Consider the following 72089-nt stretch of genomic DNA (forward strand, 5'->3'; position numbering starts at 1 on the left):
TTTCATAGATACTATCTTCACTTCCATGAGAAGATTTTGGGTAAATTAATTGATGATCCTACATTTGCTTTGCCTTATTGGAATTGGGATTCCCCCGACGGAATGTTTTTACCGACGATTTACGCTAACCCTAAATCTCCACTTTACGATGAACTTCGTAACAAAAATCACCAGCCACCGGGGATCCTCGATCTTGATTATAATGGCACCGACGAAGGTACAATATCGAATCAAGATCAGATTTCTAGCAATCTTACTGTAATGTATCGGCAAATGGTTTCTAACGGAAAGACATCGAGGCTTTTCCTCGGTGAACCGTATCGACAAGGTGACGAAGCTGACCCGGGTGCCGGATCGGTGGAGAATATCCCTCACGGCGCGCTTCATATCTGGACCGGGGAGAACACCCAACCGAATCTTGAAAACATGGGAAATTTCTACTCGGCAGGAAGAGATCCGATCTTTTTCTCTCATCATTCTAATATTGACCGATTGTGGACCATATGGAAGAGTTTAGGAGGGAGACGAACCGACTTTACCGACCCGGATTGGCTCGATTCAGGGTTTATTTTTTACGACGAAAACGCGAACCCGGTCCGAGTTAAAGTTAGAGACTGTCTTGACACTAAAAGACTCGGATATGTTTATCAAAAAGTTGACATTCCTTGGCTCCAATATAGGCCAACACCAAGAAAATTGGTCAAGAAAGTGAGTTTTTCGCATCAAAATCACCGACAGAATGTAGCTTTAGCGGCAGAAACAAAGAAATCGACGCCAATAACTTCATTTCCGTTTGTACTAAACAAGCCGATAAGCACAATGGTTCGTCGGCCAAAGACATCGAGAAGTAAGAAGGATAAAGAGGAGGAAGAGGAAGTGTTAGTGATAAAAGGGATAGAGTTTGAAAATGATACACCAGTGAAGTTTGATGTGTATGTTAACGACGAGGATGACTTCCTGACCGGACCAAGTTCGAGCGAGTTTGCAGGTAAGACCTTCGATTTCTTACACAACAACACGGTTTATAACACTCGATATGATTATCATTTATGTTGCATTTATATTATAGATTATGTAACACGATTATTATGACATGATAACTTATTTTGACCCTTTTCTTTACAGGGAGCTTTGTGAATGTGCCTCACAAGCATAAGCATAGTATGAAGAAAACGAAGACTATTTTGAAATTGGGAATTACAGATTTGTTGGAGGATTTAGATGCTGAAAATGATGACAGTGTTGTGATAACTTTGGTGCCTAGATTTGGTAAAGGACTTGTCAAAATTGGTGGAATCAACATTGAGTTTGCTCGAGATTGATCATCTACAAATTTAGAAGATTTCAATTTTCAATCTATATTCTTAATTCAACATCCTTACCCTTACGTATTGGTAAAGAAAATGTTTTCTAATTAAATCATTGCAAATGGTCAATTTGAATTGCTTAAGAAACCAATAATTATGTAACAAAAGAAGAAACTAATATTTCTTATTAATATTAATTAATATGGTGTTCTTTTTTTTTCAATTTAGTGGTGCATATTTATGTTTTTATGTGTGATAAGCTTATGAAGCTATTTTGTGTTGCATTTATTGTTTGTTGTAATGTAGGCGGTGTTCGGTAGATATTAGTTGATTTTTCTTTTAAATTATTTACTAACAATTGTTTTTAAAGCCCAAATGCTTTGTATTCATTGTTTAGAGTAAAATAATTAAAATAAAATAAAAATAAAAACAACGAAATATCGGATTATTAATGGAGCAAAGATATCTATGACCCCATTGGGAACTGCCATGATAGGGAGTAGTATGACGCAACAGAAACAAAACAAAACTATTTCATAACTAATAGTTTATTCCACGCATGAATACTTTAATAGACACTCTTAAAATTCTCGAGAATTTTGGTAATTCAAAACTTACAATTTCATTAATAATAAACTCTCTGAATATAATGAGAGTAAGCCTTTAAATATGTCAAAGGAGTCCCAAAGGCAATAGGAATTCGAAATAGAAATGGAAAAAAAAAAATCAACAGAATCCCAAAAAAAAAACAAGAATAACTTAAAGAACCCTTAAAATTAAGGGTTTTAGAAGGGAATTTGGCTTAAAAGGCATAAAGTCACAATAAAACGGTGATTTTTGTTTTTGAACCCTTTCCATGTAAAATAGGATCCGAAATCACAAAAAAAAAACCAACACCTTGCAATTTGACTGAATTTACCGATTTGTCACTAGATCATATTTCTCTAAAAACTGAATTGTTTGATCTTCGAGCGCATCAGAATACATGGAATCTCCAAAAGAAAAAAAATCGCCACATATATGGATGACAAACAAAATCTAACTAAAATATTAATTAAAAAGAAGGTTTAAAAAACGCTAAACGCTAGTCGGACGGACAAAACTTTAGAGGATTAATTGGGGATTAGTCGATGATTAGTCGGGGATTAATCGAATTAGTATTTTTATATTTTTTTGTTTGTAAATCATCAAATTTTTATAGAGATCATGGGTATGACTGTAGAGGACATGGGTTCGAATCACATTGGGGTGGGGCGTGGATTAGAGGTTTTCCTTTGTTTCTAATGTAATTTTCATTTGTTTAATGTAAGTGCATTGTGCACAACTTTTAAAAAAAATATATAAATTCAATTAAAATATATGTTATACTATCTACAAACACGTATATTTGTAACGTATATCTTTAAAAAAAATCATATTTTCTATGATTTAATAATAGATAAATTTGACGAAATATTTTGAATTTTTTTATCCAACTCATACAATAGACAATATTTTTTTTAAAAAAAAATCGCATATAATCATATGTTTATGATCTGTTAATGAGTGATAAAAATGACTCACATGTGAAGTGCAGATAACAAGATTTATGATCGAGAAGACAGTTTGATGAATTATTTCTCAAATCGACCCAACTTGACAATGTTAGAAGATAAAAATGTTTTTGGCTACAACGTTAGGGGTAAAATTGCACCATTTTAGATGTTAGGGATAAAATATGTAGTGAAAAATGGAAGATGTTGATTATGAGTTCACTGAATAATGTTTTGTTTCATTTTTGGTAAAACTGAGTTATTCTAATGAAATTTTGCCATGCTATAGTTAATTTGGTATTCTAAGAGAGAATAATGGTGAAAAGTAAGTGGTATTTAAAAATGGGTTTGTAAAGAATTAGTTTAAAAAATAAAAGTAGTATATACAAATAGACATAATAAAAAAAATATAAAATATATTGATCTCTGAAAAGTTATAAATTAAAATATATCAAAAATCAATATTTCAAAATTACAATAATATACCAATAAAATTATTATTAAAAAAAAATCAAAGCTTCATAGTCTGAGTAAAAAAAGTCAAATCTTTATTCATTTGAAGTCATCTTTAAATGTTAAATATTATATTGGAAAGCAGTTGTTCCTTTTAAAATTCAGTATTTTTGTTGGCTTCTTGTGCGTAATTGCCTTCCTACTAGGACACGACTTCGGGATCGGGAGGTGGATGTTAGTGGGTCATGTGTTATGTGTTCGGAGGATGTGGAAGATATCTGGCATTTATTTGTGTTATATCCGAAGTTGAGGGAGGTGTGGACGGTTGCGGGTTTGTTGGACTTCATTACGGGCATCTCTATTAATGCTGAAAATTTTGCTGCCTTTTTCTTCTCTGTTTGCAGGTTTGGAGTTGGTGGAGGGCTTGGAATATGTTTTTTTGGCAGCAAATTATCACGTCTGCTTCAGATATCGTCTTTGGGGGGTATGAAGTGTCTAGCTGAATGGCAACAGGCTCAGGCGTTGAAGGCTGTTCCGAGGCAGCGTCGTTTGTTTCATCGATGTGACTATCGCTGGCACCGACCAATGCCTGGTTAGTATCGTGTTGTTCTGATATGGCGTCATTTGCCTCGGAAAATCGGATCGGAATGGGGACAATTGTGCGCAACTCTGATGGTACGTTCCTTCATGCCAGAACTGATACTGTAAATTTTCTAATGGATATTAGGGAAGGGGAGGCCTTTGCGTTGTTGCAAGCAATTAAGTGGGTTCGTTGGTTGGGTTTTGATCGGGTTGTTTTTTAGGTTGATTCCCAATTGACTTATGATGCTTTTAGATCATCTAATTTGGATTTTTCCGAATTTGGTGACATTATTTCTGAATGCAAGAGGTTGGTGGAAGTTAACAATGGCTACTCAATCCGTTTTATTAGAAGGCAGGCAAATAGTGCGGCTCATGCTTTGACTAGGTCGACTTCACAAATTGCTAGTTTTACTTTCTATGATATTGTACCGAATTGTATATCTTCTTCTATGTTGAACTTTTGTTGCAATTCTGATCATTAATAAAGTTTAGTTTCAAAAAAAAATATTATAAGTTTTGAAACTAAATGATATAAGTGTTTGATAAATATTATCATATTAGAATCTTACTCAATTTGTGATAGTCGTATGCGGATACTAATTCTAATCGCCTATAATTTAACCGATAATTAGTATATGTTAGTTGATTTTTTTTTCAAAAAGAATGCATTTAATAAGCCTCAATCGGGCAATCAAAGTTAAGTACAGATTGCAAAAAAGACGGAACAACATCAAAAAACATGGGACAAGAATAAGAACGAGAGGACTTCGCTAAAGAGTGAGCCACCTCGTTCGCTTGTCGCCTTGCAAAACAAACAGAATAATTGTTGTTAAGTAAAAGAGAGCGACAACAGGACACCAACGAACCAAACTCTGATACATCGTCAGTTTTGGAATTAATAGCATCGACCACAGATTTCGCATCTGACTCAAAAACCACCTGGTTATATCCTTCATCTGTCACCCATTTTAGCGCTGAAAATAGTGCCAAAGCCTCACACTTTTGCACCATCGGTAATCCAACAACAGTTGCAGTTCTTGCAGCAACAAACCTTCCATCCTCGCCTCTTAAAACAACACCCATCCCAACCTGCATGGTATCCCCAAAACAGGCCGCATCCACATTACATTTTAGACCCGAAGACGGCCGCCACTGAATTTCAGAAAGACCCACTACTACCCCCAAATTACCACCCTTTGCAACAGCTCTCGCCTTTCTCCAATCTCTCAAAACCTCGGCAGCCACTGTAATAACTTGGAATGAACTTTTCGCTACATTCTGCCATAACTTTTTATTCCTACTTCTCCATAAACTCCACAATTTCATTAGGAGTTTCTCCCCATTAATCCTGGATAAACAAGTCATAGCAGTAAAAATAAAATCCAAAAAACAATCAGCCGCCAGAGGTTGCAAAAGCAACAATAAACCCGCATCCTGCCAAGCATCAATGACAAGAGGACATAAAATGAATAGGTGCCAAGCATCTTCAAGATCATTACCACATACAACACACCTATCCACCGGGATCAATAATCCTCTCCTGTACAAATTAAAACGCAATGGCAAACAATTTCTAACTAGACGCCAAACAAAAAATCTGACTTTGTAAGGAATATTTTCCATCCAAATTTTGTCCCAATCACCCATAACAAACAGATGATCATTCGGAGCCACCACCTCCGTTGCCAATGCGTAAGCACTCTTTACCGTGTACAGACCCGACTTGCTTTCATTCCAAATTGGACTATCCAACGCAATTCCAACTCGAGGAGGAAGTTTCAGGATTTCCTTAACGTCTCTCTCCAAAAATAGCTCCCTTAACATCTCAACATCCCAATCAGTAGTTCCATGAATAAACAACTCACTAACCTTCAAATCTTCAAGGCCATTAATGATTGGCGTTTCCACCTTCAACTTTTCTTTATCACGGAGCCAAGGATCATTCCAAACCTTGATGGATTTTCCATCTCCAATCTTCCACCTAAACCCTTCATTTAGCAACAATTGAGAGCTCCAAAGACTCCTCCAAACAAAACTCGGGGAATTACCCAAATGAGCTTGAAGAAAATCCCCACCAGGGAAGTATTTTGCTTTGAAAATTCTACTTACAAGAGAATTTGGGTTTGACAACATATGCCATCCATGCTTCCCCAACATTGCCAAATTGAAAGCCGTGAAATCATGAAAACCGAGTCCTCCATTACTCTTTAGAATACATAACTTCTCCCAACTCAACCAATTTAAACTACGCTCACATTCCTTCTTCGAACCCCACCAAAAAGAATTGAGCATCCTTTGCAACTCATCAACAGTAAAAACAGGAAAAAGGAAAACATTCATATAATAAACCGGAATAGCTTAAGCAGCCGCCTTAATGAGCAAAGCCTTCCCCGCCTTTGACATTGTTTTACCTCTCCAAAGTTGTAATTTGTTCCACAGTTTATCCCGAAGATGAGCAAAAATAACCCTTTTTTTCCTACCCACCAAAGAAGGAAGTCCCAAATACCGCCCTGTATCAATGGGATTGTCCACCCCAAGTAAAGCCGAAATAGCCATATGAAGTTCAGAGGCGACATTGTTACTACACATAAAACCTGATTTTGAATAATTCACCTCCTGACCCGACGCCTCAGCATAATCCTTCAAAATTCTCTTCACAACCCGACACTCCCCAATTGATGCTTGAAAAACTAAGAGGGCATCATCCGCAAAAAGCAAATGAGTAATTGCTGGTGCCCCCCTTCCCACTCTACATCCATGAATTGTTCCCTTCATTTCTTCCTCAGAAATTAAAGCTGTCACAGAATAGAAATAGAAACGGAGATAAACGATCCCCTTGGCGTAGACCCCGCTTTGGAGAGATAGGACCCACCAACTGATCATTAACTCTAACCGAGTAACGAACTGTGGAAACACAAAGCATTATCAGTTTAACCCATTGACTGGAAAAACCTAACTTTAACATGACCGCCTTCAAATAATTCCAATCAACCCGATCATATGCTTTACTAATGTCAATCTTCAAAGCGACATCACCTTGCTTTTTGTTAACATTTCTCCGCATACAATGAATGACCTCAAAAGCAATTAGAACATTATCCGTAATATTTCTACCTTTAACAAAGGCCGACTGAGATTCAGAAATCAAAGAAGGGAGAAGCTTTTTGAGCCTGTTTGCCAACACTTTAGAAAAAATCTTATATAGGACATTGCAAAGAGCAATTGGCCTAAGATCTTTCATAGTTTGAGGATCCACACACTTAGGAATGAGGCAAATTATCGAATCATTTAAACCCACAGGAAACGTACCTTGATTAAACCATTGGACCCCGGCTTTGAAAATGTCATCACATATGATGGGCCAGAATTGTTGATAAAAGCTTGGGTTAAAACGATCCGGACCGGGTGCCTTATCCGGGTGCATTTGAAAAAGAGCTTCTTTGAACTCATCCTTGGATAGACAAGTAAGAAGTCTCACATTATCATCATTGGTTACCTTTTTAGAGATTAGAGGAAGCACTTTTTGAATATTACCATTGCTATTTGAGAATAAGGATGTAAAGTAGTCAAAAGCAATCTGAGTCATCCCATCATTGTCCATTACCCACTCCCCATTCAGCAATCTCTTCACCCTATTTCTCATACGCCTACCACTTGTCAAAGCATGAAAAAACTTTGTGTTACTGTCACCTTCCTGAAGCCAGTGAGCCTTTGCTCTTTGTTTCTAATGAATTTCCTCCTTCAACAAAATATTAATCAATCTGTCCTTTTCCAACTCGTAATCGACTGCTGCCGAAGCAGCCGACGAGTCCCTCAGTTGCTCAAGGTTCTGATTACACAAACTTACTTCCTTTCTAAAATCAGCCGATACATTTTTGCTCCACTTAGAAAGTAGATCAGCCAAACAGTTAATTCGATCAGTTAAAGGAAGCAACGGATATTTGTTCCATATACATTTTACCTCCTCCCGGAACCCACTTTCTTTAAACCACCTATTCTCGAACATAAACCTCTTTGCCGAATAAGATAAAGTTTGCATGTCTGTCTGAAGAATTATAGGTGAATGATCCGAAGTAGGCGCTACAGTACTGTAACAAAAACCTTGAGGGAATTGAGAATTCCAACTATCAGAACCGAACGCCCTATCCAGTCGTTCCCGAACCTTCGTGGCCTTCCCCCTATGCCTTATCCAAGTAAACGGATAACCCTCCATGTATAGCTCACTAAGACCACAAGTCTCAATGGTCTCTCGAAACCCCTTAAAACACCATTCCGGATGATCAACAACACCTTGATTTTTTTTATATATTTAAAGGTTATTAATTGCTTCTTAATTCCAATTCTTAACCAAACATTCATATATTTAATATTTGGAATAAAATAACAAAAAAGGAGGGCTAAATGGACATTAAAATTTGTTCACATGTATTGGAAGTTAAATACAAGGTAGAAATTGCAATATCCAAAACATGGTCGCATGTATTGGTAGTTGTGGACAAGGTAGAAATTGCAATATCTAAAACTTGGTCACGTGTATTTGTAGTTGAGGACAAGGTAGAAATTGCAATAGGGCTATAATTACAAATCAAGCCCAACTAAAAGGGTCCATTTATATATCTAACCCATTTTGCTTCCATCTCACCAAATTAGACACTTTCATCCATTTTGGACAAAATTACTCTTAGTTCTATTCGATCGATCCATCTGCTCTTGCTTCTTCTTCTTCTTCTTCTGGCTCTTCTTCTTCTTCGTTTCAACTTCTTTTTCGGTTCATTTTCTTCGATTTCTGATACCAATCGTTAGCGATTTTTGAGATTATTGAAGTATTATGTTCAATTTTCCGTAGAAAATGATGCGGACATCCTAACTGAGATCACTGATCACAGGCGCTCTGGCGAATCCCTAGACATCAGATCCACGGAGGTTATACCTAGGAGGGCAGATCCCCAAGACAAGCAAGCTGGGCGAATCTAGGAGTACGCAAGGAGGCGTATCAACATCTACCTTGGGCGGATCTCTAGGCTTACTTCCTCCCGAAGTAATTCACCAATAACCCTGACAATCCGTACCTGTACCAGTGTACTGTTTGTCGGGGCGTATCACCTATTTTACCCTTTTAGGGATAGCCTTATTGTAACCCTAGTAGGGGTAATCCTTGTCTTTGTTATCATTAAGGGGAAGTATTTAAACCCTCATTTTGTAAGAATGACGGCAACTTTTATCAATCAAACATTATTCTCTTTGAGAACCAAGGTTTATACCTTGTTATTGGGATTCACTCCTTCTAGTTTAGCTAGAGAAGAAACTCTTTGTTGGTTTATGATTAAAACCTCCATTTATCGCTTTCAATATGTATCAGTTGGTATCAGAGCCGATCGTTTCCTGACCCGAAACTTCTTTTGGCAATGGTTCAACCCCGACAACCGCAAGATTCCATGGAAACCAGTGACCAGAGGTATGAGGAGCTGAGGGAGCACCTCGCGGAGCAAATCCAAGCCAGCCATGAACGGCAGAGGCAGACCGACCAACGGTTCCTGGAGCTAACCACCTCCTTAGAAAACTTCAAGCTGGAGGTTTTAGCGCTAATCCGACCAACCGCGGGAGGATCGACCCAGAGAAAGGAAGGAGCCCTTGAACAACCGCTTCCACAAATGGGTCCTAGGGATCCTGAGGTAAGAAGACCCAACTTTGTCATTGTGCATAACGCTGATAGTGATAGTGATGACTTTGAGGGTTTTGGAAATGATGATACCGTTAGAACTATGAGGGATGTTGGGCCTGTTGACAACCGACGTGTGGAGGTTGATAGGGGATACCCAGGTCTAGGGAGCTTTGATAGAGATGATGCCTTTAAGCTAAAAATAGACCTACCGTCTTTTGGAGGCGAACTGGATATAGAGGGGTTCTTAGACTGGTTATCGGAAGTTGAACGTTTCTTTGAGTATGCTGGGATTCCTGATGAGAGGAAAGTAAGGCTGGTGGCGTATCGCCTGAAGGGTGGCGCATCAGTTTGGTGGGATCAGATGAGGGAAGAAAGAAGAAGAGGGGGCAGAGATCCGATTCGATCTTGGCTACGGATGAAGGCGATGTTGAGGGAGCAGTTCTTACCGCCAGATTATGAGCAGTATATTTACAGCTCCTACAGGGGATGCTCTCAAGGGACCCGAAGTGTCCATGAGTATACCTCCGAGTTCTTGAGGCTTTCGGCAAGGGCCAACTTGTCTGAAACTGAGAGCCAAAAGACCTCTAGGTATCTAGAAGGGTTGAGATACAACATCCAGGATCGTATTGGCACACAGATGGTGGTTCGGGTATAAGATGCCAGGAATTTATCCCTCAAGGCTGAATCGCAACTAACCGGGAGATCCAGGAGATCCGCCACTACTGAGTTACGCCTGGATGAAGAGATAACGTGAAGTCTTACGACAAAGGCAAGCAGGTGGCGAGTGCCAGTGGGGCCAGGGTTAACAGTGTGGGAAGAGGATCTGTCGGAGATACTAGGCCATACAAGGAAGCACCTATACCACCTAAAAGCAACAATCTGTATGCGAGGCCAGCACCTTTCAAATGTTTTCAATGCAATGAGTCAGGCCATAGATCCAATGAATGTCCTAGGAGGAAGAGCGCCAACATGGTGGAAAGGTATGAGGATGACTATGACGAAGGGGATGAAGTATTTTGCGAACCCTTAGGAGAAGATGATGATGAGGCGGATGAAGAGAGATACGCCATTCATGTGGTACGGCGTTTGTTAGTCTCCAGCCGGATAGAGGGAGATCAGAGGCACCGACTATTCAGGACCCGCTGTCTTGTGAAAGGTGGGCGATGCAACGTGATAATAGATAGTGGGAGCCAAGAGAACATTGTGAGCAGCAGCGCCGTTCAGAAGTTCGGGTTGCTGGCGGAGGCGCATCCCGACCCCTATAGAGTGGGGTGGATCAAAAACGTGGGTGAGCTTAGGGTGACCCAGAGATGCAGGGTACCTATTGTGATTGGTGATTACAGTGATGAAGTCTGTTGTGATGTGGTTGATATGGATGCCTCCCACCTATTGTTGGGCCGACCCTGGCAGTTTGATAACGATGCCACCCATGCAGGAAGAGAGAACACTTACAGATTTATGAAGAATGGGGTGAAGTTCGTCCTTACGCCAATGATGAGAGAGCCAAAGGCCGACGAGAAGTCTACCTTGGTAGTCTGTCCTACACACAAATCATTTGTCAGCGAATGTGAAGAAAGCCAAATGGTGTATGTGGTAATGGTTAAGGCGAATCACGAGTCCGCCCAAAGAGGCGAAAAGGAGATGCCGAATGAAATGACCCGCCTACTTGGCGAATATCAAGATCTGTTCCCTAACGAACTGCCGAATGGGTTACCACCTTTGAGGGACATCCATCATCATATTGATCTTGTGCCCGGGGCTAGTTTGCCAAGCCTTTCCCACTATCGAATGAGTCCAAAGGAAAATGACATCATGAGGCAGAAGGTGGAAGAGCTCATTGAGATGGGATACGTTAAGGAAAGTATGAGTCCTTGCGTCGTTCCAGCTTTACTTACACCGAAGAAGGATGGGTCTTGGCGGATGTGTGTCGACAGTAGGGCTATTAACAAGATCACCATCAAGTACAAGTTCCCGATTCCAAGGTTGGATGACATGCTGGACCAACTTGGTGGATCTCGAGTCTTCTCTAAGATTGATCTCAGGAGTGGTTATCATCAGATACGAATCCGATCTGGAGATGAGTGGAAGACCGCCTTCAAGACGAGAGATGGATTGTATGAATGGTTAGTTATGCCATTTGGGATGACCAATGCCCCCAGTACTTTTATGAGGCTGATGAATCAGGTGCTTCGCCCAGTGATTGGAAAATTTGTAGTTGTGTATTTTGATGACATCCTGATTCATAGCGAGACCTTGGTGGAGAATGTGAAGCACTTACGGATAGTGTTTGACCTATTAAGGAAACACCAGCTATACGCCAACACTAAGAAGTGTGATTTCATCATGGAAAGTCTGGTTTTCCTCGGGTTCGTGGTTAGTGGCGATGGGGTCCAAGTTGATGGGGAGAAGGTAAGAGCCATCCGAGAATGGCCCACTCCGAGGAACGTGGGGGATATCAAGAGTTTTCATGGGCTAGCAACGTTTTATCGCCGATTCATTAAGAACTTCAGTTCCATCGTGGCCCCGTTGACAGAATGTTTGAAGAAGGGAAGGGGGTTCGAGTGGGCGGACGCCCAAGAAGAGAGCTTCGCCTTGATCAAGGAAAAGCTGAGTACAGCGCCAGTGCTGGCGTATCCCAATTTTGATAAGCTGTTCGAAGTTGAGTGTGATGCCAGTGGAGTTGGGATTGGTGGTGTCTTGATGCAAGAAAAGAGGCCCATTGCATACTTCAGTGAGAAGCTCTGTGAGGCACGGAAAAAGTGGGCAACTTATGATCAAGAGTTTTATGCTGTAGTGAGGGCGTTGAAAGTATGGGAGCATTACTTGGTGGGAAAAGAATTCATCATCTACACTGACCATCAAGCTCTCAAGTACCTGGGAAGTCAGAAACAACTTCGAAGCTCAATGCATGCCCGGTGGTCCGCCTTCATAGATAAGTTCCCCTATAAGCTTATCCATAAGGCTGGAAAACAGAACAAGGTGGCGGACGCCTTGAGTCGAAGGGTGTCACTAATCAAGACAGTCAACCTGGAGACCGATTGTTTTGAACACATCCGAGGAGAATACTTGGCGGATCCTGATTTTGGTAGTATCTGGGAAAAATGTAAGAACCAGCATGGAGATGGAGTGTATCACCTGATGGATGAGTATCTCATGAGGGGCAACCAACTTTGCCTACCTTGCACTTCTATTCGCGAGAAGGTTGTTCGGGATCTACATGGCGGATCCCTGGGAGGGCATTTTGGATGAGATAAGACATTTGAAGCAGTGAGTTCCCGCTATTTCTGGCCTAAGATGAGGAGAGATGTTGCCTACTTAGTAGAACGATGCTATGTTTGCCAGACCGCTAAGGGACGCACTTCAAATGCGGGCTTGCAGTTACCTTTGCCTGTGCCAGAGACCATATGGGAGGATCTGTCCATGGACTTTGTCCTAGGATTACCCAGAACTCAGAGGGGCATGGATTCCATCTTTGTCGTGGTTGATCGGTTTTCAAAGATGGCTCACTTCATACCATGTCGCAAGACTAATGATGCCTCAGCGACTGCTAAGCTATTCTTCAAAGAGATTGTCAGGCTACATGGCGTACCTAAGAGCATCGTCTCGGATCGTGATACGAAGTTCCTCAGTCACTTCTAGCGGACATTGTGGGCGTTGTTCGATACGTCTCTGAAGTTTAGTACCACCGCCCACCCTCAAACAGACGGACAGACAGAAGTGGTCAATAGAACCTTGGGAAACTTACTGCGCAGCAAGTGTAAGGATAAGCCCAGGATGTGGGATGTGGTTCTAGCCCAAGCTGAGTTCGCCTACAACGGCTCTGTACATTCGGGAACCGGGAGATCTCCATTTGAGGTGGTATACACAAAGACCCCGAATCACGTCCTTGATATAGCCCATCTTCCTAGAGGAAACGTGACTGCCAACCAGCTGGCCAAGGATTATGTACAGATGCACCAAGAGGTGAGAGAGACTCTTGAGGAGAGAAATCAGAAATTAAAGGCTAAAGCGGATGAGCACCGTAGGGACCTACAATTTGAAGTCGGGGATGAGGTTATGGTATATTTGGGCAAAGAGAGACTTGCCAATGCCGCAAGTAGCAAACTTCGGCCTAGGAAATACGGGCCATATAAGATCACCAAGAAGGTCAATGCCAATGCCTATCATATAGCATTGCCGAACTGGCTTGGTAAAATCTCACCAGCATTCAACATCCGTGACCTTAGCCCATGGAAGCCGGATGGTCCTTTGGAGTTCAAACAGGGCGAATCGGTGCCGAGTTCTTTTAAAGAAGGAGAGAATGATGCGGACATCCTAACTGAGATCACTGATCACATGCGCTCTAGCGAATCCCCAGACATTAGACCCACGGAGGTTATACCTAGGAGGGCGGATCCCCAAAATAAGCAAGCTGGGCGAATCTAGGAGTACGCAAGGAGGCGTATCAACATCTACCCTGGGCGAATCTCTAGGCTTACTTCCTCCCGAAGTAATTCACCAACAACCTTGACAATCCGTACCTGTACCAGTGTACTGTTTGTCGGGGCGTATCACCTATTTTACCCTTTTAGGGATAGCCTTATTGTAACCCTAGTAGGGGTAATCCTTGTCTTTGTTATCATTAAGGGGAAGTATTTAAACCCTCATTTTGTAAGAATGACGGCAACTTTTATCAATCAAACATTATTCTCTTTGAGAACCGAGGTTTATACCTTGTTATTGGGATTCACTCCTTCTAGTTTAGTTAGAGAAGAAACTCTTTGTTGGTTTACGATTAAAACCTCCATTTATCGCTTTCAATCTGTATCAGAAATGGTATGTTTTTAGCTTATACGTTTGCTTTTCTCGCTGGTCTTGTCTCTTTCTTCATCTGTAATGGTACCGTTCCAATTTCCTCTATTTTCCACCATTTTTCCCCATTTTTCTCCATTGTTGTCGCATTTCGTCACAAATGCAGTAGTTTAATTTTTATATTTTTTTTTCTTTCTCATTTTTTGAGCTTTCCATTCTAATCCACTTCCACAGACACTATTTCTTCAAAGGTTGAATGAAACATAATCTCTTCTCTCTATAAACCACCGTCTTTTCATCGGTTTGGATTGGTGAAGAAGATGTTGAGAGTTTGAGGAAGAATATGAATTGAAATAAGGGTATTTTTGTCTAAAGTGTATGAAAGCGTCTAATTTGGTGAGATGAAGCAAAATGGGTTAGATATGTAATTTTCTTAAGTGATAGTGACTTGCATTTATTAAATTCTTTCATGCTATATTTAGTATGATGTGCATATTTTGTACTTATGACAACTTTATATTGATCATGTCCACTAATAAGGATCGAGATTAGAACCTTTATAAATCAATGGCTTAATACATCATTTGTCCTGAACTTGTCCAAAAAGCTTGATAACTCTCTGAACTTTCAAAATGTTCTGATAGCCTCCTGAACTTACATAAAATGTTCAGTTAGCCACATTAACTTGTTAAGTTAAATGCAAAAAATGTATTACACGCATTTGAGAATATTATTACATAATTCAAAAATAGATTAAAAAGGAAGTTATTGCTTGCTCAACTAATAAAGTTTATCTTCTCTAATATTAGAACCGTATATTCCGATTATGGTCGTTTTACTTTTTTTTAAAACTTGGGGAATACATATTTCGCATTTGATTTACTTTTTTGCGACCGAGTGATTAATTGATTACATTTTATACAAGTTCAGGGGATATTCAGACACTTTGAAAGTTCAGGCACCAATTAAGATTTTTGAACAAATTCAGAGGGCAAATGATGTATTAAGCCTAAATCAATCAACATTCAACACACATCATTCCATTTTTATAGGACTTTTATTTTAGGTTTAGACCATGTTTAGTGAAAAGGGTGTTTTTTTTTTAATTAGAGAGGTGTGAACCATTTTAGAGGTTTTGACTAGTCAAACTTCTCATAGTGGTGTTTTATAAAAAGAGGTTTGAAAGAGTTTTTGGGTCTACAAAACTAATTTTGAAAAAACTTGTTTATGAGCCTTTTCAATTAGCTTATTGTTCCATCTCTTTTGAATGACATGTTTGTAGAACAAACGATTATGTCTGTCTTAAGAATGTTAGACAAACAAGTACGTATGTTAGATGTGATTAACCAAAAAACAAAACGAACACAGAAAAATATATAAACAGTAAAACTGGAAATTAAAAGAATGGAATTAGACAAATCTGAGGCCTGTATTAGCAGTTTCCTTAAAACAGATGTCGTCGCTATTGACGATCGTCTCCCAGGATACAACAGATTACGTAAGCGAACTCAAACCGTGTGTAGCCTAGTTATCACCGGAGTAGGAAAACAAGACACTGTGAACAGACAGAGAGTTTTTTCATAAAATTTTTCAACAATTTTTCAACTAACTGTGAATTTGACAATCCATTCTATTTAAATAGAACTCGAAAGGATATGTCTTTTTACGAACGAACACGACTGTACACTGACAGACACAACTGTTCACATACGAACACGACTGTTCATAACGGACACGACTGTTCATGAAAGGAGGTGTTTGTTGGTATTTAAATTACTAAATAATTTTATTCAAAATTTTCCAACAATCCCCCACATGAATAAAATTAGAAACGGGACGATTAAAATGTGGTGATAACTTTCTACAGAAGGTATCTGCATAGGATAGGTAGCTAATGTGCCTTGAACCTTTCCTTGTGAAAGTATATTTACTTTATTGGCTGATTAGTAGACGCGATGTCTTTGAACTATCTGCCGTTTGTGTAAATGATGATATACCCCACACAGATACCAACATAACACGGTATGGTTCTTATGGTTATGTTCGTTATGGTCATGAACATCGCCTGGTTCTGTGAGAGTTTAAGAGAACTAGGCCCCACACTAGTCTCCATCGAAGCGACCTCACTTCACTCTGACATAGGTGATTTTATTTGCTCAGAATACTGACGCACAATGTATCATTAAAAGCATATAGCTTAACCTTTTTCCATTGGTGTCACTGTTTACATCTAAGAATGGACGAGGGTTTAACCCCCACAGTGAACACACAAGGTTTATGCAATTAGGTTGTCCCTTTGGACCTAGATCTTGGGATCTCCAGTCAACTAGGTAGGGGTTTTCTTCACATAACGCCTCTTCTCTATGGGCTTTAGTCCCATTCCTTTCGATGATTTTTCAATTTGATCTCGGTTTAACCTCTAGGTTAGCGGATCCGCTATGTTATCCTTTGATACTACAAAATCAACAAGGATGACACTCGTTGAGATCAATTGACTCATGGTGTTATCACACGGAAGCTTTTCTATCCGAGTTCATCATTCGGAAGCTTTTTATACCGCATATTCACCAATTGATATGATATTTTTTTTCGATTCCATCATTCAGACGTACTTATTTTAAGGCGATTTGATTTCTACATTTTTTAGTTACTTTCACAAATTAAATTAAATCTAGCTAACTAAAGTTCATCTACCAGTAACTAACTCAGTTAGATAATATCATTGCTTAGATTTTTCAACTTGTGACGTTTCACATTTCTAATGTATATCAACCCCTACGGGCGCGAGAATATCAAATATGGAATTTTCGCATATCATCATCATCTCTAAAGAAAACATATTTTCTTTTATCACAAGTCTTAAAATTCATATCAATGAATTTTCGTAGACTTTCGTTGTGGCTTACAAACGTTGCCACTGGTACAAGTAGGCCTAAAGCTTTTGAAGTGACCGTGTTCTTAAAACCGGATCCATCTTCAATTAACGTATATGTACCAACATATGCCAAAAGGCAATTCATCTGTTTTAACAAACAGAAACAAGACAGTAATTAACAACTTTCTCTTCCTGAAATTCCAAATAAACGAAGTTAGAATCAGAAATTTATAATCTGTTTAAACAAACAGATACATAACAAATAATTAACAAAAATATAAACTATATATATTTTTTTTATGTTGTTCAACTTGTCTTAATAATTTTCCATTGTGATCTGTTCGTGAAAACAATCCACCAAAATTTTCCTGTACGCCAAATTTGTAAACAATATCATGAAAATAGTACTATAGATCATCCACAGGAACAACTACAGAAGTTGCATGGACGAAAATAAAAAAATAAAAAAAAGTTAGAACCAACTAGTAAATTGACCAAAATAAATAAGTATTTGTTTTTATACACTTGCACTTCGAAAATAAGCACATGAATTTATCATGAACCTATCCCTCATTTTAGTGCTGAAGTCTTTGGTTTTTTTTTCTATTATATTTCCAGCACTAACAACTTTGTATTTTCATGACATGTGATATATCATCTATTTGTTTAAGACATATGTAAATGGAGTAATGGTTGCCCCCAAAGACTAGCAGCCATCTTCACAAATTCTAGTTCTTCATGCCATCCATCCTCGTAATATATTCCTCAAAACTCAGGGAATAAACAAAGCAAAATATTTAGATTTGCCTTACTCTTTTTTTTTCTGTGTATTTTTTTGAAATCACAAAAAATAATACTTCTACCGTATTTGTTCTTTGAAAAATCACAAAACAAAAAATCTGTCTTAAGAATGTAGAACAAACGATTATGTCTGTCTTAAGAATGTTAGACAAACAAGTACGTCTGTTAGATGTGATTAACCAAAAAACAAAACGAACACAGAAAAATATATAAACAGTAAAACTGGAAATTAAAAGAATGGAGTTAGACAAATCCGAGGCCTGTATTAGCAGTTTCCTTAAGACAGATGTCGTCGCTATTGACGATCGTCTCCCAGGATACAACAGATTACGCAAGCGAACTCAAACCGTGTGTAGCCTAGTTATCACCGGAGTAGGAAAACAAGACACTGTTAACAGGCAGAGAGTTTTTTCATAAAGTTTTTCAACAATTTTTCAACTAACTGTGAATTTGACAATCCATTCTATTTAAATAGAACTCCAAAGGATATGTCTTTTTACGAACGAACACGACTGTACACTGACAGACACAACTGTTCACATACGAACACGACTGTTCACAACGGACACGACTGTTCATGAAAGGAGGTGTTTGTTGGTATTTAAATTACTAAATAATTTTATTCAAAATTTTCCAACAATGTTTACCCCAAACTACTACACTTTAATCCCAAATAAAGGCTTTATTTTATCATTATTTGTCAATTACACAAACAACTATTAAAAATTAGCTAACTTTTATCAAATAAGTTTACATAATCAGCTGATCAAATCAGTTAACATTTAATATAATCAGTTACAGTTGTTTGCCAAACAGATTTTTAATATATTGAGTCAGTTTTTCATTGTTGTGGCTAACAGAGAGTGTTGTGAGAGAAAAATTATAGGAAAAAGATGATAAATGTTTGGTCAATACATAATAAAAGTTTTAAAAATCAAAAATTAAAAAATATATAATATATAATATTAGGTTATATTGAAAATTCTGACCATATGTAAAAAAATTTAATATCAATTTTGTTGATAAGTTGTCACATCTATCCAAAATCAGAAAGCAGCTTTCTCAATTTTTTTAAGGAAAGTAGTTTTACATTTATCGAACGCTGCTTTTAGTTGAGAAAGTTGCTTTTGGAGTCTCAAAAAGCAACACAAACACGCCCTAAGATGTTCCTGAATTTGATTCCAAAAGTTGATTACCCCTTAAATTTATAAAATGAATCATTAGCCCATTAAAATTGCTTAAAATAATCTATCGTTCGCCTTAATTTGTTGAAAGTAACTTATTGACTTCTGAACTTGCTTACAGTGATTTATTGCCACCGTGAATTTGCTTAAATTGATATAAATTTCAATTTGTCCAAATACAATCATGTTCTATCACGTAGACTTCCGGAGCTAATCATGTCACTTTAACCAAGTTGAAAAGGGTAATATACAATTTGTAAGTTTAACAGGTTAATCAACCTTTTGGACTGAATTCAGAGGGCTCCTAATTATTACGCCTTTATTTTATAATAAGCAAATTATGATAAGAAGTTGACTTGAAAATTTTTATAAGTTATAAGCTCCTTTTTTTTCCGAAAAAATGTACAACAAAAATATTTTCTTAATTTTTCGGTATTTATTTGGTTAGAAAAATCAATAAGAGTAAAATATTATGTTGAAAGTTTAAAAAAATTATGAAAATGTTTTACCCTATAAACCATCTTTCAAACCTTATTCTTCAGTTCCCACTCTCTCTTCCGATTTTTTATCATGTTCGATCCAACTAACTAATATAATAAACGGGTTAGGTAGAGGATTAGTCATGTTGACCTATTTAACCCATTTAACAATTTGTGAAAAAACCGATAAAATTGAAAAAACCCGATAAAATTGGTAAAATGAAAAAAAAAATATGAAAAAAAACATGCAAAATTGAAAAAAAAAACGAAAAAACGAAAAAAAAACTGAAAATGAAACATGAAAATGTAGGATACGTGAAAAATATAAAAAAAACTGACAATGAAAAATGACAAAAAAATGTGAAAATCGTAAAAAGCCCGAAAAGAATGAAAAAAGAAAAAGAAAAACATGGCAAAACAGAAAAAACAGAAAATGGAAAACTGTGAAAAAATAGAAAAATTGAAAAACGTGAAAAAATAAAATGAAAAAATAAAAAACATAGAAAAGCGTGAAGAAAAAGAAAATTCGAAAAAAGTGAAAAGTGAAAATTGAAAATTGGAAAAAAAACAAATAAACATGAAAAAACAAAAAAAAAAGTGAAAAATACAAAAAAAAAAAGGAAAAATAAGAAAAACGTAAAAACATCGAAAAAACAAACAAACAAAAAATGTTAAAAACGAAAACGTGAAAAAAAAACAAAAAAAAAACAACAAAAAGAAAACAAAAAATCTATGTTTTTTTTAAGGCCTAAATCATACACAGCCTCCTGAACTTGTCAATTTTGGTCATTTTGCCTCCTGAACTTACGAGATGACCTATTTGTCCCCTCAACTATTTAAAAGTGGTATTAGTAACCCCCTCTTTTCATTATAATGGAAACAAGATGAAGTTCCAACATTAGTACAAGTGTTCATGGAAGTATTGGAACTATCCTGCAAATATATAGACGATTTAGAATTAATTAAAACTATATGCAATTTTTACAAGAGAACTTGTGTACTGTCTATACTGACCTGATTTGCAGCTTGTTTTAGTAGTACACGACCCTTTTTATTATGAGTTTGGTGCTTACAATGAGAACACGTCATGATTGTTTCCGTTATAATGAAAACAGGGGATTGCTAATACCACTTTTAAACAGTTGAGGGGGCAAATAGGTCGTCTCATAAGTTCACGGGGGTAAGTGAGCAGAATTGACAAGTTCAGAGGGCTGCGTATGGTTTAGACTTTTTTTTTTAGTTTTTATCATTTTTTCCGTCTTGTGACAATAAAAAACGGATTATCAAAAAAGTGAAAAACATGTAAAAAAAAGGTTAAAACAAAAAAAAAACCATGAAAACATAAAAAAAACGTGAAAAGTGAGAAAAACATAAAAAAAAACTTGATAACAAAAAAATATGAAAAACGAAAAAAACATGTAAAAACAGAAAAATGTGACGAAACAAAAAAAATGTGAAAAAACGAGAAAACATTGAAAAATGAAAAATTTTAAAAATAGAAAACAAAAAACACAAAGAAAGAAAAATGAAAAAAAAAAGGAAAGTATGAAGAAACAGAAAAATGCGAGAACATAAAAACAAAAAAAAAAAAGGAAAAATTTTGAAAATAGAAAAACGAAAGAAAAAAAAACGAAGAAAAAGAAAATTCGAAATAATAGGAAAAATGAAAAAACGAACATGAAGAAATAGAAAAATGTGAGAATGTGAAAACTGAAAAAATGTAAAAACATGCAAAACGTTAAAAACATAAAAAAAAATATAAAATGTGACTAACAAATGAAAACAAAAAAATAGAAAAAACACAGAAAAAAGTGAAAAAGTTGAAAAATATAAAAATGGAAAAAACGAAAAAAATATTAAAACCAGAAAACATGAAAATCATTAAAAAGGTAAAAAAAACAAATTATTTGTTTATATTTCTTGTTTTTTTTATGGTTTATCCTTCTTTCAATTTTTATGTTTTTTTCTCAATTTTTTTTCTTCCTGTTTTCATGTTTGATGTCTTATTAATTTCTTATACTTTCATGTATTTTTGTTCGTTTTGATGTAACTTTCATGTTTCTAATTTCGTTTATAATGTTTTCATTTTTTTCATTTTTTAATTATAATATCAATTTCAGGTGAAAATAAAAATCATAAATAAAAATAATATTATATATTAGTGATATCAAAATATTTTTTTGACACAAACAAAAACTGGAAAATATTTTTTTCATGCTGTAACTAAACAAACACTCCTTGGAGAGAAAAAAAAAACCTAAACAAACACTCAAATATAATGCAGGCAAGGTCCTCTTTTTTATATATTTTTTTGTATAATTTTTTTAAGGGTCAATCACATGAATATCATAAGAATAAAACAACAACTAACTAATATCACCAAATTTAATTTTTAATATGTTATTATTCTCTATATTTATAATTTTACACCATAATTTAAAAATTCTAAATCTAGATTTCTTTTCTAAATTTTAATTCTTGAAATATATTAAAAGTACTGATTTTACTAGTTTGATATAATCCAAAAATATAACTTGATATAGTTGTAAATAGTTTCTAAAAAGAATTTCTATGTAATTTTTCTTTTTTTTTTTTAATTATAATTATTGGATGGACATTGTTTTAGACAAGAAAAGAAAAGAAAAGCCCAATTAGAAAGGGCTTCGAAGCCCAAAATGATGGAACTTAAGACGATCCGAAAGTCCAATTGTTTGCGGTCCGGGAAATGGGCACTCTTTTCTGCATGAACATACTCACGTACAACACGAAGATGCAGAAGAAACTAATTTGATTTCTTCACAAGGAGGAGAAAGAAGCCGCTCCGGCTGTAATTCATGGAGGGCCTATGGAAGCGAAGGTAGGCTCTGAACTTAATCACGATCTTTAGTCCTAGATTATGATTTATATTGTAAGTTCATTATTTCGCATTCCATCTGCTTGTTTTTATGTCTAGGAGAGTATTTTGTATACTGAAAACTGTATGTTTCTTGAACGAAGCAGATCAGATAGATAACATTTCATCTCCTAGAATTATCGATAGAACTTCTGAATTATGAAGTCAAGTGTTGAGAAAGAAACAGTAATATGATGTTTGCAATGCTGCTTATATAATTGAGTTTTTTTTTTTCGTTTTTATTGTAATGAATACTAATTAAGTGACTTCTGGAAAGGGAAAAAAAAGAAGCATACAACCTGTCACTCAACAATTAAAACCCTAAATTAAGTTGCTAGGGATTGATTTGCTCAATGTTTTATCATACAATTTCTCAAATGGCAATGCTATTAGCTAGGTCCTAGTTTCTGAAAGTGATAATAGAAGTAACACCTCTAGTGATTATTCATTGCATTCAATTCACTCAGGTTTTTTCACAATATGTACCATAGAAGAGTCTCTTCCCTTTTTGCTTTCTTTTAATTGAATGTATTTTTTGTGCTTTCTGAGAGTAGTTGACTGTAGCTTTTTTTTAAGTAATTACTAGTGCTGGGGATCAGTCTGTATTTCATGAGCCAGTTCCTTTGTCAGCTTATCAGCACGATCGTCGTGTCCACCAGCAAAGGTATAAACTCGAAATGCAAATTGAAAAGCTCTCCATAGCATTTTAGCATTAGCTTTTTTAGAGTCTGCTGCTTTTGCTCCTCTACTCTCCTGAATAAATTCAAAAGCAGGGAAAATTAAGTTCTTCATTTCTCCAATTGATATCATATTGCGTATATATGCAATTCAGTGTTAATTGAACTACCTTGAGTACCAGTTCCATGCAATTAGAGGAAACATCCACCATTGATTCCTTGATTTGCACCAGGATATGGAAGTCAAATTTGATATTTTGACTTTCGAATTTCTTGGAGTCCTCATCTTTGGTTCTATCCAAGGCGTCTATTTCCTTTTTGATCTGTATGTTACACTTTTTGTTAGTCATAAAATTTGGTAAAGAGAACTTTGAAATAGATTCGAACAGTCGCACTCACCTTATTGAAGTAACATTCAGCCTTGTCAAGCAGTTTCCCTAATGGAGTCTCAATCTTCCAATTTTGTAGTTCAGATGATATTCCATTCAACTTTGAGCAAAGAGCAGCTGCACTCCTTATTCCTTCTAACTTTTTCTGGGGAAAACCTTCAAATCTTGCAAGCACCTGCAACATTTAGAAATAATAATCTGATTATGGAGCAGAAACATAACTTGTGTGTTGGTTATCAACCAGATATTTTTGCTTAAATCGTAACCTGTGATTCATCAGTTAAATGCTCAAGGATGGATTCAACGTGTTTGTGGAACTTGATCAACTCGGTCATGTCATTATTTTTGAAAGTACTGATTTCCTTCTTCAGCTCCATTATTGAACTTGCATACTTTTGAACATCTTCTTCAATTTGTTGGAAGTAAGCTGATCTGAGACATGAATATGGATATTAATATTAGAAGTTGTAGCTCAAGAGTTTTCAAGCATCTTCATTTTAAATTTAAATTGAATTGATCATAATCTTATTTCAGAAATTATTTAACCTCTTTGTTATCTCTGCTAGTGCATCAGCCATTCCTTGCTGTCCATTTGTATTACTTCTAGGTGAACCGTTTCTTCCATTGGTTGATCGGTTGCCTTGATTTCCTCCTTCCACCTGCCCCTTAAGAGCCCGATACAAATTACCCATTTGGGTTGACCGCCTCAATTTGGTCTGTGCTTTCTTGGCGCGTAAGGATCTTGCTGAACAAGATGGAGGAGGTGGTGGAGCAATGCCATTTGCAAGTGGCACTGGTGGTGGCGGCGGCAGTTGCATTGATCCCTTTGAAGACATAATAGGTGCTGGTGGTGGAGGCGGAATTGTGATGGTTCCTGATGTCTTAGGCGGTGGAGGTGGGGGAGGTGCAAGTGATGCTGCTACAGGTCCTGATGTCATGGGTGGTGGAGGCAATGGCGCTCCTCTTACGGCTGGTGAGATCATGGGTGGAGTAGTTGCAGACAGCAGTGCTATTGTCTTTGTTGTCCATGTCATGGGCGAGCGCGGAGGTGGTGATGCTGGAGAGGGTACTGTTGCAATTGCTGATGTCTTAGGCAGTGGAGGTGAGGAAGGTGCTACTGATCCTGATGTCATCGTTGGTGGACGCAGCTGTGCTCCTTTTGCTGCTACTGATAACATGGGTGGAGGAGGTGGAGAAGGTGGAGAAGGCAAAGCTACTGTTATAGTTCGTGGTGTCATGGGTGGGCTTGGCGGGAATTGTGGCTCTGGTATTTTCACAGCTTTCAATGTCATACCTGGAGGTAGAGGAAGAGGTAGAAACGCCGAGGTAGCCGTTGGTGGGGTTGGGGATGAAGGTGGAAGTGTTGCTGTGGCAGTTCTTGATGTCACTAGTGGGGATGGAGGCATATGCAATACTGCTGCAGAAGCAACAGTTCCTGATGCCACAGGTTGAGCTGCTAAGGATTCCTCATTCACATGATTTTGGTTGGAAATTCTATTCTCAGTTTCTATATCTGTCATTATTTCATCATCTACATTGTTCTTTAGGTTCATATTGCTTGGCTCTGGAGCTCCCATATTTGGAATCATGTGAAATGAGAAGTGTTTTAAATCAAGCGGGATCAATTTTTCCACAGCTTGAACTCTCATAGACCGGAGAATAGGTGACGAGCAATATGTATTTGCAAAGTCATCAGAACTAGGAGAACTATTAAACTGTGGAAGAACAGAGTTTGGAGTAACTGGAGAAGCACAGAATGAGGGGCTATCACTCTCTGGATAGGACCCCATCAAAATTGCGCCAAATGGAGTAGCTTGTAGACTCTCTGTGTTCTGGTCTTCATTATCCATCATATCAAACTTCTCTTCTGCTAAGATAATTATGCAATCGAGTGTTGCCAGTGCCATTTCAACTGCGAGAGACAACAACGAACCATATTTTACCAAACAACTCCAAAATTGTACAGGTTTGATTTTGAATATTTGATTCAGAACTCTCAAGAATTGTTAAGATATTGCCTACTATTATATTATTCCCCGTACCTAGTTTTTCTGCATTAAGTTGATTGCGATTATCAAGCATGTCAGATGCCACTTTGTCCATCCAGTCTCGAGTGTTCGTCCATGTATCTCCAATATTTCTCAAAGCCTCACAGAAGTAGATCAGGACCTGTTCAAACATATGCATATTAGAGGTTTAAATTAAAAGTTTCTATGAAAACACAGTCAAAATTTACTCAAAGTCAGTTTATGATGCAACAAAAAGTTAAACCTTGTCGATAGATGCTTCCTTAAGTTCTGAAAGTTGGCTTCGTGATACAATTTCGGGTTGACACTTGTGTAGGTCTTTAATGGTTCTTGACAATAGCTGCAAAAATATAAACGATTTGAGATTTGAGAAGCAGTTATTGATATGGTTTTTAATATTTGCTAAGGGAGGGAGAGTTATGCTACTTCATTTATGCTCTCTGTGCCGTCACAAAGTGGCAGGTCAATGATGTCCCTAAATGTATAGATCTTCTTCCTAAGATCCATCATCAAGATGAAATTGCCTGTGCTTCGGCGTGAACGTTGTCGGGTAAGTTCTTTCTTCTGATTCATGGATGGGTTAGCACTATTAGCCATCTGCAGGAAATAATCTTTCAATGTCAGTATTTCAAACCCAAAAGCATATAAACTTATGCAAGACTCTGATCTTCAATTATCATAATTTAGCAGAACGCATTGCTTAAACATCCCAAGCCCTTGAATTACAAAATGGCAAGTTCAATAAATTTCTTTTTTTCACAGACCACCAAATGTGTTTATCATCTTTGCAATTAGGAATTCTACTAGAACTTATCTCATTATTACATGACAAGCATTCTTTTTTGCATTTCTTGGTGCATTCCCAATGGTAGCTCAGGAAAGATTATTATGAACAAAACGGAACATAAAGAACTTCTCTAAATGTATGCACATGCACCGATTAAGGCTGACTTGAGTTGTTAAGGGCCTCAAGTCACTTAAGATAGAGATCGATCCCCAGTTCGAGTCCTTCCTAGTATACACAGTAAACCTTAATTGGGAGAGGATCCACCTAAAGGGTGCTTGACGAGTCTTGAACGGAATAATCAGATTAATTATAAAAAAATATATATGCAGAAGCAGTTTTGAAGAACTATAATGTAACAAGATTTTTGCATAGAATATACATATAAAGATGTATGAGGAAAAAACAGGACATACCTCGAATCTTGTAGGCTTTTTATGGAAGAAATTCAAACCACAGAAACGGCTAGATGACAAGTTATAAGCTAACCTTAGAAGTAATAGAAATATGGAAATGAAACGGAAATGGTATTGAGGATGATGGATGACGCTAAGATATTGTTTATAAATAAAAAAGTCAATTTATTATTTATTTTTTATATTTTTTTTTTCTGGATTCAAGGGTATGTGTCCTTGTGTATGCAGGAAAACAGAAGAAATATTCAAAGTCTGGTTAGCACAAAAGCATCAACGTGACTTGCAATATAATTGCAGATGAAAAAAGGTTTCTTAGGAACTCCTCTATAGAGAGAGCCAAAGAGACCGAGAAGATAAGTGGCCTTTTATTTTGAGCTTTCCCTATTCCAGGTAAGAAGTACCTACCTTACTTACTTCTGTTATGTTTGTTTACTGTATGAAAACTTTTCCCATTGAAGCTCTCTCTGTTTTCTAACAGTTACATGAACCGAATTTAGTCTTTAATTATTCGGTTAATTTAGAAAAATATCCAGCTAATGATATAATAATTATGTAGAGGTAGTTTTTATTTTTTAAGTGTTTTGTTTTCTTTTATGCCTATAATATTAATTATCGCATTATAGATTAAAACAAAAAAACTACCTCTCTGTCTTGAACAGTTAAACTATTTTTAATTTTGCTTGTTTGCCTAATAATATCATATTGTAGGAATTTGAAAAAAATAAAATGTCTTCCTTGAGGAAGTTGTTCATCCTTTCATAGTACTACACCTTTTGCTGCAACTAATAGGTACGAGGTATTAGGTTCAAAACTTAGGGGGTGTTTGGTTGCTCCTTTTCAGCCTCCTTTTGCCTTTTCACTTCAAAAGGGGGAGTTTTAAGTGTTTGGTTAGTGATCTCCTGTTTGCCTTTAACAATTGAAAAGCAGCATTAGGTGTTTGGTTAGTAATCTCCTGTTTGCCTTTTACACCCGAAAAGCAGCATTTTACAAAAGCAGAGAATCTCTGCTTTTTGAAAAAACAGTTTTTTCCAACAGCAAACAGCAAACCGTAACAGCAACCGCAAACAGCAACAGCAAACCGTAACAGCAAACAGCAAACCATAACAGTAAACAGCGAACAACAACAGCAAACAGTAGGTAAAACAAACGGGCCCTTAGCCTCTTTAATTTTAATTCCTCAAATTATAATCAATATTCAAAAAGAAATAGTTCCATTGCCATGAAATTGTGATTCCAACATTTTTTTTTGCCTGAATGATTCCGTCATTGTTGATTTTATTGCTCTCATTACTTTTGTTTTTGATTATTTAGATTTTGAAATTGGGAGAAATTCTAAGAATACTCTCCGAGCAATCATATTTAACACAAATCATTTCCCATAAAGTGGCATGTATCATTTTTTTTATTATTATATTTTAGGAGTTTTCATTGGACTGGAAGTTTATTTTATATATATACACTTTTATGGAAATTGTCTATGTGAATTTTATAAAAAAAAATTATGAGTATCCGATTGATCGGTTCATTATTATATAACAGTTCCAGTAGGACTAATTGAGTTTAAGATATATTAAAATTTAAAACATAAATTAATAATGAATCTAATGGTTGTATAATCAATTTGATTTGGTCTATATTTTCGTAGTTGAAAGCGTGTGTGCTTTAATTCTTTCAATGAAGAAGGATTCGCCATTATTTAATCTTTTTATGCTTATTATTATCATTGCTCAACTAGAAGAAACAATAAAAATATATCGTTTTTGTTTTTAAGTATAAAAAAAAAAAAAAAAAAGGCGGCCCGGTCGCATTACGCGTCCCCGCTGAGCGAGGGTCCGGGGAGGGGTCCCACCACAAGGGTGTATTGGGGGCAAGCCTTCCCTTGCCAATTTAATTGGCAAGAGGCCGCTCCTAAGACTCGAACCCGTGACCTCTGGTCACACGGCAACAACGTTTTACCGTTGCGCCAAGGCTCGCCCTCTTTTGTTTTTAAGTATATAATAAAAAAAATTAATCAAGTTTAATTTTTTTATTTTCAACTTTAAAAACAATGTTTAACCAAAAGCATAATATATATATATATAATATGGGTTAGGCTATGTATAAATAGTATGCAAAGTTTTTTTTTTTTTTTTTTTTTGAGAAAAGTATGCAAAGTAATATTGGTGGTAAAATCATATATTTACTTTTGAATGGAAATTTTATTTTTAATAATTTGTTTTTACAGTTTTGAAGAAACAAAAATTAGTTTACAGTTAATTATTCTTTTACATATTATTATAGAAAAAACGAGTTTAAGTTTATCATTTTTCATTAAATTTATTACAACTTATTATAACTTTTAGTTTGGAATGTGTAACAATTAGTAAGATTTAAAAACCAAATCAATACTCATCCAAAAAAAAAAAAAAAAAACCAATTCAATAAATAGAAAAACTATGAAAGAAGCATAATTGTTACATTTTTAGTTTAAAAAATGGAAGGTTATCGTCTTAGAAAAAAAAAAAAAAAAAACAAACAAACACTGAATATTTTGATTTGGTTCATATTGGTTTTTATATGAAGTTGGATTTCTTGTTATATTTCCAAGAATTCCGGTTTGGTTTTGAATGCTAAAATCGTACTAAATAATCTACTGATATGACCATCCACAATGCCGATAATCGTAATTTCTTTCTGGGTTTCATTTTCTCTTTCTAAATCTCTAACCACAATTTAAATTTTTAAATGTAATTAAATGAAAATTACATTATTTTTCCTTCAATTCATTGTTCCATTTTCTACTTCTAAAAAGCTGGAGTCCAGTTACACTTTTAAATATATATATTTCCTAACACAAGTTCATTAAAAATTGGCCTAAAGTTTAGGGAGCTGCTGTTACAAAATAAACAAGTTTAGGGAGTTGGTAAAACACCAACAAAGTTTAGAGAGCCGATCTACTTTTATGTACAAGTTGAGGAAGTCGATCTACTTTTATATACAAGTTCAGGGATGTATTAAGCCAAAATTGACATAACACTGTTACGCATACAGTTAAAAATGGTGGCACCGCCATTTTCTGCTTTTCCAGCCCACAAAATCACTAGGGAAGCAGAATTGACTACAAAAGATCATGAAATGTGTACAAATTTAATGTCCCACCACAATAAAGTAAATACAAGCCAAATCCAGGAACCAATATATGCTATACCAATGAGTTGCTATTTCCCAAGCCCTTGGAAAATTATTCTATTTGCTCCCAATAGTACATTACTGATATAAAAGAATGTGAATGCCTGAAAACTATACATTTATCTGCTTATTTTATAGATTTTTAACACTCCGTGAGCTATCGTTGTAGAAATAGAACATGTTTAAAGGATTATTTAGAATGGAGTTCCCAGGATCAAATGAATTAGATGGATATGTGATGCGTAGTCTTTTTCCACCACCCAAATTACCAGAAACAAGTAGAGTATCATCTGATCCTCTACACATTCTCCACTTCAGGTTTGCCTCTTGGCTTTTCTTAAGCTGGCCTTTGATTTTGATGACACTTACATTGTTTGTCTCCTAACTGTTCTTGGAGTGGACCCTTTCACTTGTTTACTAACACCAGTAGCTGCAGTTCTTTCTGCGATTCTCTTCTGGCGCTGAATCGCTAATTCTTCCACTTTCTTCCTAATTTCTTCTTCCTGTTCATAAGCACGTGCAATAGGAATTAGAATTGTGAAACTTAATAACATTTTGATCAAGCAATTAGATTTGTTAATACCTGTTCCATCTTGCTCTTCTGAACCAAGGGCCTACTTGCTGTGAATGGCTTTTTGGTCCTAGACAACATGCCAGATTTATTGTTCCCAATTGATCCAGGTGGTATTTTCGGTTTAGCATCTTTACCCGGAACTTTCCTTCCGTTAGGCACCTTTTTCTTGGCATCAGTACTATCACAATTTGAAGGAAGATTCTTACCAGCATCTTTATCAGTCCCAATGCTAGACCTCCTTGTATCAGTTTCCATGACAGATATGTCCATTGATTCAATTCCGTGGTCAGCCCAGGAGCCACGAGCAGTTTCGAATTCAGAATTCCGTTCGAACACCACATAAAGATCATCAGGTTCACAAGAACTTCGTCTTTCATGATTTTCTTTTGAAGTGCTATTTTCTGTCTTTGAAGATAAAACTAGATCTGCAGCCATGCTGATATCAGTTTTCCACTGAGAATCATGCAGATGAGTTGGTTCTCGATCGTGCACCATGAAAGAATCATCAATAGCAAAATCTTTTTGATTCTTCTCGTTATTCAAACAATGTCCGTTAAAGATTATATCCGTGTTGGATGAATTCTGGTTTTCTGGCTTCCCATTGTGATTCATAACAAACCAGTCTTCTCCCTTTCCAGGCTTGATTGCTGACGACTCTGTTTCATACATGTTGCCCCTGAAGCCACTTCCTGATTCGTCTGTTCTCAGCGGAATTACCAGTTCCCCATCCGTGGAATCCCTTCTCTTCATGACTGCTCTACGAATCTCTCCATTTTCAATATCTTCCATTTTATATACATCTTCAGAACCTCCATCCCTCCGAGTTGCCACGAAGGAATCACCTGAATACACTTGTCGTTTTGGTGCTTTCTCCGATTCAAAATCCATTGAAGGAATGATTGCTAACGAAGTTACATCTCCTGAGCTTGTGAGAGTGAAATGCTCATCTTGAACATCCTTTGAGTGCAAGCTTCCGTTAGTAGTTACCTCATCTGTCATCAGGAAGTTCTGGAAAGTATCCCAGTTCTCATTTTTCTTTGCACCCTCTGATGAATCATTAGAATCTTCTGCACCGGCTGACCCATTTGGAATCCCATTTTTCTTGTGTGAACCATCTTTCCTACGAGAACTTGAGTTTGACTTAGGTAATTTCTCCAATGACCCGACTGCATCATCCACCTGCTGCCTCAGCGAATCTTCATCAATAAAATCATCCTCATCAGACGACTCATTTGAGTCGCCATTTCTTCTCTTAGGAGTAATGTAATTAATATTACGGATAACAACTGTTTTTGAGGATCTTTTCCGGTGCTTTTTCCTGGTGGAAGCATCTGTGGAAGAGTGCTTTTTGTCTTGCGGCACAAATGAATCTGAGTCACTCCCTGTATCAGAGTTGCTGGACTCTGTTTGTTCTTCTTCCGAGTCTCGATGCCCCTTTTTATTCAATTTCTCCTTTTTCACTGAACCAGATTCTTTCAGACCGGAAGGCCACTGCATATTCATTGCGTAGTGAGGATGCATAGGAAATGGATATCCTTGATATGGAGGAATCGGATTCTGGAAATTGTACATATATTGAGGTATCTGGTTAGGCCATGACATTGGCATTTGAACTTTAGTAGTAGTTGATGGCATCTGATCTGAAGTAGCTGAGTTATCATCTGCAGAATAATGCACTGGAAATCAGGAATTGAAGGATTGGTTAGCTTAGCGGAACAAATATCACTAGATTCAGCCTTTTGATATTATAAGGATGTTGTTTTAAAGCCTTTCTTTCTTATATGTTCATTTATGGACATGATGCATATGAGGTGGATGAGGTTAAGGTCACTATGGAAGTATAAACAATACCTGTTGAATCAGATCTTGATGCATCTTTGGATCCATTTGATGGAAAGTTCAGTGTGATATTCGGATCGAGGGAGCTAGCATCACTGTTAAGTACTATTTCTGAAGTTCCTGGAAACGTCAGTTCTGCTGGTGAACATGCCTGCATTGCTGCTAATTCCTGCATCCAAAGTCCGTCTCCGCGCTTTTTCTTACATAGTTCTTTGAAATCAATGCAGGCTTCCCTGCATAAACATTACTGGATTCAGGATTGAAGTATCAATATCAGAAAAATGCTAGTCAGAGGGGGCACATTTACACAGTATGCTAATGTGTTTAGCAGGATCCTTCACTCTACTTACATTCAAAAGGAAAAATGTAACCTCCAACAAATTAACTTTCTTCTTAAGAACTCTCTCTATCTACCTTCAAAAGTTGGTGGTTTACTAGTCCCTGCGAATGTATTGAGAGTTTCTGCCAAATCATACCTTAATCGTGAAGCTCCAAATGCATCTGCGAAGGAAATGAGATCATCCATGCTATCCGCTTCAAATCCAGCAACAAGGCCACGGGCATAAGCCATAGCTTGCTCTTTGCGAAGCAACGTTTTCCGAGTTTCAAGAAGCCGTTGAAGTTGAATCCTAAACAACAAATTATTGATTTATGGTATATGTATTGCAACACAATTTGCAGAATTTAGAATTTCAACAAAAAGAAGTAGTTACTTGGAGTTTTCTTCTAGTGCTCCATCACCATTGCTTCTCTCAATTTCTCCTTTTACCTGAAACCAAAACAAAATTCTTTCATTGACATTATTGCTAGCTAAGCACGAAAAAGAACACAAATAAAGTAGAAAAAAGGTATACCTTAGAGGGATTGCTAGGCTTCTTTGTAATAGAACTGACAGCTAACCCATTTACTGTGAAAAAACATAGCTCATGACTAATTAGTATGCAAATGGAAAATGCTTTAGGAAACCGAATCTGTAAAAGTTGCAGTAATCGATGAAACGAGGAAAATTGCAATGTCAGGGGAAGCTTTTCACAAGGATTTATACCTTCCTCCAACTGTCCAGTCATATTAGTGTTTAGCAATCCATTAGCTTGAGCTGAGCTCTCAATCTGCAGTATTTCTTTTTCTAGAAGGACAAATCTCTCTAGCACCGCTGGCGTGCTAACAAAGCGAACAAATCTGTGGAAAACACAAGGAAATATCTATTGGCTGCTATTCTTGTTTCAAAGGAAACATCTGCTGCTAGGAGTGTCAAAACAGGTTTTGTGTTATATCGTGTTACGTGATATATATATTCTACATGGTTATATATGATATAATATAAATATAACAAAAAATGCAAAGTGTTAAATGAGTCGTTCGACCCAATGCTTTATTTCTATCCTAGTTGCTCCTGATTCGACATTAAAAGTATATTCATTTCTCCCCTGTTCCGAGGCAAAGATATCCAAGGGGCAGTTCATTGGTAGAATTAGTTGGGGCCCGAGAGGCGGTGGTTTACCATGTGGTAGATGTCAGAGGTTTGAGTCCGCTTTTTCTGGTAGTAGATCCATAATCAAGTAAGTGTTTTTTATTAAAACAAAAGATAGGATAGAGCTAGGCCAGTTATTGTATGAGGTCCCAGGGCTCTGACAGCGTGCCTGTCGAAGAATGTGCTGGCAGTGGCTTGGTTAAGGAACCCACCGGAGCCATAGCGAAAATGAGTCTTCATAGGGAAATGGTCACTGCTTATGGGCCCGAACCAGGCTGATCTATCCATGACCAGGATGAAATTAAGTGTTAAGTGGAGTGTCTCTATAAATAGTGTTCTTTGTGTCAGAAATTGACATCAATTAACTCAGCATATGAGTAATTAATGATGCATTCTCATGAATTTAAGTTACCAAATTAACTAGTTCAGTAGATCAACACCAAATTGTGGATTAGGGAATTCAATTGGCATTAGAAGTATCAGAATGTTTACTTGCAATTTATAGTTGTTTCACAATTATGAGATCAGTAAATGAATATGAATAAGTAGTATACCTTGCAAAAGTGGCTTTGGTGAACCAGGTAGCATAAGGAGTGGGAGGGCAGAGTTTGATAGAGTAGCCACCTCTAGAAATGTGATCTTTAGCAAATTTGAGGTGAGATATGAAGGGTTCAAATAACCCAGAAGCCAATTTCTCTGTCTTGCCTCCATAGAACAGAATCAGATCACATCTTCACATTTCAAAGATCCACACAAACACAAACAGAGAAGAACAGAGAGCAAACAGCAAGAAAAAAGATTAGCTTTTTCCCTAAGATAAGACATAAGGGAACACAAAGTTATGAATTATCATTACCTTGTTCGAGTTGGAGTGAGTTGAAACAGTGCATAGTCAAGAAGAGTTGATGAGCCCATTGAAAGAGATAGAGAGTTCAGAAATTCATAATATGGAATGGGAAGAGAGAGTTTTGTTGAAAGAGTGAAAATTATATTATAAGAAAGAGGAAAATGTGTGAAGGTGGGTTAGCTGAATCTGAACTGGAAATCAAGATGCCATTGATATTTGCAGAGAGAGAGAGAGAGAAGAAAGACAGCGGAAGATGATGAAGCTTTTGCACATGCATATCAGCAAAAAGTGATACGAGCGCACTTGGCTAGTTGGCTGACTTTCGACATTGGGCCACCACCTATACGCAAAACGACACCGTTTTGGACATCATAATATCCTTTTTCCCATTCCGAATATTATTGGAACATATTATTTTTTTCCCTTTCATAAAATTAATTAATAGGAATAAGAGTTAAATTGTTGATAAAGTTATTGGGGAAATTCAATTTTATCTAATTAGAGAAACTTTAGCTTAATTTTATGCTATTTTAAGTAAACAATGCATTCCTTTTACAGGGGGCAAAGTTGAATTTGAGTTAAATGAACTTTCTTAGTATAGTAATAGTTTTAAGAACAATATTTAACATTTAAAATTAAGTCTTTTCTTATGGAGTGTTTTTGTATTCTCTGTTGAGATGTTTTTTCACACTAAGTGGTGATTCCGCTTGAGATTATGACATACTTAATCTGAAACTGTTGTGGATTGAGCAATCTAGCCTGTCCAATTTGTGATCGTGTTGATGAAGATGAAAGTCATGCATTTCTTAAGTGTTTAACGGTTAAGTCTGATTGGATGATATTTATTGGTGATAATCGAATGAAGGCAATTCGAGATGTTAAATTTTGGTTGGGTAATATGTCGTCATTAGTTTCGCCAATTAAGTTTGCAGAGATAGCAATGCTGATCTGGACGATATGGAGAAATCAGATCGCAACGGTATGAAAAAATAAACAGCTATAACGTGCCTAAATATTCACAGTTGCTAGGGTGGGAGTTTGTGGGTTGGCAGTCCGCACAAAAATCGCACTCGAATCCTCTTTGTGTCTTGGACCTCGTTCCTGATAAGTGGTAGAAGCCTCCATCAGATTCGCTGTACTGAAATGTGGATGTAGGCACGTTTAAAGAACAAGATTGTAGTTCAATTGACTTTCTCCTTTGAGATTCGGAAGGGCGATGTTTATATGCTAATCATTTTACTATTCCAGAACATACTGAAACAGTTATGGCAGAGACAATAACGATCTAAGAAGTACTATCGTGGACGAAGTAATATGGTAGTTCAATCGAATTGTCTTTCGGTTGTTGAAGTAAGATCAATGTTTTTCCATAATATTTTAAACAATTATAAAATTAATTAAATCATATTATATAACCCGCACAACGTATGGATCTTCAGCTAGTACTACATATAGCTCAATTATTTATCTTTTACTTCATTAAACTAGAATTATATTGATAAATAAAGGATAAACTATTATTAATATTATTTATTTATTTATTTATTTCTACTATTTTATTATTTTCATTAAATTTCAATTTGTATCATAAAAATAACTTATTATCTTTACTTTTTTTTCTCACTAAAGTTTTTATTATGAATTTTGACTAAATTTATTGAAAAATTGGGTAACATGATTTCAATATGGACTCAAGTGGTGTCAAACTCTATAATAGATGTCACGTAAGCTACATTAAAATTTCAATATGTTATTGTTTATAGAATGCCATTACATTTTTTTAAATTTCTAATACTACATTAATGGATTTAACTTATTGTTGCTAAAAATTTATAAAAATGTTTTTTTAAATGATTTTAACTATACAGCATAAATTGAATTTCGGTAATTTTAGTGAACTACTCCCTCCTTTTCACAATATTTATCTTTCTAGAAAAAAAAAATTATTTCATATTATTTAACGTTTTCATTTAATCTATGTACAGTAATTGATGTTTTACCAAACATTCCCTACTTTTTTATTTTAGTAATAGATAAAAACTAATTAGTGCATGTAATTAATATAATGGTAATAAAAAATTTAGTTAAAATTTAGTTAAAACTAATTAAAACCGAAGAGTGGCAAAGGGATGTAGTGGTGAGGGGTAGGGGAAGACCTAAGCAAACTTGGAGGAGGGTGATCGAGAGTGATATGAGTTTATTGGGAATTGAGGAAAATATGGTAGTGGATAGGACGGAGTGGAGGGAGCGAATCTGTATCGCTGACACGACTTGATTTTCACGGTTTTATATGATGGTTCATGTTAGCCGACCCCGAATCATTTCGGGACTAAGGCTTTGTTGTTGTTGTTGTTGTTGAAGGAGATTAATTATATTTCTTTTTTTTTTTTGGTAGAAAGATTAATTAATTAATTATATTTCTTAGTTATTGTGTTTTAACCTTAAAAGACAAACATTATGTAACAGATAGAGTACTAAAATTGAGTGAGTTTAATTATAAATATTTATAAGCAATTATGTTGTTATCATTGTTAAAAAGAATTCTGAAGTGGTAATTCAAAAAAAAAATTAGACCTAATTTTGAACTAAATATTCAATAATGAGAAAGTTAATTAAAGATCAATCAATGATTAATGAATGATGAATTGAAAAATTCCAGGCATGATACAGCTGCATCACATCTTCATCTTAGGCTCTTAGCTGGAAATAGGGACATGTGGGGTTTAATTTTAACCCACTTTTTGTTTTCTATAAATATATTATTGCTATGATTTATCAAATCAAATACTACAAGTTTTCATAAGGAAACTGCCAAAATTATGCTTTCCCACTCACCAATAACTTCAAAAATATCTTAATTCAATCCCCTCAAATTACTTAAATTAAGTAAAATTTTCCATTAATGCAATGAACCTTTCAACCAAATTGGTGTTTTACTAGATAAGTTAATATTAGGAAATTAAAGTGTGTTTGTTTCAGTTTTTTCCGAGTAGCTTTTACTGTTTATTACAAACCGTGGGAAATATAGTTTTTAGCTTTTTTTTTTATATATATAGAAATGGTAGTATTTTCAAGCTTTTCACGGAAAGCTCCTTTTTGGAGCTTTTTATGAACAATTGTACAAAATTGTACTTCTTATTTTCATGAAATACATTTTTTTTAACATTATTTATATCTCTATAATTTTATTGCCAAAATAACAAGGTTTTACTCATTCAATAAATTATTATTTTTAAATTTTTAGTTATTTAGATTATTTTTTATTATTTTGTATATTACAATTTGAATATAATTTATTTGTTAAAAAAAATTAAAACATGTCCATATTAGATATTTTACATACTAATTATAATAGTTTTTTTGTTAAGCATAATAATAATAGTTAATCATAATTTTATCCAACATTAATAATTAATCGACTAATAACAAATAGCTAACCAAGAGCAAACAATAACAACTCTTAGTTGACAGTTGAACCAAGTATTCATTTGTTATGCATTGGATGAGTTTTGCTTTTTTTTTTTTTTTTTTTTTTTGCTATTTTTAGGATGGGTATTTGGGATGCAATATATTTAAATCTGAGACAATATATATTTTTATATTTAGTTTGAAAATTATCAAAATAAGTTTAAATATAATTTGATGGGGAATATTTTATAAATTTAAGAACTGGGATGAATATATATATATTTATATATATAGTTCAGCTTTTATTATTATGGGCCCATTTAGGTAAGTATTCTTTTCTTTAGCTTCCAGTAAGGAATACCAGACCTGACCTGAAGAACATTTGTTAGTGCATGTCTATTTTATTTTCTATTTTAAATATTACAGGTTTAATTTTAGAAATAGTAATTTAATTACTATATGCAATAAAATGTTACTATTTCTAAACCAGATAATACACAGTAGACTGAAGGCCTTCCTACTGTAATTAAGAAATTTACTCTTTTTATTGTGATGTCTCGATCTCTCGAGCGCTTAAACACACTTTGTAACATATTGTAATCCAAGTTAGACCCAATCAAAATAATTAAATCTAGTACTTTAGAGATATGATTATCAATAGGGGATTGCACTTTCAATATATAGTCTACTATTATCGGGAGGCCATGGGTCCTCCCAAATATTAATCGAAGCATCTGAGCCAATCAAAGAACGAGAATCAACATTCACTAAAGATCGGGAAACCATAACACTTCTCCTCAAGAAACTCGGATTACTTTTGATTAGTTTCCAAAAAACTAGAATTAGCATAAAACCTTGATTTATAGACATGTTTACTAAGGAATAAGGATTCATCAACAAACTCCACCACTGCTTTGCCAAGAGAGTGAAATTGAAGTTCTTAAGCTTACGGAAGCCCATGCCTCAATAAGACTTTGGAAGACAAAGTTGGTAATAAGATTTTCAATAATTACTTTTACTCGCTTCATTAACAAATACCCACCAAAAAGAGTTCAATTAGGTTTTCTAAACCCTCAATCAGACGCTCAAGAATTAGAAATAGGCTCATTGCATAAGAGGGAATCGATTGAATAACGAAACTTGATAAGAATCTCCTATCTTGCTTTAGACAGAAACTTCACTTTCCAACTATGTAACTTGACTTGTAGCTATCTTCAATATACTCAAAAACATGAATTTACTTCCAATAAGAGAAGGAAGGCCTAAATATGTATTCACTACATTAGAATAATTAACTCCAAAGAGCAAGCCCAAGTCTCTACAAATATCAGCTGAGCAATTTCGGCTAAAGGATATAGAAGATTTATCAAAATTAATCTGTTGGCCTGATGCTTTAGAGTAAGCATGCAGACGATTCTTAATATTCACACTTTCAGCTCTAGTAGCCTTAAAGAATAGATATCTATCGTCTACAAAGAATAGATGGGAGACTGAAGGAGCAGTGCGAGTAATGTGGCGACCATGAATTAAACCTCAACGTTCAAGTTTAGACAGAGCCGCTGTTAGACCTTAGTACAGATTAAGAAAATGTATGGGAAAATCGGATCCCCATGTTTGAGACCATAGTGAGGGACGATTGGGCCAGCTATATGCCTACTATTGACAATGTTATACCGAGCTTTAGTAACACATTGCATCACTAATCTCATCCAGAAACCCAACTTTTCCATCATTTTCACAAGAAAGTCTCATTCTATTTGATCATGGGTTTTTGACATATCTTTGAAGGCAATACAAGTCTTCTCTTTAGTCTTTCTGAGCAAAAAATGATCCAGTTCAAACGCTAACATCAAATTATTTGTGATTAAGCGACCGAGAATAAAAGTAGACTGGTAGGCAGAGATGATAGAGGGTAACAATCATTCCAATCTATTAGCACTATTTTTTGAGAGAATCTTGTAGATGATATTACACAAGGTGATAGGACGCAAGTCCGAAACCTTCTTTGAGGGGTTTTTCTCCGGGATTAACACAATATTGGTGGCATTAATATCATTTGGCAAGGAACAAGAGTTCCACCATTGGAGGAAAGATCTCGTGACATGATCATCCATACTGCATCCCAAAATATTTGATAAATGAATGGGTTAAAACCATTCGGGCCTAACACATTTACGGGGTGTTTGTTAGAAGGGATATAGAAGGTGGGATAGGGATAAAAAAAACACGAGATAAGTTATCCCGTGCTTGTTTAAGAGATAGAAGAGTGAGACAAATGAGGGATAAGCCTCTTATCCGTCAAATCCTATACCCAAGAGGGGGTGGTATAAGGAGGTGTGATAAGCTCCTGCGATTTTAATAGGAAGGAAAATTCCATCTTATCCCTCAAATTAATGTTATGTAGTTTAAATAAGGTTAAAATAGTAAAATATATTATTTTATCTCTATCTCTATCCCACATACCAGACATTGAATAATAATTCTCGACTATCATATTTTTATCCTTATCACAACCATTTATCATTATCCCTATCCCAACCTTTATTTTTATCCCTATACCAATAGAATACCAAATGCCCCGTGATAGTATCACGAAAAGCATTAATTTTCATTCTAAATTACTCTGGAATTTGCTTTCTCAGTTATTCAAAACCTCACCATAACCACTCAGGCGAGTTTGAATACCACTATTCACTACTTTTCCCAACCTTTAATGACATAAGCTCAGCAATCAGACTCCCAAACCCAAGCAATCAATCGTCGATCCTCGATTACTAACGAGTGAGAAGTAGTTGTTTGGTGAATATGGATGAGGATATTCCACGAAGCTTGTTTGTAATTGTTGGCTTTGGTTCAAATCTAATACTTTAGGTCTCACCTGTTTAAAACGTGTTTACATGTATTTGATTCCCACCTTACTGATAAGTCGCAGTCTATCTCTCTCTTGTTAGAGATAATGTTCCTATTATCTCTGTAAATAGATTCTTATCTAGTTAGAGTTTCAATTTGTCTATAACCCTAGCTAGGTAGAGTTCTAATACGATTATACTTGTGTATTGTATTCCTATACAAACTGCTATTGGCTCACTATAAATACAAGGCCTCTGAGCCATAATCACTAAGGTGATTCAAACCATTAATTGTGTTATTACTTATCTCTCTCTATCTCCATAATCTTCCCTATACCAAACTATACATTTAACATGGTATCAGTAGTATCAACTTCGGCATCCTCCGAATCCTCTGATCATCCTCAATCACCCACCTATTCACAGTTCAAAGCTGTTGCCACCGCAACAGCCGCCACCGGCGTCGCCGCCGTACAGATCGCATCCACCGGCGCCTCTAACTCTGCGGCTGCCCAAAACACGAACGACGCCTACGGTGGATCGTTCGCATCGTCGAGATGGCGGTTCACCTCGCCATTTATCACCGGTGAATCCGAATTCCTTGCCACACCAACAGTCGCGACAGCCGCACCTCCACAGCACACAGTCGGCGATACCTTCCCGCCAGAGGTTCGCGCGACTCTCGAAGCCTACCAGGCAGCCAATGCCCAGGCGCGTCCTGTGCCAACTTCCTCCGCGTTGGTTGCCCCGGCGCAACTTCCATCTGCAGCACAGGCGCCTCCCGCACCTTCTGCCGCGGCTCCTGCGCCTTTCGCCTCGGCTGCCGCTGCCCAGGCGCTCCTTCCGTCTGCTGTACTTGCGCAACCCGCGCCCATTCCATCCGCAACAGCAGCGTTCGATCAGCGGTTTATGCAAACCGCGATACCGACAACGTCCGCTGCTGACGCCGCGGTACTAGCCGCCATTGCACCATATCAGGCGGCTGTTTCGCCTCCTCGGAATCAACAAGTTTTGGTTCAGCAACCATCTATTCAATTGCAACAATCCGCGACACCTCCAACTCTATTTTCTCCATCAGTTCTTGCTGCCCTAGCAGCGTATCAGGCAGCTGAAGCCAGTAACAAACATCAGGTTATTTCTGAATCTCATACTTCACCGTTTTGTTACAATACTCAATTATCCCATGATCCCTCACCATCTTTCTTCTCAAATTCGTTTCACAATACTGTTGATGCACCGTCAAACAATGTTAGACACAATTTTATTTCCTCCTCCATCCCTCATACTACAAACAATCTTGTCCATCCAGAACCTATCTCCACTCATGTTGAACAACCAAGACAACCACCCATAAATATCAACATTAACATCAAATTAACCCCGAACAACTACAAAGCATGGAGAATGTCCATAGAATCTACCCTTCAAACCTATCATCTTCTTTCTCACATTCTTAGTTCAACACCACCTCCACCCAAATTTATTCCTAGAACATGTTTTGTGATATCAGCTGCGGATTTAATCATAAATCCATCTTTTATTCAATGGGATGATGTAGAAAATGTGGTTAGGACTTTGCTCCTAAATTCCATCACCGAAGAGGTGTTTTCTGAGATTGCATATCTTAAATACTCACATGATATTTGGCTAGCCTTAGAGGATGCCTACGGGCTTATTACAGGCAGCAAGCAGTTTCAGATGGGAGTCGAACTGCATGAGCTTGAGCAAGGGGGAATGTCTGTCACTGCGTATATGCAAAAAGTGAAGTCCATCCTTGATGATCTGGCTGCCTCAGGAAATCCTTACCCTCGACATCTACTACCGTCAGTTCTTTACAAGGGTTTAGGAGAAGAGTATCGCTCCACTGTCTAGAATCTTGTAACTCAGCGCGGTACAAATATCAACTATCAAGAGATTTTGCACAGCTTGAAGACAGTTGAGGGCATGATTCAATCAACCAGAAAGACAACTCTACTTCAGCACGATGGTGTATCAGCACATCGGGAGGCTAATGTATCCACCATAGAAACAAATCAATCAAAGAAGCAGAATCCAAAGAAGAGAAGAAGTGGCAAGTGCTATAATTGTGGTGATCCAAGCCACTGGGCTGACAAGTGCAAAAGACCAAAGAACAATTCAAGAGCACAATACAATCCTGGACCACAAGCGCACATGGCATGACAACAACCACCAAATCCATTCATGGGTCCTAATCAGCCGTGGTATCCAGACACAGGAGCAACCAATCACATGACGGCAAATCCGACTCAACTTCATCAAATGCAGCCATATCCAGGATATGATACAGTTCAGTTTGGCAATGGTCAAGGTTTGCAAATTTCTCACTTTGGAAACTCAAATATCAATAATTTGAAAATTAATGATGCCCTACTTGTTCCCAAGCTTACCAAATCTTAATTATCTGTTCAAAAATTTACCCGTGACAACTCATGTTTCTTTGAATTTTGGCCTAACCATTTTCTTGTGAAGGACCAAACAACTGGGGAAATCCTGTTACGGGGCCCGAGTAAAGATGCGCTTTATGTGCTTACACCCACCCTAAAGGAGGCGCTAGTTGGAGAGAAGGTGTCTTTTGAAAGGTGGCATGCACGGCTTGGACATTGTCAGAATCAGACAGTCAGCTCAGTTCTCAAAGGAAACAATCTATCCTCTTCAAAACCAGTTAGCAATTGTTCTTTTTGTCCATTAGGCAAGCTTGCTAGAAGCTCTTTACCCTCTATTAGTCGCTCTAGCACATTTATTTTTGAGAACTTACATCTGGATGTTTGGGGGCCAGCTCCAGTTGTTTCTTGTCTTGGCCACCGTTACTTTTTAATAATCATTGATGAATTCACTAGATTTGGATGGGTTTTCTGTTTAAAGAATAAGAGTGATGTTTTTTCAACCTTCTGTGATTTTTATGCCATGATCTCTAATCAGTATAGTGCAAGGGTTGAGAATATTTACTCTGATCTTGGGGGAGAGTTTCAAAAACTACAACCTTTTTTCAAATGACATGGCATTATACACAAAATTGCATGCCCTCACACTCATGCACAAAACGGTATAGCTGAGAGAAAAATTAGACATGTCGTTGACACCTGTCTTACTTTGCTAGCCAATGCATCTTTACCTCTAAAATTCTGGAACTATGCCATGATACACAGCATTAGGCTAATCAACTACTTACCCACCAAAATCCTGAACAACAATTCACCATATTTCTTGTTCTACAAGAAACAGCCTGCCTATAAGGCCTTACGCATCTTTGGCAGTGGTATCTATCCTCTTCTTCGTCCATACAACCAACACAAATTTGATTTTCGCTCCACGCTATGTGTCTACCTTGGTCCATCAGAAAATCATTCTGGGGATATTTGTCCTGAGTATGCCACCGGACGCATATACATCTGCAAATTTGTGCAGCACAATGAAGAAGTATTTCCTGCATCAGCAGTCACTGCATCATCACCTTCATCTAGCAACTCGGGGGTAAGCACATCGTGTCAACTACCATCTTTACTCGGCCCGTATCCAGGTAATTTCTCTAATCCCAATCCTATATTATCTACTTCTAACTTAGTTCTATGCTCCCAACCCATCACACTTGTCCATTCTGGACCTCATCCTGGTACCCCAATTACTCCCCCTGACTCTGAAGCCACAAACACTGCTCCTTTAGCTCCACAAACACTGCTGCATCAACACCTGTTCCTCAGCATGATCCTAGCACACCAGTTGATGCTGTGAACATCACCACACCGGAAATACAAAATGCAGTACCTCATGAAGAGAACATCTTGCCACAAACAGATTCTTCTCCTCCTGAAACTGCACCACCTGCTCCTATTCCAACTGAAAGGCCCAGACCTCGCAATGCACCGCTGATTGGTCCACGACAACATTATATGCAACTTCGACAGTCGTCTCTTCAATCAAGAGGAAGGTTTGAGGGACTTTTAGCTACACATCCAAGTGGCACAGTGGATCCCACATGCTTCAGTAAAGCCAACAAACAACCCGAATGGCGTACAGCAATGTCTGAAGAGATTCAAGCTCTTCTGGATAATGGCACATGGCAACTTGTACCGAGACCACATGATCAGCATGTCATCACCTCCAGGTGGCTCTTTCGTACAAAGAAGAAGTCTGATGGAACCATTGATCGTCACAAAGCCCGTTTGGTAGCACAGGGATTCACTCAAAAAGCTAGGATTGACTACAAAGAAACATTCAGTCCAGTAATCAAAGCTACAACCATTAGGTCTGTCTTTGCCATTGCAGCAGCAAACAACTGGTTCATCAATCAGCTGGATGTCTCTAATGCATTTCTTCATGGAAACTTATCAGAGACAATATATATGGAGCAACCGCAGGGTTTTCGGGACAGTGACCGACCAGATCATGTCTGTCTTCTTAAAAAAAGTCTTTATGGATTAAAGCAAGCACCGCGAGAATGGTTCACACGCCTTCGAACATTCCTCCTCTCCCTTGGGTACAAAATGTCACAGGCTGACAACTCTCTATTCATCAGACGCACCGACACGGAAAAGACTTACATTCTGTGCTATGTTGATGATATACTCATAACAGGTAACCACCCTGCACACATCACCAACACTATTGCAGCCATCGAACATGAGTTTCCTATTCGCAATCTTGGCAAGGCAGAATACTTTCTCGGAATTGAGATCAGATATGAGAAGGATGGCATTCACATGTGTCAGGCCAAGTATGTGGCTGACATTCTAGACATAGTGAAGATGATTGACTCCAAACCCACACTAACGTCCATGGCCACCACGCCAACACTTTCAAAGGAGCTAGGCACCAGCTTAACCTCTGGAGATGAATATCGAAGCATTGTGGGAGCACTTCAATACTTAACATTCACTCGTCCTGACATTGCATTTGCAGTTAACAAATTATGTCAGTTTCTGCACTGTCCGACTGATGAGCACTGGAAAGGAGTTAAGAGGGTCTTACGCTATATTCAGGGCACATCAGACTTTGGCATAGTCATGTCCATTAAACCAATACAGCACATCCATTGTTACTTAGATAGTGATTGGGGAGGGTGTCCTGATGATCGACGATCCACGGGTGCCTTCTGTGTTTACCTTGGATCCAGCATTGTATCGTGGCAGACCCGGAAGCAACCCACAATAGCCAGATCCTCAACAGAAAGTGAATACAAGGCAGTGGAAAATGCCACAGCAGAACTCCTATGGTTCAAATCTCTTCTCTCGGATCTCGGATTTCCCTTACCCACCCCGGTTCAACTATGGTGTGATAATGTTGGAGCAATTTATCTCACCTCAAATCCAGTGTTCCATGCCCGTACGAAGCACATTGAGCTAGATTATCATTTTGTTCGTGAACAAGTTCACAGAGGTTTTCTCAGTGTCAGATTTATTCCCACCGATGATCAGGTTGCAGACATACTCACTAAGCCGCTAGCTTCGGCTCGCTTCACGATGCTACACTCTCGCCTCTTTGTTCGTGCCCGCCATCGGCTTGAAGGGGGGTGTTAGAGATAATGTTCCTATTATCTCTGTAAATAGATTCTTATCTAGTTAGAGTTTCAATTTGTCTATAACCCTAGCTAGGTAGAGTTCTAATACGATTATACTTGTGTATTGTATTCCTATACAAACTACTATTGGCTCACTATAAATACAAGGCCTCTGAGCCATAATCACTAAGGTGATTCAAACCATTAATTGTGTTATTACTTATCTCTCTCTATCTCCATAATCTTCCCTATACCAAACTATACATTTAACATCTCCATTTCTAATATGAGATTCAGTTCATTCCTACCCCCCATCTCCACCCTTTAGGGTCACTCGCCTTCTACCCCGGCACCACCCACTCTAGGCCAGATCGTTACAAGTCAGAGATTAATATAAAATTTATGATTAACAAACTTCACCTTTAATCTCTACATCACTTATACATGTCAGAGATTAATATAAGATCTATAATTAAACCCTACCTATCAACTTGAGTTTTTAGTTCAATTAGTTTCATGATATGGTATCAAAGCTTTTAGTTCAATGTGAAACTGAATGAAATTAATATGAAATTGCAATTGCAATTGCACCATGACCTTCTAGAACTCATGTGAAAGTTGGTAAAACATTGTTGTTAATATTTCTTAATTATTTCAATCCATTTCAAATGAGTTTATTGCAATTTCATTCACTTTAAGATAAGAATTAAGTGAACTTCAAGTGAAATTTAGTGAAAATGCATGAATTAATTAAAATAATAATTATATTTATTTTTCTTTGTCATGTCTTGTTTATGATTATGCAATTATTGAATATTTTCTTGAGATGCATGTGATTTGTTTGAACCGATTTTTTTTTTCGATTTTGTATTGAAACTTTGGCGTTGCAAGAAAAACAGGTTGAAAAACGTAGATTCTAATCGAAATAAAAAACCAGAGATCAAAATGCAGAGACTAGCATTCAGACTTTTTTTTTTTAACAATTTATCGAAACTTAAAAGGAGTTAAAATTTTATTATGGAGGAATTTGATATGGATTTCCTTCTTAGGCGTTATGTTTGGTACATTTAGAATGTTATTTTAGATATTTTTCATGTGCTTGGTAAAATGGAAATAAACACGTAATTTTATGGTACTTAAGTAAAATCCTCTATAAAAAAATGAATCAATAAAAAAGAGATAAAGATATCTATGATTCTCTTCAACTGATGTGCTATGTATTCAGCACGAAGATGGAAAAAAAAACAGAGGAGTGCCCAATAGAAAATAAGATGAGTTAAACAATATTGATTAAAAGAGGAATTTGGAAATCTTTCATCTCCGCTATTGTTCAACGAATATGGGTCATGTCACAAGTTTTGTTTTGTCTTATCCTTTGACAAGTTTTTTTTTTTTTTCAATTCTTGCATCGAAAGTTCTTTTTCCATCTGTGGCATTATCAAGTAATCATTATGGAGAATGCATTCCAGTTAAGATGAGACTTTTCAAGGAAATCTCAGTCTCCAGCTAGCCGAGGTCATGGCTATCAAAGAAGTTTTAAGTTGGATTAAGAAGGATCACCCCAATGAGAAAATTTAAAGTCAATCGGATTGTCTCGTCATAGTCAATGCAATTCAAATGGATTTAGAAAGTCATTCGTATTTAGTTGACATTATTTTTGATTGTACTCATTTATTACGAGATTTACATATGTACTCTATTTCCATTACTAAGAGTTCGGAGAATTCGACTGTTCATACTTTAGCAAAAACAGTCAATTTTGTGTCTGTTCATGGTGAATGGGTATATCAACTATCCAGTGGCGGAACCATGATTCATGATGACCCGGGGCTCAAATATTCAACAACAAAATTTTCTTAATGTAAAATATGATGAAAAGGATTAATAATGGGTATATCAACTATCCAGTGGCGGAACCATGATTCATGATGACCCGGGGCTCAAATATTCAACAACAAAATTTTCTTAACTACTATAATACACGCATAGTAGTTAATTAGAGTTGTAAAAAAGGATCGAAGAAAAAAAGTTGGACTTAAGGTGTTATTTAGCGTCTGATTTATTCAAAATTTTGTTGGTCTTTGATCTATTATTACATTTGCCGTCGGAAATAAATAGAGGGGGCTATGAAATTTTCTACCACCATTTTCCGGCAATCACCCGGAGCTCCAGTCCCAGCCTGATTCTGCCACTACCATCACCATTTTTTAACAATATTATTTCATCTGATTTAAATTAATAAAACTTTACATTATTTTAAAAAATTGAAATCCTTTATAAAAAAAACTAAGATCCACAAAAACCCAATATTTGTATTAAATTTACAAACTCAACTCTTTAAATTAATTGCACCTTGAGGTGGGTTAGGTTGAGTGTTTATTATGTGTAAACCGTATATATGAGGCCAACACATCTACAATAAAGTCAAAGTCTCTGATGTGGTGAAACTCTTAGCTTAGTGGTTGAAAACTTACCTATACCTTGGGAGGTCATGGGTTCGAATCACATCCGGATCTGGTGGGAATTTTCCTTTCTTCTTTATAATGTAAGCGCATTGCGCAAATTAAAAAAAAAAAAGTCAAGGTCCCTGATTGAGATATTTATAAACATTAATTTCAAGTTTAAACATAAACTCCATGAATGCAAAGCTTGTGTAAAGAAAAGAAATATAATCCCATCTCCATTTAGTCAACCACCAAGTTGTGAACTCCATTTAGTCAACAACCATGTTGTTGCTTCACTATCAATCAAACTCAAATGTTCACAAAGAAAGTTAAAATGGATTTTGGATGGAGAGGCCAAGGTTTTTCAAGGATTTTTATGAAATTTTGCAAAAAAAAAAAAAAAAAAAAAAAGATATCAATAGCGTTAAAAAAAAATCCCTAACGTTTATAACTAGGAGAAATCTTGCTCCTAACATCTAAAATGGTATAATTTTATTCCTAACGGTAGTCAAGAACAATTTTATCCCTAATATTGACAAATTGGGTGAATTTCAGACATTATTATAAAGCATAGATATTTTGTTCCTTATTATGCACCAATTGTATATTAGTTGGTTCTAAAAAAATATTTCATATTCTTTATGATTTAATAATTTAATTGGATATTAATATTCATAAATTCGGCAAAATATATGAATTTTTTTTGTCTAACTCTTACAAAAGACAATATATTTTTTTTTAATTTTTTCACGTCTAATCGTATGTTTGTTATCTGTTACTAATGAGTGATAAAGTGACGTACATGTGAAGTACAGATAACAAGATTCATGACGAGAAGATAGTTTGATTAATAATTTCTCCAATTGATTCAACTTGTCAACATTAGGGGTAAAATTGCTCATGGCTGCCAACGTTAAGGGTCAAATTGCATCATTTTAAACGTTAGGGGTAAAATTGCTTCTATATCTAAACGTTATAAGTAATTTTACACGTTACCCCAAAAATAATTTACAAAAACCTCCAACTTCGTGGGATTCAAAGTATTTTTTTTTTACAAAATGATCATAACTGTCAGTTGGTACCCTCTGAAATCAGATATAAGCAAACAGTTGTGAATTCGAACCCACGTCCTCTTAAAAAAACCATAAAAAATAAGTTTTTTGAGCTTAATACATCATTTGCCCATGAACTTATTCAAAATGTTTGATTGACTCTCTGAACTTTCAAAGCGTCCCGATATCTCTTTTAACTTGTTTAAAATGTCCGGATAACGCTCTTGACTTGCTTAAAATGAAATCAAATAACCAATCAATGGAAAGAAATAAGCTGTATACGAAAAGTGTGCTCTATGCGCCTTACAAAAGTAAAATGTTGAAACCGAGATATAGGGTTCTAATACCATAGAAGATATGTTTTACGGTTGAACAATGACTTTTTTTAAAGGGTAATTAATTTATTAGTCCCTATATTTTAACAAAACACACTGTTTAGTCCTTGTATTTTCAAAAACACACGGTAAAGTCTCTAACGTTTTTTTCGGTGAACTGTTTAGTCCCTAACGTTTTTCTGGGTGAACTGTTTAGTCCCTAACGAATTATTATGTAATAACATTTTAAGGCGCATGCAACACAACTTCCATATGTAGCTTATTTTTTTACAACCGAGTGATGAATTGACTACGTTTTAAGCAAGTTGAGTGAGCTATCAGGACATTTTAAGCAACTTAAAAAAGTTACTAGTTCAAAAGGTCAATCAAACTTTTTGGAGAAGTTCATGGAACAAATGAGATATTAAACTTATTTTCTTTATCAAACTCAAACTAATCTTTACTTAACCTCAATTAACATTCATTCAACGCTTAATTGTTTTTTTGGTATTTGTTTGATTTTTCAGTTCGAGCCTCATCAGGCATCATTTAAATAAACCATCTTCTAATAAAATTTTTTGGATGTACACTAAAACTCGAACTCGAACTCGAATTGCGCATATCTAATTTTCCAAACAGAGTTAATTATATAACTCGCTATTGCTTAACCTCCATTCAATTTCTATCCAACAGACCCATAATTATACAGATTTAAATTAAAGGTCCATACCACACCACATCACTTCTACTATTCGCAAGATATTTCTTTTCTGCCTCTACCTTATCAAGTATTTTATATAATGTGCATAATTAAATTAAGGAAAACAAAATTATTATTTATTGCTCCTTTGTTCCCCCTCCCTTAGCCGCCGTCCCTTTTGTTCTCGGGAATTGTTCGAAACGAAGGCCGCCTGGATCGCCTAGGCGCTCGAAATCGAGAATCCGCCCTGATTTACTACAATTAGTCCCTCTAGGCGTTTTATTGATTCCTAGGCGATTTTCAACCGCTTGGACTCCGACTAGACCGCCTCGACACCGCCTAGACCGCCTAGGTACTGCCTAAATGACAATGAACAAAAGCATTTTTAATTGTGAATTTATTTTTTTGCTTTATTATAATTTACTTTTAAGTTGTTTCAATAATATTGTTATTGAAATGTTGATGTTTGCACAATTTTAAAGATATATGTTATAAATATATGTGTTTTTCTATATTAAATAATTTTATATTATTATTTTTAGATACTATAATATATATTTTAATTGAATTTATACAATAATTTGTTGATTAATAAATAAGAAATACAAATCCGATTAATCCCCGATTAATCTCCGACTAATTCCCGATTAATCCTCAAGGGCCCTGTCCGCCCGACTAGCGCCTAGCGCTTTTTTCAACCTTGTTCTCGGGTAGTGCTCTTAGTTCGTGGAACAACAGAGATTGCTCCTTTGATGTAGTAACCTCCTAGATCAGTGATACGAAGCCAAGGTTGATTACTTTCGTTGATGTTCAACGGATCTGCGTTACAAAAGGTAAACCTAAATCCGTTGATTTATATATTGATAGATTTAGGTTCATTACTCGTCCCTTAGGGGTTATAGAAATCCGTTATGGCTATTAGAGCCTTCATTGGTATCGGAACCTTTTAGCTCCATGTGCCATCTGTTAGGAATCCTTTATGCATGATTTATGATTCTATTAATCTATTTGATTGGATAAATACATGCTTGGTTGAGTCGAATCGCAGTTCTGCGTATTTAATGTATCTCGGGATGATTGTTGGTCTGCTGAAATCGCAATTTTATGAGGGCGAGCCTTGGCACAACAGTAAACGTTGTTGTCGTGTAACCAAGAGGTCACGGGTTCGAGGCTTAGGAGCGGCCTCTTGCCAAAAAATTGGCAGGAGAAGGCTTGCCCTTCAGTACATCCTTGTGGTGGGACCCCTCCTCGGACCCTCGCTTAGCGACCGGACAGCCCTTTTACTCTAAATTTTATAAAATAAAAAGCTGAGTATTGTGACTATTTCATTGAAATGGTAAAAGAAATATTAAAAAGAAATTAAGGAGATGAGGAAGTGGACGTGTTTGAAGGATTAACTACAACAAACAAAACCTAAACAAGTCAAAATTTTCTCACCATATTTCCTCTTATGTTTCATCTAAGGAAATACTTAGTATTTTCTCACCATATTTCCGGTCCATTTTCAGAATTCAATTCCCTTGACAATCAAGTTTTTTTATTTTTCTTATTTCATCTCCTTATAAATACCTTCCTCATGCGTATGCTTCAAGAGACACCTTTCATATACTCTCACCCTCATTATACCTACCTTCTTTTACTCATTTTCGCTTCGTTACGTTCGATTACTCAGTTCGAGATTTTAAGTGGTCCCTCTCTCACTATTTCTTTTACCCGCAATACCCCCGTTCTCGAGTTTCCCTTTAGTATTTTGGGTCGGTTCCAAGTTTACCCAGACATCCTTTAAGTGATTCCTCTGTCAGTGTTTCCTTTACCATGTTAGCTAGCTAGTTTTATTTTAGTGTTTTAGATTTATTTTTATCGTTAGGTTCAATTAATCAGTTCAGTTACCCTTTAAGAAGCTCAATCTCCCAATTAAAAAATTTCTATCTTTAAAGTCAAGTCAATTCTTAAAATAATAATAATAAATTTTTTCCTTTATAGTTTGTCTAATTTCTCGGTTTGAAGCTCTTCAACACTCTTTAAGTCGATATTTTTTCCGGACTCGAACTTCAGTTAGATTTTTTTTTTTCATTTTTTTTACTAAAATAAAAAAGCCATGCAAATGAAAACTGTTTTCTCCACATTTAAGAACATGTCTCATAAAATAACCAAGATCAAACCAATCGAAACGGCGCCGTTTGAGAGGCCACCGGCGGCGGCCTGTGATATCTTCATCAATCACAGGGGCATTGATACGAAAAGAACAATTGCAGGTCTCTTATACGATCATCTTTCTCGGCTCGGCTACAAGCCTTTTTTGGATAGCAAGAACATGAAACCCGGTGATAAATTGTTCGAAAAGATCGATCCTGCCATTAGAGACTGCAAGATCGGCGTCGCGGTTTTTTCACCTCGTTATTGCGAGTCGCTTTTCTGTTTGCACGAGTTAGCTTTGATAATGGAGACCAAGAAACGAGTCATTCCTATTTTTTGCGACGTAAAACCGTCGGAGCTACGTGTTGTCGATGATGGAAAGTGTCGCCCGGATCAGCTCCGACGTTATTCCGACGCTCTTGAAGAGGCTAAGCTCACCGTCGGACTTACATTTGACTCCCGGAACGGGTAATTACACGCACATTTCCTAATTTCTTATATTTCACATATTTAAATGCCCTAATTGGTCCAAAATTTCAATTTGCCCATTAATTTTCAAAAATTCTAAATAAATCCCTATTTAGAGACAGTTGAAGATTTGGAACAAGTACTGTTAACAGATGTTTTAAGCCAGTTTTTTTTTTTTTTTTAAGAAAATAAGTTTTATTAAACGGAATCAATATATATGGAATGTAAAATAAAATCTGGTGGGACAATACCTCATTCCACAAGTTCTGACAAGGAATGAAAATACCTAACTAAAGCATGAGTCACTCTATTCGTAGAACGACATATAAATCTGACAGAAATGTTTTAGGCATGTTTAAACTTGTCAATATACTTCAAAATTGACGTGTGTTTAAGGTGGTATTTGATAAAACTTAAAATTAAGTGCTGAAAAAATAAATACTGAATTTTAAGTATAGAATATTATAAATGTTTAAAGTATTAAATGATATAACTGTTTAATAAATACTAAAATAAATGATTATGTGACTTAACTGAAATATTTAAATTGTGTTATCAAATCAGGTTAAAACCAATCAACACTTAATTTTAAGTGTTGAAAGTAATAACTCATCCCCAACGGTAACACAAATGAAGATGGTTGCTTGATTGCATTAAACATATAATTAAGGAGCAATTTAGCTCCATAGTTAAGTAACGTGATATATATTACACATTTTCACTCTCAATTCATTTGGTATGTAATACTAATTTTAACACACGAGTCCTAACATTTAACCATAACTCTAAAAGTTAGGTCAAATGAAAAGGTTTTGACTTATATATATGAGCTTGAAAATCAAAGGTACATATTGAGGACAACAAACACATGGTCAATTAATTAAAGATTCTGATTTTGTAGGGACTGGTCGGAATTTTTGACGACAGCGACATTTGCAATTGTTAAGAACATGATGGAGCTGGATGGACATACACATTCAAGAATCGTAAATATTTTGTGCAGAATCATTACTAATTAGTGATGATAATTAAAGATTAGTTCTCTAATTACACCCATGGCTAAATTCAAGAATGGCCTAATTCTTTTATTTGTTAAATTAATTTATTTTTTTTTTCATTAACAAATTTCTTTGTTCATAGTAGATCTTTTTGGGGGGTTGTTGTGTAAATAAATAAAAAATTGGTAAGTTTTGTCACCAATTAGAAGGCTTTTCAATGAATTGTATAGTTTTGCCTTCTCAGTTTGTGTCAATAAGGTGCAAAGAAACACCAAATCTTTGTAACATTTTCCAATTAATAAAATCTTTTTTTCTTTTGGATAATTATTCTTTTGTGATCATTTGAATTATTTTAGTTAAAGTCTGTTTGTTTTATCCAAATCCTACTCTTGATATTTTCAAAAAAAACTGAACACTTTTCCAACTTTTCTTTTCTTCATTTTGCTAAGCGAACATCCAATTATATAATAAATAATTTTTCTTTCTTCATATTTCAAGTGATTACTGTTGAACACCTTACAAAATTTTTGGTACCAATATACATGTACCCACGAGAAGCCAATTCACCCAAACAAATTATATCGTACAAACTTTACATCAACAAATGTTTTGACAACATTGTGGAGCTTTAAGCGAACTCTTCCAATGCCTTCACGTTTCATCATTGAATTGCGCTCATTACCAATGTAACCAAAATCTACATCTACCTGTAAAGTGGCTTAGCCTTATTAAATCCAAGCCTTAGAATGTTTTGAATCTCCTGATTTTAATAGTGGGTTACTAAACCCAGCCCTAAATTTATACTTCTAGCCCCTGGAATATACCATACTACCCTTTGCACTAAATTTCAAAAAACCCAAAACCTCTCAAGAACCCTATACGATTTTGGCTCAAATCCGGACAAATTACTGAACCGAATCATGGATGGTGACAAAATTCGTAAAGGAAAAGATAAAATGGTAAGATTTACCGCTTTATTTCGTTGATTTGTAGCTCGAATTGAATCTGTTGGTTTATTGAAAAAAATCGCCGGAATCGCAGTCGGGCGTATGAGCATCACGCCCGATCTGCGGTTCGGGCGTATGAGTATCACGCCCGACCAGTGGTGCGGGCGTGATAGCCACATGCCCGAACCAGTGGTAGGGCGTGATACTCATACGCCCGAACCACTGATATGGCGTGATGCTCATACGCCCGCCCAGTGGTTCGGGCGTGATTCCCTTACGTCCCACGCTGTTTTTGTATAAAAAAAAATATTATTTAAAATTTTAGTATTAATTTAGTAGTATTTATTTTAGTACAATGTATTATAATTTTATTAATTTAGTGTAATTTATTTATTTTAGTATAATGTATTATAATTTTATTAATTTAGTGTAATTTATTATTATAATTAGTATTAATTTAGTATTATTTTAGTATAATTTTATATAAATTGAGTTTTATATAACTTTAGTATAAATTGAGTACAATTTCAGTATAATTTATTATAATTTTATTAATTTAGTGTAATTTATTATTATCATTTGTATTAATTTAGTAGTATTTTAGTATAATTTACATTGTTTACAATTTTATTAATTTAGTGTAATTTTTTTTTTTGTAGACGGAGCGGCCTACTAGGGGTGGGAGATCGATCCCGTCATCTGCTCATCGTCTAGATATGGACGACGAGGATGATACACCACGGCATACGAGATTGCGTGGTATAGATATATCTGGTCGTAGGCGGAGAGGGGCTGCGACGGAGCAGGTGAGGAGGGGACCGATTGCGGATCAGCCCGATATTCATGGATCAGAGGGGGCGACTGATTTTGAGGACTATCTGGATGTGGCAGCCCGGACAGTGCGACAATCTGCAGTTGCACATGATCGCGAGGTTGAGGAGAGCGATGAGCAGCCGACCCCGGGGAGACAGCCGACCCAGCGCGTAGGAGGTCGTTTTGCGAGTATATTTATAATTTTAGTATAATTTTAGTATATTTATAATTTTAGTATAATTTTAGTATATTTTATAATTTTAGTAAAACTTTAGTAAAATTTTAGTATATTTATAATTTTAGTACATTTTATAATTTTAGTAAAACTTTAGTAAAATTTTAGTATATTTATAATTTTAGTATATTTATAATTTTATATAAATTGAGTATAAATTGAGTACAATTTTATTATATTTTAGTATATTTTAGTATAACTTTAGTATATTTATAACTTTAGTATAATTTTAGTATATTTATAATTTTTGTATATTTTAGTATATTTATAACTTTAGTATAACTTTAGTAGGGTAAATTTCATTAATGGTGTATAACCTTTAGCTCATTTCACACTTTGGTGTACAACCTTCATTTTGTCTTATTAATATGTACGACCTTATAGGTGACCTCCTACTTTAGTGTACAGCAGGTAAAAATGACCGGTCAACGGCTAGTCAACGCGCCACCTCATCAATTTTTAAATCTTAAAAAATTAATTGTCTATTTTACCCCCTTCTTCTTCCTTACCCATTTCTCAATTTCTATCTCAAACTCCTCTCACTCTCTTGATCTTCTTCACTTCTATTTATGTTCAAATTTCTTTCTTTTTCTCTTTAAATTATTTCTTTCTTTCACTATCTTTAAATTTCTTTCTCTCTCTTACTACAATGTGTTGAACTAAGGAGCTGGAAGGAGTTGGGTATTCTTTTTTTTTTCCTTCTCAGTTTCATATTACTTTGTTTCACGAAGACTTCAGCGTTAACGATTTTAATCTGATATATTACTGGGTTTGGGAGGGATTTTTGGGTGAAAGAAATGGTGCACGAATTAAGGGTTACAACATTATTAGCATTTTTTTTACTGATGCTTGTTTGCTGGAAGATGAAGGAAAAGTTGTGAAAATGCATGATCTGATTCGTGAAGTGGCATTATGGGTAGCTAGAATATGGGAAGTTTAAGGGCAAACACGGGAGGCTGGTGCTGAATTGAGCGAAGCACCAGAGATGGAGAGATTGGAAAGGGTAAGAAGGATATCATTAATGGCTAATCATATCCAGAATCTAACAACGACCTCTTAACTCTGCTCCTCAGAAGTAATTATCTGAACATAATTGCTAATTCTTTCTTTCAATTCATGCCTTCCCTGAAAGTCGTGGATCTGTCTGAAAATAGAGAACTGACTGAATTTCCATCTTGAATATCAAAAATAGATTCTTTACAGTATCTGAATCTATCAAATATAAGCAATAGGCAACTGCCCATTACGCTGAAGCATCTGAATCTGGATTGCACATATGAACTCGAGACAATTCCATTACAACTGATGAGAGAGAACGAAATAATTTAAAGAGAGAGAAAGAAATAATTTAAAGAGAGAGAAAGAAAGAAAATTGAACACAAATAGAAGCAAAGAAGATTAAGAGAGTGAGAGGAGTTAGGGATAGAAATGGAGAAATGGGTAAGGAAGAAGAAAGGGGTAAAATAGACAATTAATTTTTTAGGATTTAAAAATTGATGAGGTGTCGCGTTGACCAGGCGTTGACCGGTCATTTTTACCTGCTGTACACCAAAGTGGGAGGTCACTTATAAGGTCGTACATATTAATGAGACAAAATGACGGTTGTACACCAAAGTATGAAATGAGCTAAAGGTTGTACATCATTGATGAAATTTACCCAACTTTAGTATAATTTTAGTATATTTATAATTTTAGTATAACTTTAGTATATTTATAATTTTAGTATATTTTAGTATAACTTTAGTATAACTTTAGTATATTTATAATTTTAGTATATTTTAGTATAACTTTAGTATATTTATAACTTTGGTATAACTTTAGTATAATTTTAGTATATTTATAATTTTAGTATATTTTAGTATAACTTTAGTATAATTTTATAATTTTCAGGGACAAGCAAACGTCCCAAAGCTAGTGAGGACGAGAGCTGGGTAGTTACTGCACCGGTTGATGGTGGTCCCGTTGATGGTTTCGTGATTCCTAGTTTTCTAGGACATGTTGCCTCACAGATGTTGGGAGGGGAGATTCGGTCGTTTCTGACATGCTATAATAGATCATCAACATGCAAAGATTTGTGTCAGTGGTTTTCTGATGCGTCACCCGAGGTAAGCATAATATAGTGTGTCAACATTTATTGTAATTTGTATTTTTAACTATAAACATAAAAAACATTCAGTAATTGTATAAATTGTATATGTGTCATTTTACAGCTGAGGGAGATGATCAAGAGGACTGGTTTGTCTCACCTTCCACATGCCATGTTCAAGAACCTCGACACTCCGCTGTTGACTGCGTTCGTGGAGCGGTGGCAGCCTGATACGAACTCATTCCACATGCCGTTCGGGGAGATGACTATCCAGCTGCATGATGTGTGGCAGATTCTTCGGATCCCGATCGACGGTCCGATGGTGTCCGAGTCTCCCCCTACTGACTCGTTTCATGCCATGTGCATGATGATGTTTGGGGTGAGTCAGGCTGAGCTTCTGTTGCCGACTAGTCATTTATAGGGAGGTGGAGGTGTATTTGTTGGGGTTGTACATGGGCTTCTCGCCGAGGGTAGGGATGACGCTACTCGGGCCACAGCGTGGATGTGGCTTATGCTTGGATCCACTCTGTTTGTTGACAAGAGTGGAGATAGGATTAGGCCGACCCATCTTGCTGAGGTTTACAGCGGTGTCAGCGGGGCATCTGGACTATCATGGCGGTCTGCTACACTAGCCATGTTGTACCGGCAGCTGGAGATAGCAAGCAGGGGAGACTGTTCAGGTATATGCGGATGTTTGACTCTACTGCAGGCATGGATATACGAGTATTTTTCGGTGTTCCGGCCGCATAGAGGAGCTCACTTGATCCCAGCTGACCATGCCCGTGCACTGAGATAGGAGGTCGGGGTACCAGGCAAGACGACTGCCCGACTAGATACCTTTCGCGGGCAGCTGGATCGTATGACGGCGGCAGAGGTATTTTATAAAATTTTAGAATTTATTTAAGTATTATTTATAGTATATTATTATTTTTTATTGATTATTACTTTTTTCCAGGTGACGTGGTTGCCTTATGGTCCTGTCGCCGATGATGATCGGCTTCGAGTGTCCTACGCCGGTTGGATACGGTGTAGAGACATCGTCGAGCCGTATATGCCCGATCGAGCGCTGCGACAGGTCGAATATATTCAGCCTATCCCAGCTGAGCGTATTAGACCTGATAAAGCAGTACGACCATGGAGATCTATCGCGTATAAGCTCACGCATTCCTTAGTCACAGTTGAGGATACGTGGCGGAGATTTCCATCGGCTAGGGGCATTCATCGGAGGAGATGCCGACCCGTTGGACACGATCCCACTGCCTGTGAGCCTGATTATATGGACTGGTATAGGCGACATTCGCATCCCCATCTCCTTCATGCACCACAGGCTACACCGGTACAGCATGCTCGCGCCAACAGCGAATTTGTAAGTTTATTATTATTTAATATTATTATTTAGTATTAGTTTATATGTGTTTAATTGTTAATATTTATTTATTTATTAAGTTTTATTTTTTTTTGCAGTGGGTTAGCTGGTTATGGCGTGTCACCCAACTATCGGCTACCCACCGATCTGACGAGGATGTTCCACGCATTAAGAGGGAGATGGATGAGTTTATGGATGCGTGGCGTCGGGCGAGCTGAATTTTTGTTGTAAAAATTCATACATTTTAACACTTTTTGTTGTATATATTATATTTAACCATTTACGTTTATAAATGTTTATGTTTATTAATGTTTATTTTAATTTTTAAGTTTTCTATTTTTATTTGTTACGTACAATTCTGTACTTACGGGCTTAACGGCCTATTTACGGGTTTCACGGCACGGGTTTAACGAACTATTTACGGGGTTAAAAAGCTTTTTTTTGCCAATCCGACACGCGGGCGTGTGGATATCACGCCTCACCGCGTGGTCGGACATGATATACACATGCCTCACCACGTGGTCGGACGTGATAGCCCCACGTCCGATCTTGCGGTGAAGCGTGGGGCTATCACGTTCGACCACGTGGTGAGGCGTGTGTATATCACGTCCGACCACGCGGTGAGGCGTGATATCCACACGCCCGCGTGTCAGATTGGCAAAAAAAATTAGAAATTCCCCTCCCAAATTCCATGAAAGGGCATTTTCGTCCTTTCACGAGGCTATGGGTGGGAATTTGGGGCTGGGTTTAACAATACCCTTTTAATAAGCCTATATCTAACGGTGAATGATCAAATACTACATAGTTATTAAGGTCCATATGACCAAAACTGCTCTACAAATATGAATATCAGTAGCAGAATCCAACACCCAACTAGAATGCGCTTGAACAAGATCATTGACAGTAGTCAACAAAAAATTACCTCTTCAACCTCAGTAGTAGCAGAGGAATAATATTCCTTACTATTCATCAATCCTCGTAGACTCCTCAAGTCCTGCTTGAACTGTGGTTAATGATATTTCATGTGATCGATTTTTCTACAATAAAATAGTACTCATATCGTCATACTGGAGTAAATTACACTGATGGTATCTGAATATAATCTTATTTCACACTTTGATAACCGGATAATTTAGTATCTTTGACCGATCAACGTGAGTTTAACCATTTTTAACTAAAAATTAGGACCAAAATTCTCTCGGTTAATATAAAAATACAATACTCCCTTTTAAATTTTCTCATCCAAATTTTCTCTTTTTCCTTTTTTTTTTTTTTTTGACACATTCTCTCTTTCTTTTTAATGTCCTGATTTTTTACTCTTTCTTCTTTATGTCATCTAATCCTAGAAACACTACAAAATAATTATATTTTTGCTCAATTTTTAAAATTAATCCCAATGAGGAACAAATCACTTGATATAGGAAGTGTCATATTACATTTAAATACGTAATTGTTAAAGACCCGTTTGTTTTAACTATTGTTTGTTGTTACGGTTTGTTGTTGGAAAAAGTTTTTTTTCCAAAAAGCAAGGATTCTCTACTTTTGTAAAAAATTACTTTTCAATGGATAAAAGGCAAACATTAGGTCACTAACCAAACACCTTAAACTTTCATTTATATAAACAAAAATATGAAAATGAACTACCAAACACCCTTTAATTATTTTGTGTTCTTATATTTACACATTATTCTTCATGGTGACTGTTTCAAAGTTTGAAAGGGTTTGATTAATCTTTGTTTTAATTATTTTGTGTTTTTATATTTACACATGCATTTGAGGATGGAATAGCAGAAATCATTTTTAATACAATATAAATGACTAGATTTTAGAACTATTCAAATATTAAATTTTTCTCTTATTCTTTTAGTTGAATTGAATCAAAGGTAAAGTTCAAATAAAACCCCTGTGGTTTCACTAATTTTCAGATAAAGGACTGTGGTTTACTTTTTGTCAAAACGAGGACTGAGGTTTTCAACTTTAGCAAAATAAGGACTTTTTCGATTGATTCTATTAAAATCACACTTAACAACTTCACAAATAACATATTTTAAGAACTACTAATATTCTAAGCAACTTTAATTCTTCAACTTTTTTATTTCGAGATTATTTAGATGATGTTTGGTAAAGAGAGAGAAAGTTAATGTTTAGAGAGAGAAAGTTCCAAAAAATGTGATTTTCTAAAATCGAAAATGTAGTTCCATAGAAAATATAACATTGAACAAATTTAATTCTTGAAAATTTTCATTTTCAGGTCGTTAAAGATAGTTTTAATAGCATTATTAAAAATGTGAACCTCAGTCCTCGTTTTGATAAAAAATAAACCACAGTCCTTTATCTGAAAATTAGTAAAACCACGGGGGTTTTATTTGAACTTTCCCCTTAAATCAACTAATATGTGCATCAATATTATCAATTAAAGTTGACTGAGGATTAAAGTTCAGTTTGAAATAATTAATTTTTCTTAAACCAGAAATTTCCATTAATAGAAAGAATAAAAATAGAATGGTTTAAAAACCACTCATTATTCTCTGACAAAGAAAAGTCACTCTAATAAAACTACGAGTAATTTTATTTACAGAACAACTAACAAATATGACATAAATATCATTACAAGACTCAAACAATTTTTCACCGTCATCAAGAATCAAACTGTAAATAGAACAAAAAGAATGTTAATAAATATGGTTGATAACTGTAGCCGTGTCCGATTTCACAATCACCCCCCATCAATCCCTTTACCTTTTATCAAACTCAAAGTCTCCTTAATGCATATAGCCTCCCTTCTCTAAGATTATAATTAGAACAAAAAAAATCTAATGAAAGTACCATCGAAAACGCCTTTGCTATCCCTAATCATAGCCGCCTAATAAATAATCAATCTCTTAAGCTATAGGGATTTTAATTTCAAATACTAATTAATATATTAACTACAAATAGATGTTACGTGGTTTCACGGATTTGTAGATGGATACCTGTGATATTTTTCATTACAAACATAACCTTGTGGTTTGCAAAACTTTTATTTTTTTAATTTTGCCAAATTTGACCGATAACAATCTCAAAATGAAAATTTTCAAGAATTAAAGTTGTTTAGTATCATAGTATTTACTATGGAACTACTTTTTTTATTTTTTTAAATCATCGTTTTTGAAGTTCTTTCTATCTCATAAAAAACAACACACAAAGTTTTTTCTCTCTAAACATACACCCCATAAATGAGAGATGTTCATCCTACACTACTCAAACCTTATGGTTTGGCTGATTTCCAAAGATAATACTCACAATTTAAAAGTTAGCAAATATGGATTCTGTGCTTTGTGCAGTATACAAACTCAGTCATTTTTTATTATCGTGACTATTTACTCCAAAAGAGAGCGATTTGGAGCAAATAAAAAGATTGATTTTGCAAATTACTCAAAATACAAAGTCTAACTTTATAAATTAACTAAACCATAATTATTATTTGATTAAAAAAATTGTTTCACGTATCATTTAACTGCAAATTTTATAAAGTACAGAACCTCTATTTACAATTGATCAAACAACAAAATTATTTTCATACTTTTCCGTGCTAACAATAATAAATAATTCATTGAATATTATATAGAGAAAGTCATAATAGTAAGTAATAACAAGAACAATCTTTGAATATTATAAACATGACCACTGAAGAAGTACCCTTTTAATTGTTCAATATTTTGTTTTCAATTATATAGTAATGCATTTGGAGTTCCATATCCATTTTAGTTTGATTTTTCAATTTTCAATTTTGAATTTTCAATTTTCAATTTTCAAAATGACTTTGATTATTGAATATTCAGTATAAAGTCACGTGTGTTTTTTTTGCAGTAATATCGCTTGAAGATTCATACTATATATTAAACTATATGTTAACAATTTCTTCATCTCTACTTGAGTCTTATTTTTTATTTTATTTTAAATAAAGTGTGACATTATTTAATTAATTTAACAAATCAAAGTTTATGAATTCCGTACAAATTATTATGGCTTGGCTTGTGCCCACATTGTACTCATTTAGATATAAAGGAATTAAGAAACTTCTCTTTTGTAATAAACATATTATATAATTTGGGATTGTTTGAATTGGACTAATCAAGGTCATATTGAATTAGTGAATAATCAATATCAAGAAACAGTCATGTCATACCAAAGAGGTGCTTGCACCGACTTCTGTGTAGTTAAATAAATTACACCCTTAGCTTTAATTTTCTTTTAAAAAGAATATTATTGATGAGCCACTAAAGGGCAACAAATTAACAACGAATAAAGAATAAAGTTCGGTAAAAACTGATAAACAATGGGACAAGTGGTGGAACCCACAGATTGTGCGAACGAATCTCATTGCCTTGGCCTAACAAAACGCACTGAGAAAGCGGGATGTTGGTGGAGAATAGCTTTACACTGTCGAATAATCCTGCCAAATTCAGTGACATCGTTGCTTCAACCACCGTTTGAGCGTCACACTCGAAGATAATATTCTGATAACCGCAATTGATCATCCAATGCATCGCCTGGAGTATAATAGTGGCTTAACTTCTTTGACTGGTGGAACACCATCCATACCTTCCGTTCAGGCCCTGATGAACGAGCCATCAGGCGAGCGAAGAATAGCGCTCAGACCGCTAGTGTTAGCAGATGCAAAAATGTTTGCGTTTATATTACATTTGAGCATCGATGAGGGAGGACGATGCCATTATCAATATTCTGGTGGTTTGGTAGCAGTACCGTGACTCAAATTTAAAAACCAATACAAATTTACCATTTATTAGTTCTTTAAGAAAGTAAATGACCTTAAAACAATCAATTAATAACCATGAAATTACATTTTTTATTTTCCAAAATCACACTTTTTAATTTTTTCTCTCTAAATGTTATTTTCTTGTTGATGGTTCCTGCCTCAGTAACGGTAAGATTGCGGCTGGAGGTGTGCTTAGAGATGTAGGGGGCGTCTGGCTTTCTGGGTTCTCCCAGAATTTAGGGTTGGGTTCTTCCTTTTCTGCGGAGCTCTGGGCTATTCTTACTGGAATCAATCTTGCTAAAAGGCTGGGTGTTAAGAGGCTCTCTGTGGAGTCTGATAATTTGGAAGCAATCAAAATGATTTCTGAGAATCATTCTATGGGTCTTAACAGTCGCAACCTCATCAAAGCTATTATAAGGTTTTGCTCCTCCTTTGAGTTCGTAGAGTTCAGACACATTTTTAGAGAGCAGAATCGTGTTGCTGATCGCTTGGCGGCGGCGGGCCATGAAGGGACGTTAGGCGTTACTACCCTTCCTGTTTCCCCTAGTTTCATCTCTCATCTTCTCTTAGAAGATAGGATTGGGGTTAGCTTCCCTAGGCTAATTCCTGGGTAGTTTGTTGTTATTCGTTTTTCTTTTTCTTTTCTACCAAAAAAAAAAAAAAAAATCGCTTAAAAAATTAAATGTATAATAATTAAAGTTATTTGACAAGGATATCTCCAACACGAACCCGACGAGATGAGCTAAAAAGACAAATTGGACATAACCTGAATGACACACCGTATCACTTTCTACCCGCTGTGTCACTCAGCGTGCCACTGCAACTCGGCGTGCGAAACTCGTGGGAAGCAAGAGCGAAATACCGTGGAAGACCAGGACTGAACCCACACACCATGTGGATTATGTGGCACATCGTGCGGGGGCGTAGGAGTTGCCTTCCTCATCAAGTTGGATTAAGAGAACAAGGGTTGGAACCTTTGGATTTACTATTTTTCCACTGAATTAATTACTGTTTTTCTACCCTTTTTTATTAATTATCCATATTCTATCACTAAGGTTCTTTAGTTGCTTTTAGCCCTAATGTGGGTATTTTAGTATTTTTACTTAACTTGGAATGAAGTATATAAATGTTAAGCCCAAAATATACCTAAAATATCATTAGTAATTACATCAACATTGCTACGAATTTGTGCTACTTATACCTGTTTAGAATGCTTTTACTCTCGAATATGTTTCTTTCTTGCAAGGTAAGTAAATATTTGGTAAAATCCAAATAGGAACGAAAAGAGCTCAAAAACAGAATAAAACCCTAAGTTAGGTGCCAAAAGACGAAGAAATCAGCACACCAATATGAGGAAAACAAGAACGAAGTCAAAACGGAGAAAAATTCCAAATTCTCGGTAGAGAATTTGTGGGCCGCGACCAAGAATCCAAATTCTCGGTCGCGACACGCGTCGACCAGCAGCTTCTCCCTTTCGTTCGAAGGCAGAAAAATCACTTCCCCATTCTCGGCCGAGAATTGCCATTCTCGGTAAGTGCAGAAATTCTGCCAAGTACAATGAACACATGTTAAAATCCAAGAAACGCGTTCGTTCGGGTGAATAAAGACGTTCTTTCACAACGGATACGATCCTTCACAACGGACACGACACTTCAATCACGACTTTTCAACATCTATAAATAAAGTATTGATTTGAGAGTTAAAAAAAAATATATGATGAGAGAGTTAGAAGAGAAGATTAGTGCAAAGTTTATGCAGAAACTCTGACTCAGAAATGAGTCAGAGATTAGATTTCATTTTTGTACAAAGCAATATGATGTACACACATTGTTTATTCAATAATAACAAACACAGTAGCGTTTAGACATTGTTCAAATTTAGTTTACATTTTGGTAGTAGATAGACCAGTCTCTATTCCGAAGATTCTGCGAGAAGATTGAGTAGAGAATCCGCCCCTGAGCCTGACAAACTCTAACGAAACCCAAGGAAAGGATTGACAACCCGTTCACTTGCAAGTCGTCGAATGTTTTCATGCTCATTGTTCTTTGTAAACTTGTATCAATTTATATTTCATCTAATAAAGTCTGTTCTATTCGATAGATTTTTATGCAGCACTTTGGTAAAGGATCCGAAGTGGATTGCTGGTGTTTTCATTAAAACGTAGTTTAATTCAAAATCTTTACAAAGAAACTTTGTTGAACAACTTAGACAAATTTCTATCTCGAAAGAGTTTTAATTTGGTTAAGGTAGCGATCTAACCCGACCGTAGGAGGATTGACTACAGTTCAAAGCCTAAAAATTAGAGGTTCCGTCATTTATTTCATCGTTATAATTTATACAAAGTTTAAAGTTGTTTTCTTTACTTAATGCAAACGAATATATTTGTTTACTTTTCTAAAAAGTACTAAACGTTCTTGTCTTGCAAATTCACTCCTAAATCAGAAGTATTTTCTAACATCTTCATACTCTAATCTAATTCTTATTCTAGCAATTTCAAAACCAAATCCAATTAAACGATTTTACATATTATAAACCTTAAAAGTAAATCTAACTGATTCAAAATAAGTTTTCGTTAAAAAAAACGTTCCCTGTGGGATCGATATCTTTTATTATTACAAGCGTATACCGTGCAATTGCGGAAATCGCTCAACAAGTTTTTGGCGCCGTTGCCGGGGAACGCCAAATTTTTAATAAAAATTTATATTTTTTTCGTGTTTTATTTCGAACCTTGGTTTATAATTTATTTATTTTATAGTTTTTATTTTGAGGATGGTCACTAGGACTAAATCCTCATTGTTATTTAACGTTTGCAATTAGATGTTTGTAGATAAAAAATTCAAATTTTTTCAAAGATAACCTGGAGATTTGATTATCAATGAAATTCACAGAAGGAGTCTACAGAAAAGAAATTTGGCTAGCAGATACATCAGAAGGAAAAGAAAATTTTATGAAACAGGATGTCAGACGTGACAGATGATTTTTCTAGAAAATTTACCTCTTCCCAAACACATTTACCTCTTTTCTATACACTCAATCCTTCACCAAAACGTCATATCTCTTTGTTAAGAAATTTATTCAATTCCTACACTAAACCCAAATAATTTCCCTTTTTATCATTCCTTACAAACACCTACATTTATCTCTCTAAGAAATAGCTAATCAAAGAAAGATATATCAGAAGTAGGATGAAATTACCTTATCCGACAGGAAGGAGTTATATACTTTTAATATAGTTTTGAAAGTTTCGGTTCATGTGCGTAGTTTTTTGTTCAAGGCCTGAACCAGAAGTTTGGACATTCAACCGAAATCACTAGATCCTTAAATTGAGAAAACGCTAAAAAAAAGCGCTTAAAAAAATGCTAAAAAAAAGAAAAAAAAAGAAAAAAAAAATATAATTTCAAAGTTTGGGATACAGTTCTACTTTTTTATTCCAAATTGAAATTATTTCCAGGTAAGTTAAAATGAACAAGGCCATATTTAGTTCATAAAAATATTTTGAATATGAATGAGCTCCAATTCAAGCAATTGAATTTGTGAACAAGTTCTTTGAAAATTAATTCGCTTAGTTTTTACGTTTAGATTTTCATTCTTCTTATCCCTTGTTCATAATTTTTATGTTTATTTGTTTTTAGTTTAATTTATTTTTGTTTTATTTTTATTTCATAAGTTTGATTTGTGTATAAACAAGTTTTATCTAATAAAAATTCTTTAAAGTCATGTTTCTAAATGTTTTGCAGAAACTTTTATTGTATTTACTGAAATTTTAGGAATCTCAGTTGAGAATTAAAAATTCTCAGTTGAGATTTTAAGTTTAGGGTTTTCAGGAGTAGAATAAAAAAATTTCTGAACTTACTGAGAATGTGAATTCTCAGTTGAGAATTTTACTTTCCCTGCCTTATAAATTTCTGAACTTACTAAGAATGTGAATTCTCAGTTGAGAATTTTACTTTCTCTGCCTTATAAATTTCTGAACTTACTGAGAATGTGAATTCTCAGTTGAGAATTCAGGATTTCAAAATTTCAAGGGAAAGGAAGAGAAAAACAAAATTTCTGAACTTACCTAGAATTGAAATTCTCGGCCGAGAATCAAAATTCTCGGTAACTTCAGCGAAACCAAGAAAAAAAAATATTGAACTTACCGAGAATCGAAATTCTCGGCCGAGAATTGAAAATTCTCGGTAACTTCAGCAAAATCATGAAATTTTCAGAGCGATTTTCTCTCTGAAAATGACTTGTCTCGACCGAGAATTGCCATTCACGGTCGCGATACGGGCGGTATCAGACCTGTATTCTTTCTTTTCTTCTTCAGTTCATGCACCATTGCTCAAAGTTTTGAAAAATTAAGTTTCTTCATGTTCAAATGGTGTGAATTTGCACCTTTTCGCCACCAACAGACACATTAATTCATCCTAACATCATTATAAATAATTAGAGAAGATCAGATTTCCATAATTTTCGTCTCTATCATACCATTCTGATTTCTTCTCAATTATTCAAACCTTTTCCAAACAGTTACAGACACATTTTTTTCTTTATTCACCAAACATGATGAAGGAATGTATAGCTTCTAAGTTTGGAGAACCATTTCCTATTTCTAATCATGATGAAGGGATGTATATGTTAGGAAACATATTTCAAGACAACAACATTCATTCCTCAAAAATCTTAATGGATGGATTAGTTGCCGCTTCATGTTCCATGGACAGAAAAATTGGATACGGGAATATGAGATGTGAAATTATTTTAGGAACCAAACACATTATTTCGGTTCCATGGACTGATAAAAACCAATTCCCTATCCTTGACTATGAATTCCTGAGGGATTTGTCCAGAGAATTTTCCAAGTTGGCCCAGGATTTCTTTCTGCAGAAGAAAGACAGATCTTCGTGCAAGCAAAGATTGATTGTTATCCGGGCTATGCGTATCCCAATTCAAAGAGGATGAGAAATTAGTTTACTTTATTTTGTTTTATTTTACTATTCTGTGTGTATAGTTTGTACATAGGTTTGTTTTCATTTTTACATATGTATGTTCTTTGTGATTTTATGTATATGTGTTCTTCTAATTTTAATAAAACTATCAAGTTTGATTCTTGATTGTTTTTGCTTAAAATACGTTAACCGTACAAGTTATACGAATACATCCAAATCTCAGTTTAAATGAAACAGTATAACTTTTAACATGAATCTGTCATTATTTTTAATAAATATGTATTCATTTCAGAAATGTTTCTGAACAATCTGACTTTTCATATATATTACATACCAATACGGTATAATCATTCATAACTATTGAACAAGTTCATGAACATTCATTTTATATGATAATTCTAAGTTCTATTATGTACATATGTTTTCAATTTTGATAACGTCTCAACTTTGATTCTTTGGTTATTTGTGATTAGTAAATGTTAACTGTGCAAGTTATTAGAATGAATCTGTATATAATCTTAAAATGAATCAGTATAACCTTCTAACATGAATGTGTATATGATGTTAGAATGAATCTGTAAATCATTTCATTAATCTGCATAAGTTTCGATGTTTCAGATTTAATATGAATAAGTGATTAATAATTTGATTTGTTTAATTTTCATTTGCTTGTTTTTGTATATAGGATCGTTTTTAATTTTTCTAGTACATATGTTCTTGTTCATTTATGTACACATGTGTTATGCAATAAAACTTCATTTCATTTTCATGCTTTTTCATTCGAATTTATGTCTGTTCAGATTTATACACTGTTAGCACCTAAATCTCTATGAATCACTTTAATGCTAATAAGTTATAATCATTATTAACTATTAAACATGATAATCAATTTTCATTTCCATGCAATCATTGAGTTTAATTTTAATTATGAAATTATGAACTTTTATCATGTTGATTGTTTCATATATCAGTATGAACTTATTAAAATAAAACCTACAAATTTTTCATATGAATCTGTATCAGATAGAATACAGTTAATGTTTCATTATTTGACTGCTGATTTAATTTGAATAAGTTTCATGTTTAAGTTTTAAGCATAAATAAATACCTACATAAACTTACATTCATTCTCGTTTAGAAGATTACTTTACCTTATGTGAATTAATGAACATTGATTCTACATTAACTCTGTTTAAAGCATTTATTTGTTTCATTACTCCAATTTACTAAGGATAAACCTTTGGTTTACCTTGAATTTAATGTTTTAAATTGTGTTTTTAAGTTTCAGGTGTACATGTTTTCATTTATAGGACGTATTTGCACATGAATTTTATCAATACAGAGTTTTTAGTCGCGACACGCGCCCTGTCGGACGGGTATAGGCACAAATTTTTCCAATCTTTCAACCTTTTCCTATTCCTACACTACTTCCTAACACATATATAACCCTATATAACCCTATCACTTAGACAAAACTTACACAAACCTTACATCACCTCCTATTTTTCCCAATTACACAATTCAAACGCTTCCCAGTACAATTAATTCCACACCATATCACCTTTACTTTTATCAAATTTTTACCTACCCAATATACTTCTTTCCCACCCGCAACTTCCATAGCCTAACCCTCCAAATGCCTAAACATAAGAAGATTACTCTTTCCCATGACGAGATGCGTATTTCGTTTGGATATCATACAAAATAATTTATTGTTAAGCCCTCAATTTTCAAACTACTCCGGTTTGGACATATTTTGCCTAGATTAGATATTTACAAGATCAGGATTCGAAGTCTGGCTTTGTTTGTTAATTTTGGATTCCATCTTCAAGGATTTCGTGGTAGATTACAATTAGAATACTTTTTGACAATTTTTTCCATTTCAACCACTACGCATGTTACTATGCGTACTTTGATTACGAGTATTGTTTTGGATGCTACGAGTATTATGGAGTAGTTTTCAATCACTTAGTCCTAATTATTATCCGATGTTGGATTTATGCCGCACTTTTACACATCCATAGTGGTTAGCCACTGTTGGCTAGTTTTGCAAATTCAATGTTGGTATTCCAAGTTCACATTTTAATGATATTAAAGCGGATGGTATTGAGAAGGCGAATTTTAGTAGGGATGACGATATCAATGAGGATGAAGAGGAAGAAGAGGGTGAGGAAGAAGAGCATGTTGAGCCACAAGCACAAGCACACGCACAAGCACTAGGGCGTGTTGATGATGAGCATAATGTTAATGATCAAGTTAAATTGCACCACCTTTTGAACCTTCTGAATGCACACAAAATTTGCGGTTAGAAGATATT

At 35.6% G+C, this 72089-nt stretch overlaps 4 protein-coding genes and 1 long non-coding RNA gene across 6 annotated transcripts in view; 3 read left to right on the top strand and 2 right to left on the bottom strand.

The window, feature by feature from the left end:
• The window catches only part of LOC136232982 (polyphenol oxidase, chloroplastic-like), a 2213-nt gene extending 603 nt beyond the window's left edge, over positions 1-1610 (top strand). The window contains exons 1-2 of the mRNA XM_066022486.1: positions 1-988; positions 1126-1610. The exon at positions 1-988 is cut by the window's left edge and continues 603 nt beyond it. Coding sequence (XP_065878558.1) covers positions 1-988; positions 1126-1322 — 1185 coding nt within the window. The 3' untranslated portion in view covers positions 1323-1610. The remainder of the gene's footprint in view (positions 989-1125) is intronic.
• A 21235-nt stretch (positions 1611-22845) lies between these two features.
• Positions 22846-27089, bottom strand: LOC136232068 (uncharacterized protein At4g04980). The gene is made up of 9 exons (XM_066021114.1): positions 26853-27089; positions 26079-26249; positions 25897-25992; positions 25668-25794; positions 24172-25537; positions 23892-24057; positions 23636-23800; positions 23407-23559; positions 22846-23312 (listed from the first exon to the last, which is right to left on the bottom strand). Exons 2-9 carry the CDS (start codon positions 26247-26249, stop codon positions 23142-23144), a joined length of 2415 nt encoding a protein of 804 aa, XP_065877186.1. The 5' UTR covers positions 26853-27089; the 3' UTR covers positions 22846-23141.
• Positions 24937-27215, top strand: LOC136232069 (uncharacterized). The gene is made up of 4 exons (XR_010690271.1): positions 24937-25072; positions 25173-25591; positions 26060-26202; positions 27081-27215. It is a non-coding gene; the product is annotated as an uncharacterized lncRNA (long non-coding RNA).
• Positions 27216-29802: 2587 nt separating this feature from the next.
• LOC136232525 (COP1-interacting protein 7) lies at positions 29803-35018 on the bottom strand. 2 transcript variants are annotated; one of them, XM_066021731.1, is made up of 9 exons: positions 34761-35018; positions 34459-34635; positions 33479-33612; positions 33288-33340; positions 33147-33202; positions 32910-33062; positions 32446-32666; positions 30604-32270; positions 29803-30523 (listed from the first exon to the last, which is right to left on the bottom strand). In XM_066021731.1, exons 1-9 carry the CDS (start codon positions 34817-34819, stop codon positions 30386-30388), a joined length of 2658 nt encoding a protein of 885 aa, XP_065877803.1. In that variant the 5' UTR covers positions 34820-35018; the 3' UTR covers positions 29803-30385. The 2 variants fall into 2 exon arrangements, with proteins under 2 accessions (XP_065877803.1, XP_065877804.1); XM_066021732.1 differs by having other exon boundaries at positions 30604-32255; positions 34761-35017.
• Positions 35019-52672: 17654 nt separating this feature from the next.
• Positions 52673-54782, top strand: LOC136231875 (probable 2' cyclic ADP-D-ribose synthase BdTIR). The gene is made up of 2 exons (XM_066020852.1): positions 52673-53637; positions 54539-54782. The coding sequence occupies exons 1-2, from the start codon at positions 53132-53134 to the stop codon at positions 54654-54656; spliced, it is 624 nt and encodes a 207-aa protein (XP_065876924.1). The 5' UTR covers positions 52673-53131; the 3' UTR covers positions 54657-54782.
• Positions 54783-72089: the final 17307 nt, after the last annotated feature.

The sequence above is a fragment of the Euphorbia lathyris genome, chromosome 6 (assembly GCF_963576675.1).
Source record: "Euphorbia lathyris chromosome 6, ddEupLath1.1, whole genome shotgun sequence".
NCBI classification, from domain to species: Eukaryota; Viridiplantae; Streptophyta; class Magnoliopsida; order Malpighiales; family Euphorbiaceae; genus Euphorbia; species Euphorbia lathyris.

Bases quoted from the DNA above. Each gene is read 5' to 3' on its own strand.
- LOC136232068 (XM_066021114.1), bottom strand. From the start codon at position 26,249: ATGGCTAATAGTGCTAACCCATCCATGAATCAGAAGAAAGAACTTACC. The intron at 25,993-26,078 runs GTAGCATAACTC...ATATTTTTGCAG, and splicing joins GCACAGAGAGCATAAATGAA to CTATTGTCAAGAACCATTAA. The intron at 24,058-24,171 runs GTTAAATAATTT...TTCATGTCTCAG, and splicing joins CTAGCAGAGATAACAAAGAG to ATCAGCTTACTTCCAACAAA.
- LOC136232525 (XM_066021731.1), bottom strand. From the start codon at position 34,819: ATGGGCTCATCAACTCTTCTTGACTATGCACTGTTTCAACTCACTCCA. The intron at 33,341-33,478 runs GTATAAATCCTT...GTTTTTTCACAG, and splicing joins GACTGGACAGTTGGAGGAAG to TAAATGGGTTAGCTGTCAGT. The intron at 32,667-32,909 runs GTATGATTTGGC...ATGTTTATGCAG, and splicing joins TTTGGAGCTTCACGATTAAG to GGAAGCCTGCATTGATTTCA.
- LOC136231875 (XM_066020852.1), top strand. From the start codon at position 53,132: ATGCAAATGAAAACTGTTTTCTCCACATTTAAGAACATGTCTCATAAA. The intron at 53,638-54,538 runs GTAATTACACGC...CTGATTTTGTAG, and splicing joins ACATTTGACTCCCGGAACGG to GGACTGGTCGGAATTTTTGA.